Here is a 72,089-nt window from a genome sequence, read left to right as displayed (position 1 = left end):
ACTCTTTCTAGGTTCCCAAATACTTCAAACTCTTATGATCTGTATAGATGTAACACTTTTCCCCATACAAATAGTGTCTCCAGATCTTAAGAGCAAACACAATAGCTGCAAGCTCCAAATCATGTGTTGGATAATTCCTCTCATGCGGTTTTAGCTGGCGTGATGCATAGGCAATGACATTTCGATCTTGCATCAATACACAGCTTAACCCATTATGAGAAGCATCACTATATACTGTATATTCTTTACCTGGAGTAGGTAAAGTAAGGACTGGAGCTTCAGTCAAACATCTCTTCAATTCATCAAAACTCTGCTGGCATTTGTCCGTCCAATGAAATTTTACATCTTTTCTAAGCAGCTTGATCAATGGAGATGCCAACATGGAGAATCCCTTTACAAATCTATGGTAGTATCCAGCTAAACCCAGAAAACTATGAATTTCTGTGACATTTCTGGGTGGCCTCCAATTAAGGACAGCTTCAATCTTACTTGGATCTACTTTAATGCCCTCTTCTGATACTATATGCCCCAAGAAAGATATTTCTTTCAGCCAAAATTCACACTTTGACAATTTGGCATATAGCTGTTTCTCCCTCAAAGTCTGTAGTACAATCCGCAGATGTCTATCATGCTCTTCTGCATTCCTCGAATAGACCAATATATCATCTATGAATACCACAACAAACTGGTCGAGGTATGGTCTGAAGATAATATTCATCAGATCCATAAAAGCAGCCGGAGCATTAGTTAACCCGAATGGCATAACCAAAAACTCATAATGGCCATAGCGGGTTCTGAAGGCAGTTTTAGGAATACTCTGCTCTTGTACTTTCAGCTAATAATAACCTGATCTCATGTCAATTTTGGAGAACACAGCTGCAGCCCTCAACTGATCAAACAAGTCATCAATGCGGGGCAATGGATATCTGTTCTTTATTGTCACTTATTCAACTGCCGATAATCAATACACAAATGGAGAGTGTCATCTTTCTTCTTTACAAACAACACTGGCGCTCCCCAAGGTGACACACTAGGGCGGATAAAGCCCTTGTCAAGCAATTCTTGCAACTGCACTTTCAACTCTTTCAATTCTGCAGGTGCCATTCTATATGGGGTTATAGAGATTGGGTCCACACTAGGCATAACATTAATCTCAAACTGCACCTCTCTTTCTGGAGGTAATCCTGGCAATTCATCAGGAAATACATCCAGAAAGTCACATACAGTAGGGATGTCCCTCAATGCTGGACTACCCACTTGGGTGTCTATCACATGTGCCAAGTACGTCTCACACCCTTTCCTAATCATTTTTCTAGCCAGTGCAGCTGAAATGATATTTGATGGCAGTAAATGCCTCTCCCCGTGTATTACCACATCACCGTACAGAGGGAGACCAAAAGTGACTGTCTTCAGTCTACAGTCAATCATGGCGTGATGCCTGGCTAACTAATCCATGCCCAAGATGATATTATACTCTCTGAAGGGCATTTCAATCAAGTCTGATAGGAAAACATGTCCTTGGATCACCAAAGGATAGTCTCTATAGATTCTGTTGACCCGGACCTCTTGTCCTAACGGATTAGTTACTAGCACTTCAAAACCCATTTGCACACATGGAACAGCAAGTGAACTGACTATGCTAGCACTAACATATGAATGGGTTGAACCCGGATCAAACAATACAAATACTTCTTGATCAGAGATAGAGAATATACCAGCTACCACATCAGAAGTCTCAGCCTCTTCTCGCTATCTCATTGTGTAGATTCTGGTTGAAGCACTTCCTTGTCCTGACTGACCAATCGCGGCTCGATCGTCAAGTAGTGCCTCTACCTCTGCCTCTTCCTCTGCCAATAGACTGTGAGCCTCTGGGAGCAGGACTCTGAATAGATCCCTCGGCAGTAGTAGGAGTTGGACCATATCTTGGAGACGGAGCACTAGTGCAGTCTCTTGCTAAATGACCCTTGCCTCCACAGTTAAAGCAGGCTCCAGTGGCCCAATAACACTCTCCCCCATGAATCTTGTCACAAGTATCACAGCGCGGCAATGTGAACCTCGCCGATCGTCGACTGCACCTAGGGGTCTCTGCGGAGAATCAGCCCCTACCAAATCTTCCACCTCAACCCCTGCTGGGTCCACTAAACTTCTTTCTTTTTCCAGAGGTAGCACCAGAACTCTGTTCAACTGATTTTTCCCCCTTGTCTTTTTCTGATTTCTCAGCTTTTTCTGATTTTTCTTTCACTGGGGTTGCTTCTGATTCAATTCTCTCCAGTTCAAGTGCTTGAGACATAAGCTCTGAGAAGTTACTGTGTCGAAATCCCACAACTTGCATCCTTATGCTGGGCTTCAAACCCGTCTCAAATCTCTTGCACCTTGCCTTGCTGGTAGTAAGGAGACTCCCCGCATAGTGACTCAGGCGGGAGAACTCCCTCTCATACTCTGCCACTGATCGATTTCCTTGTTTCAAACTCAAAATTCTTGCGCTTCGATCAACATATGCATCCGGGATGTATTTGTCTCAATTCTCCGATGAAGTCATCCTGTGTTAGCACCGTGGTTCAACCAAGCCGTGGGGATGGTCTTCCACCAATCATATGCATCCCTTGCAGTATGGCGACACGAGTATTCAAACTTGTTCATCTTGGCGGCACTTCTTAAATACTGGCCCATTCTTTCAAGCCATTGCTCTTCCTCCAAAGGGTCCACTGTACCCTTAAATTCTGCAGCCCCATAATATAATAACTTAACATACCGTTCGCCGAGGCGGTGGTTGTGCCATGTGGTTGGGGTGGAGCTTGAGCAGCATACCCCTAGCCATTTATTGAAACATTGCCGCCATCTGTAAACCAGGCAGTGGAATCTGCGGCATTTATGGGTGCTATCGACTCCATCGACATTCGGTAAAGCTAGGGCTTCCCCTTGTGCCTCAGCTTCAACAGACTGCTCAACTGAGCGATCCCCTTTTTCCATTTCAGGCTGAAGTTAGGGTATCTCCTGAACAAGTAACACATGGAGATTTCCCTCCGTTAGTTCATATTCATGATGTAATGCACTGTATGTAACAATTATGGACATTGAGCAGTTATACTTAACAAAGAAAAGACACAAATTCACAATTTAAAACATACTTCAAATTTTGCTCTGATACCACTAAAACATGTCACACCTTACCCCTCTGTAAGGCATAACATGATCACGTAGAATACCTAATGAACTACCGAACTTCACCTACCGATAACTCATTAAGTACCCTACAAGGGATTTTAAAATAATTTTCTTATTTTTGATAAGTGGTGAGCATTTTCTAATAAGTACTTAAAACATTTAGTTAAAATTTAAAACTAGTTAATATTTTTGGCCCATTTTATTTTTACGCAAATTTTATAAAAATTTTGACAGAGTTCTCTCTGTATTTTGAGAAAACAGTTCTTCAAATACCTGTAAAAAGCACTTCTAAAAATTTTTCTCAACCACTACTTCAATTTCACAATCAAACTCAATCAATTTCACAATCATTTCAATAAATTTCTCAAGTTCAAAATTCAATAATCCTCAGCATACTAGCAATACATTTCATTTAAATTAAATAAAATGGTTCCACTCATATTTCATTAAAGACAAAATAATTTATACACATCCTTACAAATTTATATCAAAAGAAACACAAACTAAACTTTATTACAAACTTCATACAAATTTTTGTACAAGTGCTCAAGACCCATTTACATGTCCATACATTTATATGCAATACATGCATCAAAAGAAATATTTACAATTAGGGTATAAATTATACCCGATAGCTTCAAAACAGGAAGATCCTCAATCCTTAGCAGCTCAGTCTGCTGCTCTTCTAGTCTCCGTATCTGCGACAGCAATAGAAGCTATCGCTGAGTACTAGGACTCAGTGGTGCACAACATACTAAAATAATTTTTATGCAGAATATAAATCACATTTATTCAAAAATTTGACTAAATATGAGCATTAAACATAAAACATGAATTATGAAATTTTAATGCAAACCAAGTTCATTTCGAAGTATCAAAACACGTTTCATAAAACCCACAGTTAGATCATGCCATTCGAAACAAATAGAATCTCAATAGCCAGAGGCTAAAGAGAAATCACATCACAAGGCTAGCTAGCTCAAATATATGGATATCCATTCACATCCTCTTTTACTGGCACACCTCAACACTTCTCCAGAGAAGGAATCAAAATTCGAAACTAATTACCTCCACTAGTCGTGCTAGTGAGGTATTCAAATATATGGTCATGACACTGTGGTTTCAAAACTTATCTTAACAATTTGCTAAACATTGTCATTTCAATATACATAATAACTTTCAACAATTTAAATCAAAACATCATAAGAATGCCATAATTCAATATTTCACATTATTCAAAACAGTATGCAAAAGATGATTATAAAAAGTATACATTGTGCACAAACCTCAAACGAGTCACCTGTTGGCCTTGACTCGACTCCTCGGGTTCTGTCCCGGTATTCTTTTCCACTGAAACACACAATTTCACAGTGTTTTAGTACCATAACTTAGCATAAATCCAATAATAAATTTAACTTCACTTTTACCTAGCTCTAACGTGCTAAATTCGACGTTCTTGAAATTTTGTGTTTCGGGTTGCTATTCACTGCACTATTCAAGTCAAATTATTGAATTTCTAAGGCTTAATAGGTATGGGAATTCCAACTTCACCTACATACCACATTTTGGTCACTAAACTTGTTGGTTTTGGTCATTTTCTCAAAACTTAGGCCTTTTAGGCAAAATTGCCAAATTTTCAATTTTGGTGTCTCTAATTGTACTATTTCATTGGTCAGTTTACTGTTGGAATTTGGCAAAACTTTCTTCATAGAAAATGTTCCTTATTGTCTTAAGTTTATTCTCCTTTTTGAATCACCCCAATTGGAGTTTTTTAGCTCAAGTTATAAGCAAATTATGTTTACTGTTCATGCTGCAGAATTTTATTCTGGCAGATTATTGATTCCAACTTCGTTCAGCAATTTGATCAAGTTAGGTCCATAATTTGGTCTAATTTTCTTCATATGAAATGTTCTACTATGTCTTAGGTTTCCATCGGTTCAAGAATCGCCTAAATCTGAGTTTTCTAGAGAGAGTTATAGCCATTAAAACTTTACTGTTCATATGCCAATCTGCAGTTCTGCAGATTCAGGTCACCAACTTTGCTCAGTATTTTGATTGGGTTAATGGCATAATTTGGGTTGGTGTTATTCATAAAAGTTTTAGATATATATCTTATCTAATTACTGGTAAAATTTCAGATCATTTTGACCTACCTAGCTCGAGTTATGACCAAATGAACAAACACTGTTCATTTGGTCAGTTTGTGCAGAGGCAGCCTGCGATTTTCCAACTTCAGCCACTTTGTTCACTAGGTTTTAGTCACTTTTTGGGTAGGCTTCCTAAATGAAAATTGTGTCATTTAGTGCCTATTTTCATCCCCAATTGGTCCCATATCCATTGGACTTGTAAAATTCCATTTTGGTCCCTCAAAGTTGACTTTTGGTCATGGTGCATACCCAATCCGAATTTGACTTTGATTCAAACACTTCTAACACACTTAATTAGGTCACAAATGACCATTTCTTTCCTTAAACTATGTCAAAGACATCATTTATCACTTCTTCACATTTTTTGTCTCTAAACCCTAAGTATCCAAACCCTAACCACACTAAATTGTTGCATTTGATTGATTCCATGCATACATACATGTTTCTTCATCTCAAACAAGCTCACATATGTATTAAATCTGTCAAACCATGCAAATATACCCCTATACACATGCTGGCCGAATTTCACTCATGGTCCCTCAACAAATTTTTCTTTTATTTAAAATTTATTTACAAGTTCAGTAAGTTAAAAATGTAGAAATCAAACTAAAATCAAGTTTGCTTACTAACCTTTTTATTTTTGAATTTCTCCCTCTTCAAAACTCCTTCCTTTCTTTTTCTTTTTGTTGTCAAGCTCCTTATCTAGGTCTAACTACAAGATTTAATGTTGGAGAGTAAGGTTTTTATGGTGGGATTGAAGGTTTATGAAGCTTGACTTAAGAGCTCTAATGGAGTTTGAGAGAGAGAGCTAAGGGAGAGAGAAAAGGTCTTGGAAGGGAAGAAGAAGACAATGAAATTTTTTTTTTTACCTTTCTTTTATTTATTTTGTCTTATGGAAGACACCAAAAATTCATTTAATTAATTTATTAATTATATGACTTATGGCATCGTGCATGATATCATGCATGATGTCATCTTCCTACACTTTTTTAACTTTTTTATTTTCTCTTCTTTTTTTTTCTATTAGTTCTTTAATTTAATTCTCGATCCTGAAGTTTTCTTTTCTCCGATTTTATTTGACAGTTAGGTCAGGAGTCAGCTCTCGGGGTCAATTGACGAAATTGCCCTTCGCCGGTTCAACCCAGTTTGCAAATAATTCCATATTTCTTCCGGCTCCCTGACCTAATTATTTAACTGGCTTAACAGTTCTTTTTCATGATTTTCTCTTTTCCACTGTGTCTATAAGGGTCCTAAGGACCGCAGCGTCACTTTTTACGGTTCGAAATTTGAGTTTAAAATGACTTCGCAGTTGTTTCCGAGAAGGTCACCCATCGTTGTGACTCTCAGCTCGTTTAACTTCTTCTGTTCTGTTTTTCTTATTTATACTCAACTAATTGAACATTACTAATTATTTGTGTTTATGGCTTCTCTAGTTGTCTTAAGTGTGGTTCTAATCTCCTTAATTGTCCAGACCAACATCGGTCACCGGAATAGTGAAATATACTTGGCTATACAAATAGGGGTGTTACAAGGGAGTGCTTCAGTCAGGGTTTATTCAATGAGACAGCGAGAAGAGGCTGAGACTTCTAATGTTGTAGCTGGTACATTCTCTATCTCTGAGCAAGATGTATTTGTGTTATTTGATTCAGGTTCAACCCATTCATATGTTAGTGCTAGCATAGTCAGTTCACTTGTTGTTCCATGTGTGCAAATGGGTTTTGAAGTGCTAGTAACTAGTCCATTAGGACAAGAGGTCCGGGTCAATAGAATCGATAGAGACTGTCCTTTGGTGATCCAAGGACATGTTTTCCTATCAGACTTGATTGAAATGCCCTTCAGAGAGTATGATATCATCTTGGGCATGGATTGGTTAGCCAGGCATCATGCCATGATTGACTGTAGACTGAAGACAATCACTTTTGGTCTCCCTTTGTACAGTGATGTGGTAATACACGGGGAGAGGCATTTACTGCCATCAAACATCATTTCGGCTGCACTAGCCAGAAGGATGATCAGAAAGAGGTGTGAAGCATATTTGGCACATATGATAGACACCCAAGTGGGGAGCCCAGCACTAAGGGACATCCCTACTGTATGTGACTTTCCGAATGTGTTTCCTGATGAATTGCCAGGATTACCTCTAGAAAGAGGGGTGCAGTTTGAGATTGATGTTATGCCTGGTGTGGACCCAATCTCCATAACGCCATATATAATGGCACCTGCAGAATTGAAAGAGTTGAAAGTGCAGTTGCAAGAATTGCTTGACAAGGGAAATATCCGCCAGAGTGTGTCACCTTGGGAGTGCAGTCTTTGTTTGTTAAGTAGAAGGATGGCACTCTCCACTTGTGTATTGATTATCGGCAGTTGAATAAGGTGACAATAAAGAATAGATACCCATTGCCCCGTATTGATGACTTGTTTGATCAGTTGAGGGGTGCAGCTGTGTTCTCCAAAATTGACCTAAGATCAGATTATTATCAGCTAAAAGTACAATAGCAGAGTATTGCTAAAACTGCCTTTAGAACCCGCTATGGCCATTATGAGTTTTTGGTTATGCCATTCGGGTTAACTAATGCTCCGGCTGCTTTTATGGATCTGATGAACACTATCTTCAGACCATACCTCGACTAGTTTGTTGTGGTATTCATAGATGATATATTGGTCTATTCGAGGAATGGAGAAGAGCATGATAGACATCTGCGCATTGTACTGCAAACTTTGAGGGAGAAACAACTATATGCCAAATTGTCGAAATGTGAATTTTGGCTGAAAGAAATATCTTTCTTGGGGCATGTAGTATCAGAAGAGGGCATTAAGGTAGATCTAAATAAGATTGAAGCTATCCTTAATTGGAGGCCACCCAGAAATGTCACAGAAATTCGCAGTTTTCTGAGTTTAGCTGGATACTACCGTCGGTTTGTGAAGGGATTCTCCATGTTGGCATCTCCATTGACCAAGCTGCTTAGAAAAGATGTAAAATTTCAGTGAATGGATAAATGCCAACAGAGTTTTGATGAATTGAAGAAATGTTTGACTGAAGCTCCAGTCCTTACTTTACCTACTCCGGGTAAAGAATACACAGTTTACAGTGATGCTTTTCACAATGGGTTAGGCTGTGTATTGATGCAAGATCGAAATGTCATTGGCTATGCATCACGCCAGCTAAAACCGCATGAGAGGAACTATCCGACACATGATTTAGAGCTTGCAGCTATTGTGTTTGCTCTTAAGATCTAGAGGCACTATTTGTATGGGGAAAAGTGTTACATCTACATAGATCATAAGAGTTTGAAGTATTTGGGCACCCAGAAAGAGCTGAATTTAAGACAGAGGAGATGGTTAGAGTTGATAAAAGACTATGATTGTTTAATAAACTATCAGCCAGGGAAAGCTAATGTTGTGGCTGATGCCTTAAGTCACAAGACCATGGCAAGTCTATGGGTTACTCCTTTGTCTTTGGTACATGAGTTAAGATCATTGCATGCTAGTTTAGAGATTAATGATGATGGGCAGACAGCAATTGCATGGCATGTACAGCCAGTGTTGATTGATCAGATCAGAATGGCTGCTCAGAATGATGAAAGGTATCAGAAGCTGTTGGAAGAAGTCTGGCAGGGCAAGAAACCAGAATTCTCAATCAGAGATGATGGTCCATTGCTACACCAGGGAAGAATGTGTGTTCCTAATGATGTTGATTTAAGGCAGATCATTTTGAAGGAAGCACATGAGTCTCCTTTTGCCATGCACCCTGGTAGCACAAAAATGTATAGGGGGCTAAAGGAGCATTACTGGTGGATGGGTATGAAAAGAGATGTGGCAGAGTTTGTTTCCAAATGCCTAACTTGTCAGCAAGTAAAGGCAGAGCATCAAGTACCCGCTAGGTTGTTACATCCATTACCAGTACTAGAGTGGAAATGGGAGAGAATAACAATGGATTTTGTGATGGGACTTCCGAGGACACAGAAGAGTCATGATGCAGTATGGGTCATTGTTGACAAACTAACCAAGTCTGCTCATTTTCTGCCAGTTTGGATGGACTACAGTTTAGAAAGATTGGCCAAATTGTACATTGATGAGATTGTGAGATTGCATGGAGTGCCAGTATCCATCGTATCAGACAGAGATCCTAGGTTCACTTCTAGATTTTGGGGTAGTCTTTAGAGAGCCCTAGGAACTAGATTGAACTTCAGTACTGCATTCCACCCACAGACAGATAGCCAGTCTGAGAGGGTAATTCAGTTCTTGGAGGACATGCTACGAGCTTGTGTGATTGAATTTGAGGGCTGTTGGGATACACACTTGCCTTTGATTGAGTTTGCTTATAACAACAGCTACCAATCAAGCATTAGGATGCCTCCATATGAAGCTTTGTATGGTAGAAAATGTAGAACCCCGTTGTGTTGGGATGACGTGGGTGAAAAAAAGATGATTGGACCCGAAATTGTTCAGCAGACTGAGGAGAAGATCAGAGTGATCAGAGATCAACTTAAGACTGCATCAGACCGTCAGAAATCCTACATTGATCTGAAGAGAAGGGATATTGAGTATGCAGTGGGTGAGAAAGTTTTCCTCAAAGTTTCTCCTTGGAAGAGAATTATGAGATTCGGCAGAAAGGGGAAATTGAGTCCTCATTTCATTGGGCCATATGAGGTTCTGGAAAGAGTGGGTCATTTGGCATATCGTTTGACACTACCTCCAGAGTTGGAGAAGATACATAATGTCTTCCATTTGTCTATGCTGAGGAGGTATCGATTAGACCCATCTCATGTACTACCAGTGGAAGAAATTGAAGTGAATCCAGACCTCACATATGAAGAAGAACCCATACAGATTCTGGCTTAGGAGGTGAAACAGCTATGGAACAAATAGATACCGTTGGTAAAAGTGCTGTGGAACCATCATTCGGGCCAGGAGGCTACTTGGGAACGAGAGGAGGACATGAGGAGACAGCACCCACAGCTGTTCAGAGATTGATACTAGGTAAAATTTTGAGACGAAATTTATTTAGGGGGGGGGGAGAATTATAACACCCCCATTTGCATAGCCTGGTATATTTCACTGTTCCGGTGACCGGAGTCAGTCCAGACAATTAAGAAGATTAAAACCACACTTAAGAAAACTAGAGAAGCCATAAACACAAATAATTAGTAATGTCCAATTAGTTAAGTATAAACAAGAAAAACGAAACATAAGAAGTTAAACTAGCCGAGAGTCACAGTGATAGTTGACCTTCTCGGGACCGACAGCGAAGTCATTTTAAACTCAAATTTCGAATCGTAAAATGTGACGCTGCAGTCCTGAGGACCCTTATAAACACAGTGGAAAAGAGAAAATCATGAAAAAGAATTGTTAAGCCAGTTAAATAATTATGAAATTAATTGCAAACCAGGAAGAACCGGCGAGGGGCAATTTGGTCAATTGACCCCGAGAGCTGACTCCTGACCTAACTGTCAAATAAAATCGGAGAAAAGAAAATTTCAGAATCGAGAATTAAATTAAAGAACTAATAGAAAAAAATAAATAGAAAAAAAAAAAAGAAAATAGAAAAGTTAAAAGGTGATGACATCATGCATGATGCCATAAAAACAATACTTAATATATTTATTTAATCGGGATTTTTGGGTCTTCTATAAGGATAAAAACAAAACAAAACAAAAGAAAAATAAAAATCAAAGTCTTCTTCCACCAAGCTTGCTGCCCTCACACACTCTCTCTCTCCTCACCATTGCAAACTCCATTAAAGCTTATCTTCAAGCTTTGAAACCCTCACTAAACCTCAACTTCTCCCATACTTGCTTCACAAAAACTTATTCTAGTCACTTGGAAAGGAGCTTGACAACAAAAAGAAAAAGAAAGGAAGAAGTTTTGAAGAAAAAGACATTCTACATAAAAGGTTAGTAATCAAATTTGATAATTTGAGTTTGATTCTTACATTTCTAACTTATTGAGCTTGTAAATAAACTTAAAATGGAAAGAAAATTGTTGAGGGATTATATAGAATTTTGGATAGCTAGAGTTTGGTTGGACAAAGTATAAATTTTTTTGAGCTAAACATGTTAGGAAGCTTAATTGAGTTAAGGGAGCATGTTTATAAGTGTTTAATTAGCTAAATGCAATAAATGACATGAATTAGGGTTTTGAACATTAGGGTTTAAAGACCAAAAATGTGATGAAGTGCTAAATGATGTCTTTGACATAGTTTAAGGTGAGAAATGGTCATTTGTGACCTAATTAAGTGTGTTAGACGTGTTTGAATCAAAGCCAAATTCGGATTGGGTATGCACCATGACCAAAAGTCAACTTTGAGGGATCAAAAATGGAATTTTACAAGTCCAATTGGTATGGGACCAATTGGGAATGAAAATAGGCACTAAATGACACAATTTTCATTTAGGAAGCATGCCCAAAAAGTGACTAAAACCTGGTGAATAAATTGACCAAAGTTGGAAAATTGCAGGCTGCCCTGTATAAATTGACCAAATGAACAGTGTTTGTTCATTTGGTCATAACTTGAGATAGGCAGGTCAAAACGACCTGAAATTTTACCAGTGGTTAGATGAGATATATACCTAAAACTTTCATGGAGAGCACAAACCAAAATTATTCCATTAACCCAATCAAATTACTGAGCAAAGTTGAGTCACTTAACCTGCATAACTGCAGATTTGCCATATGAACAGTAAAGTTTCAATAGCTATAACTCTCTCTAAAAAAGTCCGATTTAGGTGATTCTTAAACCGATGGAAACCTAAGACATAGTAGAACATTTCATATAAAGAAAATTAGACCAAATTATGGACTTAACTTGATCAAATTGCTGAACGAAGTTGGATCAATAAATCTGCACAACCAAATTCTGCAGCATGAACAGTAACTGTATTTTAGCTATAACTTGAGCTACAAAACTCCAATTGGGGTGATTCAAAAAGGAGAATAAACTTAAGACAATAGGAAACATTTTCTATGAAGAAAGTTTTGCCAAATTCCAACAGTAAAGTGACTAATGGAATAATGCAACTTAGGGCTCCAAAACTGAAAATTGGCAATTTTGCCTAAAAGACCTAAATTTTTAGAAAACAACCAAAACCAACAAATTTAGTGACCAAAATGTGGTATGTGGGTAAAGTTGGAATTCCCATACCTATTAAGCCTTAGAAAGTCAACAATTTGACTTGAATAGTATAGTGAATAGTAACTCGAAACACAAAATTTCAAGAACGTTGAATTTAACACGTTAGAGCTAGGTAAAAGTGAAGTTGAATTTATTTTTGGATTTATGCTAAGTTATGGTACTGAAACACTGTGAAATTGTGTGTTTCAGTGGAAAAGAATATCGGGACAGAACTCGAGGAACCAAATCGAGGCCAAGAGGCGACTCGCTTGAGGTTTGTGCACAACGTGTAATTTTTGTAAATTATTTGCTGCATATTGTTTTGAATAATTTGAAAAAGTGAATTGAGGCATTATTTATGATGCTTTAATCGAAATTGTTGAAAGTTATTGTGTATATTTAAAATGACAATGTTTAGCAAATTGTTAAGATAAGTTTTGAAACCACAGTATCATGGCCATATATTTGAACACCTCACTAGCGCGACTAGTGGGGGTAATTAGTTTCGAATTTTGATTCCTTCTCTGGAGAAGTGTTGAGGTGTGCCAGTAGAAGAGGATGTGAATGGATATCCATATATTTGAGCTAGCTAGCCTTATGACATGATTTCTCTTTTGCCTCTGGCTATTGAGATTCTATTTGTTTCGAATGGCATGAACTAACTGTGGGTTTTGTGAAATGTGATTTGATCCTTCAAAATGAAATTGTTTGGGATTAAAATCTCATAATGCATGATTTGTACTTAATTCTCATGTTCAGTCAAATTTTTGAATAAATGTGATTTTAGTTTTGCATAAAGATTATTTTAGTTCTGCAGCATGAACAGTAACTGTATTTTAGCTATAACTTGAGCTACAAAACTCCAATTGGGGTGATTCAAAAAGGAGAATAAACTTAAGACAATAGGAAACATTTTCTATGAAGAAAGTTTTGCCAAATTCCAACAGTAAAGTGACCAATGGAATAATGCAACTTAGGGCTCCAAAACTGAAAATTGGCAATTTTGCCTAAAAGACCTAAATTTTTAGAAAACAACCAAAACCAACAAATTTAGTGACCAAAATGTGGTATGTGGGTAAAGTTGGAATTCCCATACCTATTAAGCCTTAGAAAGTCAACAATTTGACTTGAATAGTATAGTGAATAGTAACTCGAAACACAAAATTTCAAGAACGTTGAATTTAACACGTTAGAGCTAGGTAAAAGTGAAGTTAAATTTATTTTTGGATTTATGCTAAGTTATGGTACTGAAACACTATGAAATTGTGTGTTTCAGTGGAAAAGAATACCGGGACAGAACCCGAGGAACCGAATCGAGGCCAAGAGGCGACTCGCTTGAGGTTTGTGCACAACGTGTAATTTTTGTAAATTATTTGCTGCATATTGTTTTGAATGATTTGAAAAAGTGAATTGAGACATTATTTATGATGCTTTAATCGAAATTGTTGAAAGTTATTGTGTATATTTAAAATGACAATGTTTAGCAAATTGTTAAGATAAGTTTTGAAACCACAGTATCATGGCCATATATTTGAACACCTCACTAGCACGACTAGTGGGGGTAATTAGTTTCGAATTTTGATTTCTTCTCTGGAGAAGTGTTGAGGTGTGCCAGTAGAAGAGGATGTGAATGGATATCCATATATTTGAGCTAGCTAGCCTTATGACGTGATTTCTCTTTTGCCTCTGGCTATTGAGATTCTATTTGTTTCGAATGGCATGAACTAACTGTGGGTTTTGTGAAATGTGATTTGATCCTTCAAAATGAAATTGTTTGGGATTAAAATCTCATAATGCATGATTTGTACTTAATTCTCATGTTCAGTCAAATTTTTGAATAAATGTGATTTTAGTTTTGCATAAAGATTCTTTTAGTATGTTGTGCACCATTGAGTCCTAGTACTCAGCGATATCTTCTATTGTTGTCGCAGATACAGAGACTAGAGGAGCAGCATACTGAACTGCTGAGGTGTGAGTAGCTATCAGCTTGAAGTTATCGGGTCTAATTTATACCCTAACTGTAAATATTTATTTTGATGTATATATTGCACATAAATGTATGGACATGTAAAATGGGTCTTGAGCAGCTTGTACAAAATTTGTATGAAGTTTGTAATAAAGTTTAGTTTGCATTTCTTTTGATGTAAAATTTGTAAGGATGTATATAAATTGTTTTGTCTCTAATGAAATGATTCTGGAGTTATTGAAATGGATTGAGTTTGATTGTGAAATTGAAGTAGTTGTTGAGAAAAATTTTTAGAAGTGCTTTTTACAGATATTTGAAGAACTGGTTTCTCAAAATACAGACAGAACTCTATCAAAATTTTTATAAAATTTGCGAAAAAATAAAATGGACAAAAAATATTAATTAGATTTACTTTTAATCAAATGTTTTACATACCTATTAGAAAGTGCTCACCACTTGTCAAAAGTAAGAAAATTATTTTAAAATCCCTTGTAGAGTACTTAATGAGTTATCGGTAGGTGAAGTTTGGTAGTTCATTAGGTATTCTATGGGATCATGTTATGCCTTACAGAGGGGTAAAGTGTGACATATTTGGTTATTTCATTAGTTTTCGTAAATTCATTAATGCATACCAAAATCTATGTTTTCTATATGTTTTCAGGTATTCTGAAGGAAATTTAAGGCATAGAAGCAAGAAAAGGAGCTTGAAAGAACTTAAGGAGCAAGGCAAGCTACTGATGCACCTTGCATGGGTTGTGTAAACTCAAACTCAGACCTGTGTAACTTCCTGCCTGGTGAAACTTGAAGAAGTGTAGAAAAGCCAAAGTATATGGGCTATGTAATATGGTCTTTGTAAGCCTCAGAGACTCGTGTAACTTTCTGTTGCCAAAGCTTGAAGAAGCAAGCAGTATATTCACAAGTACATGAGCCGTATAAGTAGACCTGTGTAAACTTCCAAGGCCTGTGTAACTTACTGCCCCTATCCGAGAGAAAGCCAACATGCTCCGGTAACTTACACGCCCCCAGGCCGTGTACTACATTTCAGCAATCTCTCTTTAATACGACTCCAACTCCTATTTTGGCATACCAATCAGACTTTCTAATGCCTTTGGAACTCTAAAGATTAACCCTAGGACACCCAATATAAATAATAGCTAGCAGAAAATGAAAAGAGAGCTTTTGAGGGAGCTTTCTAGAGGAGACACACATACACAAAAGAGGAGAGTTTTGAAAGAAGCCTTCCTAAGGAACCCCAGCTGTCTTGAAGAAGGATTACATCAGCGCCAAGGATAGACTTCTGAACCAAGTTCCACAAGATCACAGCTGTAGAATCTTCCCTCGGTTCTTTTGTTCTTATTTCTCATTTTGGTTTTCATGTGCTTTTATTTTTATTTCATTATGTTTGTCAAATTCACCATGAGTGAGTAACTCCTTAAATTCTAGAATTAAGAAAGTAGGATTCTTGACTTTTATTATAGGTATATACTGAGTTTTATTTATGGAATTGAGTTTTGCTTTTTGATTCAATCTCTTATGCTCTTATTGCATACTATGTGTTAGTATCCACCTAGCCATAATCTAAGATACTAATTGATGAACTGAGAGGTGAAGATTAGTATTAGAAAATCAAGACTTTAAACCTAGGAAATTTGGCCTAGAGATAGGCAGATAACCCTTATGGAGTTTCAAAATTGATCACAGATCTCAAAGGATGTTGATTAGGACTAATCACCAACGAAAGTAGGGTTTAGCTCTACTTAAAATATACCTTAAATGTCTTGATAGAGGATGTAAGATATCTTAAGATTAATTTCCATCAAAGAGGCAAACACTCAATCCATTGATAAAACAATATCAAAACTATAACAAGGTTAGGTGTGAAATATGAAATTTCAGGATTGTTCACAAAATTAGAATTCTCCTTAAGCTTCTAGATTTACTTTCTTCAATTCTTAATAGTTGCTTTATTCTAGTTTAGAATTAACCTTTGCATAACTTACTGAAGTTTAAACAGTTAATATTGCTGTGTCGTTTAGTACTTACATTTTTAACTCATCGTGGAAACGATACTGTACTCATCACTTTATTATTTGTTAGTGATCCATGCACTTGCGATGGTTGTAAAACTAAGCAAACAATAACATGCTTGAAATTAATTATAAAATTAATGTAACTAATAGGATGATTAGAATTTATAATACTATTTCTTTAAATTTTAAAATGGTACATTACTAAAAGTTTAAAAATGTTAATATGTCTATATGTATAAAAAAAAATATAATAATTTTTATTTTTTAATCTTATCCTAACTTGACAAATAGTGAATACCTATAAAAAGAATTATGAATCATACTTTGAATATAGAATTATTATTTTAATTTAAAAATTTATATTTAAATATAAATATAAAATGATATTTTGATTTACAAAGAGTACAATTTTCATATGAATACAAGTATTATATCATTTAATAGATTTTCTATTTATTTGGATTTAACAAATTTTTTTTATTAAAATTTGATATTTACTTCTACAAAATAATTATAAAAAATTTAAAAATACGTTATATATTAGTTTGATAAAGAGTTTTACTATGAACCAAATAATTGTCTAAATGTTTTTACTATAATCATTACAATTAAAAATAATAATATACTAATGTCAATATTTTTTATTTTTTTATTTTTTATATAAAAGAAAAATTTTAGTCATTAATTTATTATTTATAAATAATTTATTAGTTAATATATTTATCAATCTTATTTTTTTTAAATTGTTCTTCATATAGTAAGAAAATATGAAATTATGCAAATTATATGTCAAATAAAAATTAATAATATTAATACTTATTAATATAGGGGTACACAGTTAATTTTATTAAACAAAATTTAAAAAATAAAATCAAAATTAACTAAAACTAAAAAAGAACAACATTATATGAAATTATACCAAATTAAATTTATTTTCCTATTGTATATATAAACTCTTAAATAATATTAGAAAGAGTTTAAATTTTCATGCTAATTATATATGTTTTATAAAAATTATAAAATGCTAAAAACTAATTTATCTTGATAAACTCAATACTTTATATTAAAGATATTTAATACAAAAATATATGAACCAACAAAATAATAAATATTTAAATTTATATATTTATAAAATCCTTACAATTATATAATTGTGTTCTAGTGATAACATTTTCATAATAAATTTCACTTGTTTAATTTCTTATTTCCATTGATATATTATATTTTTTTATTAAATTAATCTAAAAATAATACACATATAATATACATATAATGAAAAGTAAAAAATATTATATTATAATAATAATAATGATAATAATTAATATATAATAATAATATTATATATAAAAAATTAATAAAAATTATATATAAAAATATTAAATTACGAATATATATAACAAGTAAAGAAAATATGTAATATACATTTAATAAAAAAACTAGTTATATCATAAATGTGACAACAAAATAATAATAATAATAATAATAATAATAATAATAATAATAATAATAATAATAATAGAAAATGCATTTATTTTTAAATTAATTATGATGAAGAATAGAATATTATAAATTATAATTTTTTAACTTTTTATCACATACTTTTTAGTTATTTATAAATTAATTTCTTATATTATTGTCTACTACATTCAGGTCTATTAATATTTATATTTTATTAAAAATTAATGAAATTTTCAACTTCATTTAATTGTATAATTAACATATATCTATTCACAAAAATGTAATATATAATATAATAATTCTTAAATTGATAAATATTTTTATTATTGAATTAATTAAAAATATTATTCAAATGAGTATTTTAAATTAAATAACTACATTTAATATTTATTTATTGGCCTCCCTAATTTAAATAAAATATAATTTAATCAGAATAAATTTATAATTTTTAATAACTTTTATTGTAAAATTTTAATCAATTTAATTAATTGGATAAATCTCACTCACTTTTTGAATTTTAATCTAAACTATCACAATTAAAAAATTTAAATTAAAACATAAATTTGCACAATAGTTTAGATTTTAATGCACTTGTATTTTATTTATATAAGCAACAGGTGCTTAAAAACTCTCTCTCTCTCTCTCTCTATATATATATATATATTAAATAATTTATAAAATAATAATTAATTAAATTAATTATTTATTAATACTCAAAATAAAATTATATTAACAAAATTTTATAAAACAATTATAAATTATAAAATATAAAAAATATATATTAAATTATATTATTATAATAAAATAATAAATAAATCATCTAACACGGATAAAACAATTAATTTAAAGGAAAAAAGCATTTTATTTTTTAAAAAAATGAAAGTTGTTGTTGTTGTTCTTTTTTCGCGACCAAACGCGTATAGCCCTTTTTTTTTTTTTTTTTTCTTCGGTGAGCGTTCCATGATAAGCAGAAGTGTGGGAATGGATATGGATTCCACACAAGCAATCAATCAAGCAAAGACGATAGAGAATTTGGGAGATTAATAGCTTTTGTCCCTGTCAAACCATCTATTATTTTTATTGTGAGAAGAAAAACAAGAAGATAGAAAAAAAACAGAAATTAATAAAAGAACTTGCATATCAAACATGTTGAGGAAATTGGCGAGGAAAGCAATTTCAGCCTCCATACAATTGAATTCATATCCATGGAAAGCAAACCCAATTCATTTTCTCCAGCAGAGAAGACACTTCTGCATGGCAGTCCTTCCCAATGGCATCGACAGAAACTCCGAGGCCTTTACTGGTAACTCCAATGCCATGGATGGCCTGATATCTGATCTCCAATCCCACATAAATAAGGTATGTAATATTTGTATTAAACAATTATATGTGTGTGCATATGTGTTTATCTGGGCGAAACTTGAAATGGGTTGTTTTTTATTTAAGGTTTTGGCTGGAGGAGGAGATTTAGCTGTGAAAAGGAACAGAAGTAGGAACAAGCTTTTGCCCAGAGAAAGAATTGATAGGCTAATTGACCCTGGATCTTCGTTCCTCGAGCTCTCACAGGTTTTAGGATTTCTTTTCTTTTCTTTTAGCCTCTTTTTGGACGCTGAGAATGGAAACATGGAAAGAAAGGCTTAAGAATTTTGGTTTATATATATGCAGCTTTTGAGATTTGGAAGAAGGTATACAGTTTTTTAACTTGGGCTTGATGCATCGATATTTTCAGTTTGAGGAAGCTATAAGACTGTAAATAACACTTATGTTGTTATTTAGACTGTGATTGTGCACTAAGTGCTTCTTGGAATCATTTAGCTTATGGGCTCTTGAGGGCCACTGATATCTCAACCTGAAAAAGCTAGAAAAATGCCTTGCTGGCACCAATCTTTGCTAGGACTAAGGTTCTCTTTTTGGTGTACTGATATATGGTTATTTACTTGGCTTTCTGTAACAAATTACGGACAAAAAAACATATTAGTTTTTCTTCTTGGCATTTGTTTATTTTTGAGTTAATATATATATATATATATATATATATATATATATATATATATATATATATATATATATATATTAGAATTTTGTGATAATGGTCAATTTACCAAATGTTGTGAATCAAGAAGGTGGATGCAGAATTTCAGCTGTACCTTCTGTAACTACAGACTACGTAATTGCATCTTTTCAAAGGTATTATGCAATGAATAAGGATGAACTAGTGACTATAGTCTTGTTTTTCTAGCAGCAGAGGCTATTATTATTTATGGTTTTCATTTTGAGTGCTCTCTGATCAGTGGATCTTGTCTCTTGTTTTTGCAAGACCTCAGCACTGTGCTTGTTAAATATTGTAATTCTTCAGTATTCTAGGTATTAGATCAAACAAACATAACCATATTGTTCAACCACTAGCAACACAAGTGCACATGCATACTTGATTTTGCACCTGTAGCCTTCTGGTGAAGTTTATGTGGCTGTAACTAGTATGAATAATGATGCAGACGTTTCCTTTTTTAGTGAGAAGATCTACTTGTACATCCTTCAACATATTTTGATGATGCCTCTGCTTCTTATTGTATATTTAATGTATTAAGCTTGCAGGCCATGAATTATATGAAGATGCCTTACCATCAGCAGGAATAATAACTGGAATTGGTCCAGTTCATGGTCGCCTTTGTATGTTTGTTGCAAATGACCCTACAGTTAAGGGGGGAACTTATTATCCAATCACAGTGAAGAAACATCTCAGGGCACAAGAAATTGCTCTCCATTGCAAATTACCATGTATATATCTTGTCGACAGTGGAGGCGCTTTTCTTCCAAAGCAGGCTGAGGTCTTTCCTGACAGGGACAATTTCGGTAGAATTTTCTACAATCAAGCCATAATGTCTGCTGAAGGCATTCCTCAAATTGCACTGGTATTGGGTTCCTGCACTGCTGGTGGTGCGTATATTCCTGCAATGGCTGATGAAAGTGTAATGGTCAAAGGAAATGCAACCATATTTCTAGCTGGGCCACCACTTGTGAAGGTCAGTTCCAAACTGCTAGTGTTTCAAATTACTTGATGCTGTAGTTACTAATATGTTCTATTTATATTTTGTATTGGCTATGAAGGATAACATGGCATATGTGGATATATTTTTTTTGCATGCCTGTAAATAACTACAAAATGAGAAAAAAAAATGGAACAAAGAGTACGAATACTCCCTCCCAAATATAAGCGATTGAAGAGGGAGTAGAGAAGCTTCTTGATCTATGTTTTATGTGTATGGGAATTAACAAACAGATTCAAATTCTTAAAAATTTGAAATTACATCTAAAGGAGAAGTTGTGGTAGGCTGCTACAGGAGAGGAAGTCTCTGCTGAGGATTTGGGGGGTGCTGCTCTTCATTGCAAGACGTCTGGAGTTTCAGACTATTTTGCTCAAGGTATGCATGGTCCTGTGGTTACTATACTTACTCTTATGTGCTACTTGTGATTTTTTTTCTAGTGTTCCATGCTAAGATAAACTTTAGTTTATGCTAGTATGATATATTAGTTATAGAATGTTATCTGATGAGTTAAGTTAAAGATGAGGAAATGTAATATTATGGTTCTTTCAGTTTCTCTCTCCAAGGAAAATGATGAAAATCTATTCTTTTTGCTTAATTTACCACATACTTGAATATCTTCTTGTAGATGAATTGCATGGACTTGCTATTGGAAGGAGCATCATCAAGAACTTGCACATGGCTGGAAAACTACGGATGATGAATGGATTGCATAATCTTAATCTTGATTATAAAGAACCATTATATGATGTAAAGGAGCTTCGTTCTATTGCGCCAGCTGACCTTAAGCAGGCCTTTGATATCCGCTCTGTTATTGCTCGAATTGTTGATGGTAGTGAATTTGATGAGTTCAAGAAACTGTATGGAACTGTGAGGACAATTTAATCACTTGAATTACTAATCTTATGAATTGTCCTTGTGAAATCTGTTAAATGATGTGATTCTGTTGCATGTTGAACAGACTCTTGTAACAGGGTTTGCTAGAATTTATGGGCAACCTGTTGGCATTCTTGCAAACAATGGGATATTGTTTAATGAATCTGCTCTAAAGGGGGCCCATTTTATTGAACTATGTACTCAACGTAACATTCCTTTGGTTTTCCTTCAGAACATTACTGGATTCATGGTACGTTGTTCGGTCTTGCTTTCAAGATATTTCTGATTTTGTTGTATATAATCTTATGAGAATGAAGATACTGAACTAATTAATAAAGTAGAACTATTATGTTTGTTGCTTTTAAAAATTCGAACACATACTTTAGCATGGGTGATTTTAAAAAAAGAATTGACTGAGCCACATAATTTCAAAAATTATACAATGAAACGGATGTATGTACAATGGTTTCATTATAACCATTGATTGTTATGGGTCTCATGTAGGTCCCACCATGATAATGGTTATGATGAAACTGTTGTATATATATTGATTTCACCAAATAAAAATTCCATAATATGAGGTTACTGAAGGCATGACATGGAATTCAATATGAAAGGAAAGTATTGAAGGAAGGAAATGAGAGTGAATGGATTCAAAAAAAAAAAAAAAAGATTGAAACTTAAGATCTTAAACTGTACATGTTTCTCACATCGCTTCATTTTTTTTTCTAATTAAAATGAACAAAATGGGAAACCCAAGCATTTAACTCAAATCCAGTAAAAAAATATCTGCTTTGCTTGTTCTACGCTGATATCCTATTGCATGGATATGCCTAAAGTAGTCAAATGAGGTTTTCACAGTTTTGACATTTTTCCCTTTTACGAAAACACGAGTGACCTTTAATATAATCCAGGCCAGAAAGTTTATATGAATTCTCTTCTAGAATGAAAAATGGTATGTAGGATGAAAGACAAATTATTGCTAGCTTTGTTTTATGAATTTATGCAAATATATACAAAACTGTATGTCGTTTCATTGTCTTGTATATTATAATGTTTAAGATATTACATGATGCTTTTATTTTAATTTAATCTTTGTGTTATGTGTTTAGAGCTTTATCCAATGATTTTTTTTTCACATATCCACAATTCAAGGATAATTATAGATAATTGACGAGTTTATCCATCACTATCCTAACATGGGATGATACCATTGGTATAATCTATGAATGACATGGTAGAGTCTACCTAAGAATTTCTCTTAAAAGTAGTAGTTGTGTGATATTTTATTTGTTTTTACTCCTTTATATTGGTTAAATTGTGGGGCAGTTTCTTCTCTTGTGTTGTTTTGATTGTGGAGTAGTTTCCTTTGTGGGTGATAGTTACCAAATTAGTTTTTGTGTTCAAACAATGTATTATTAATTTATGGTTATGAATGGAAAGAAGCAAGTATTTTCACAAGGTTGAGTCCTTGAAACTCAGAGATCTTAGAGTTCTTCAATGCTCTCTAATTCCCTAAAATCCAAAATAGGTAACAAAGGAGAACTAAGAAAAATAATTCCCAGCAAGCTGATCCTCTCTTTGATTTTCTGTTAGATTGCCCTGTAACCAGATTAGTTTCTTGGGACCGTAACAATGTTGCTTTTGGTTCAACCATGATTTTGCTTCTGTTTCACTGGGAAAAACACAACCTTTTAAGATATTAAACTGGTTTAAATTGACTAGCATGGAAAAATGACTCCATTTTCATTTGGCAGGTTGGTTCAAGGTCTGAGGCAAATGGTATAGCAAAATCTGGTGCAAAAATGGTGATGGCTGTTTCTTGTGCAAAGGTTGGTTTATTCCTCTTATTTCGTTTCATACCATTTTATCTTCACTCCTGTGTAAATTCCATGATGTTTCAGTAAGAAAATCACTAAACTAGTGAGGACACAGATCTTTTTTATGATTATTACATGCTGTGATTCACTGAGAAAAATGATTTTATCGTTTCTGATTATTGGTTGTACAGGTCCCCAAGGTAACTATCATTGTTGGTGGAAGCTTTGGTGCTGGAAATTATGCAATGTGTGGTCGTGCATATAGTCCTGATTTCTTGTTTCTTTGGCCAAATGCTAGAATATCTGTGATGGGTGGTGCTCAGGTAGTTTCTGAACTTCTTTTTACATAAACACGTTAACAGTTTTTTATGTCAGCTTTAAATGAACAATTACATCTAGAAATGAAACATTTGAGTTATTATGAGGATCTCACGTGCATTATTTGTCTGACTAATTTTGGCTGTGCCTTTTTTTTTTACCTTCTAGTTTTTTTATGTGCTGGCCTGGATGGAAACATCCCAAGTTCGAGTTTTGGGGGATGTCAAGTGTGACCCAGAGGCTGATATTCCACTATCGGCCTCTTGGGGTTTCCAGGCTACTTCAAGGGGCAAAGGGTTGATTAGTTCGGCCAGCTGAGATACACCTCCCAACTTTGGCCGTGCTTTCTAGGCCCTTTAATTTGGCTGTCCTCTCTTGAATTTCTACACTTTGGATCAGATGCCTATGTCAACATGGATACAGATTCAGTGTATCAGACATCAGTACATTTTAGGGGATGCACCTAACTGACAAGTCCAACAATTGATAATAACATTTGTTTATCATGAACACAGCAACTGGTTCATTAGTAAAGCAAAAGTTTGAAAATTATTCCAACTTTATTTGGCTTGCTGTATTTTTCCTTAATTCCTTCACATGTTTTTTATTCTTCTCTCAGCAATTGTTAAACTTTTCCTTTGCTTTTCTGAATTTGCATGATAATTTCTAAATAGATTCTAATTTCTTGGGTCTGGAATCTATCACTTTCTCTTTGAGTTCTGATTTGCTTATTTTGCTTGGCAATTTTCAGGCTGCTGGTGTACTGTCTCAAATAGAAAAGGCAAACAAGAAAAAGCAAGGAATTCAGGTGACTTCACTTTCTTAAACATTTTCAAGTCCTTGTACAAATATTGGTGATACTTAATTGTTTAAGGGTACGTCTTTGTGCATTACAGTGGACAAAGGAAGAAGAGGATAGATTCAAGACAAAGGTTGTGGATGCGTACGAGAGAGAAGGAAATTCTTATTACTCCACAGCAAGGCTCTGGGATGATGGAATCATTGATCCTGCTGACACAAGGAAAATCATAGGTCTTTGCATCTCTGCTTCCATGAACCGTCCTTTAGAAGACACCAAATTTGGTGTCTTTAGAATGTAAAATAAAATGCAACTTCAGGACTAAATTGCATAACAAAAACGTAATTTATTTTAGTTGAATAAGAGCATCAGTAGCCAAATACTTTCTTCTCATTACTGCAAATGTGTTGTTGAATTGTTGGGTTGCTATTATAAACATCCTGCGAAGAATCCAGCGAGTTGTCTGGCAAGGTTTACAGTGCCAAAGTAATGCTTTCTTTAGTCTCAATCTCAGGCTTAAAAAAAAATAAAAAATAAAAAAAAATAAAAAAAAAAAATAAATAAAAAATTTCTAAGACCTTATTAAGAAAGGGGTGGAGTTTGTTCAAAATAAGATTATTTTATTTTATTTTATTTTAAAAATCAATATTTTATATTTTATATTTATGCGAAGTGATTTATTTTTTAAATAATTATTTCACAAAATATATATGATTATAAATTTTTTTTATAAAATTAAATATTATTTTAAATGAATAACAATAATAGAATTATTGATATTTAATAATAAAATATAAATAACATAAGCAATGAGTTTTAAGTCTTAATTAATAAAATCAACAGGTCTGTGAAGTTTAGAGTTTTAAATTTAAATAAAAGCTAATTATACTAAAAAAATATTAATAATGCTATTCATTATCAATTTAAAATATTACTTATTATATTAATTTTATAAAAAATTTCAAAAGTTAATTTTTAATATTAATATAAAATATAAAATATTTTTATGTAATAACTATTTTATTAAAAAAATATTTTTTATAATATTTTATGAAATTTGCAATTTTTTATAAAATAAAATAATTATAAAAATCTAGTAGAAGTTTTTAAAAGGTATAAAATTTTAAAATATTATATTTATTTAGAAGAAATATTTTTTTAAAGAAGAAAAGATTTTTTTTAATTTCAAAAACTTTACAATTTCTTTTTTTTTTTTTTTAGTTTAAATTGATGAATTGAAAATGTTTTAATATTTCGCACTTCATTAAATAGAATGAAAATTGCATCCACACTTTAAAATTCTGAATTTAGATACCTCTGGTGCAATATTTTGAATTCATTTTTTTTAATTAATATATATATATATATATATATATATATATATATATATATATATATATATATATATTTTAATGAATAAAAAATTTAATATTTTTGAATTTAAAAAGTTGAAATTTTAAAAATTGAAATGGAAAATATTTTTTAATTTGAGTGAATTTTTAGTTATTTAGAATGTGAAATTAATTATTCATCATTTAAACTAATGAATTTTTTTTATTTTTTAAATAAAAAATAGAACTAAATTGACCTAAAATGGATAGTTATGTATTAATTCAGCTGCGACTTTCAATTTCAACCTAATTGAATTTTGGTACAAGTTCAGTGTTCTCTATATTTGCTTAATTGAAGATGAGATTAGCAACAAGCGCTCGTGGCCTAATGGATAAGGCATCTGACTTCTAATCAGAGGATTGTGGGTTCGAGTCCCACCGAGCGTGACATTCGATAATTTAGCCTTTCTAATATGACAGAAAATAACGTTAAAGTAATAATTTAATCAATTATATTTTATTTTAATAATTTATATTAAAATTTGAATTGATTGCTTTAATTATGATTGATTAATAGTGAATTTTAAAAAATGATTATTTTCTTAATAAAATTTTATTTTAAAGATTCAGAAGATGATTAAATTGTGATTCTTTTAACATATTTTATATATTAAGATTTCATTAATTTTGTAAAAAATAATTTATATATAAAAAATATTTTTCAATGAAAAATATTTTTTTATAAAAATATTTTCTGTTATTTAGTTTCAATGTTAAATCAATTATATGTGTTTATGACATAAATGTGTAATAATTTGAATTTTTTAAATATTAATTTTATGAATTTTGATGTTATTTTATTATTATTGTAATTTAAAGATTTTATTTAAAAATTATCATTATTATGCTAAATTAAATGTTGGTGTTGTTGAAATTGAATTATTTATATTAACTAAAGATTATTTATCTATCTATACTATATATAAATGTGAGAGGGGGGAGGGGGGAGGTGTTTTGGGAGAGGGAAACATTAGCTTTGCCAAAAAAGATTCATTTTTTAAATTAATTATAACTATATTTTTATTTTTACATTAAATTTAATGTTTGTATAAATTTAAAATTCTTAATCCTACTTATATTTAACTTCAATTAAATATAATAACATAGTGTAGAGATCTAATGCCCTTATATATATATACACACACATATAGTGATGCTTCCATTCTTCTTGATTCCACTCCAAGTCACAAAGTAGAGAAAGAAAGCGTGAGAAACAAAGGGATAGGATGCTTTGAGGTGATAGATGCAGCAAACCAAGATAAAGGTTTTTTGCCCCAACACAATTTTATGTGCAGATATCTTTGCATTTGCAGCTTGTGACAGTGTTCACCTCACTGGTGGCATTTACTATGATTATCTTGTGTAGGCTATTTTGGTTGATCATGGTACTAGAATTGCATGTGTCTCTTATGTTCTGGACCATTTTCCATACAAGATTTCAAAAGCTATTTTTATTTGTGTTACATTGGTGTCTGACGGTTAGAGGCCTTTTGATGTATTTGCTGAAGAGGTACATTATACTGGCTTAGTTCATAGAGAAATATATTATCTGGTAATTAAACTTGTGATATAATTACCATCTAAATTTAGTCAATTACTTTACAAATAGTTTAGTAAGATTATATCCAGTTTTTAAAATGTATTTGCATTGATATTTTCAAGAGATTTTTGTGGTAACTTTTCCTTTATGAATTTAGTGCAGTTGGGGCTTGTGGCTACGGTGCACCAAGTTTCAATAGTGGACAAGTTGCAGTTGGTATTTATACTATTTAAAAAGTGGAGTTGGTTGTGCTGCCTGTTTTCAAGTTTGATGAATTTTATTAATTCTTTTTTTGATTAATTTCTACATTTATTAATTCTACATTTTGATTAATAACGAGTGACAAGTACAAATAACATATAATGCACAATCTAAAAAGTTTAGTTTTATTAAATATGTATATGATGATTTAGTTGTTGAATAAATAATAATTAGAATTATGCAATTTGAATGGCTTATTATATTAGTTGAGATATTTTGGTACTTAACTATATAAAAAAGATGAATTCAAAGGCAAGATTAGAAAGCGTAGAGTAAAACCACAACAGTGAGAACAATTGTTAATGTATAGAACCCAGAAGTGCAGAAATCAGAGCAGGTCGTAGTTGGGGCAGTGCCAAGGGCCAAAACACAGGGCTTAGAGTTACAGGATCAAGATCAAACTCTGTTTGTTCCTTATTCCAAGGTGGAGTAGGTGGCAAAGGGACACGATCCCTTTTGCCTATGGCTAGTATCAAGGTATTAGGTAGGGAATGCAACCAGATCAAGCAAAAGCTAGAGGATGTGTAATGCTGACCTAAACTGTTCTATCAGGTCATGCAGTGGAACTAATAGGTAGTAAGTTGATTAAAGGTCAACATGATGGTTTAAATAAGCATTATGATAAAAAAGAATGATGGGTAATGGTATAGAGGCTTTAGGTTAGACTGTAAAGATGGTGAAACAATAGTCAGGGGCTATTATAAGAAATCAGGTTAATGTCCTCAGTGTGACTGATAGAGTCACTTGTGCAAAAGCATCAATGACAAAATGATAGTAAGGGACAAAACAGTAAGATACAGGTATTGATGGTGCTCATAAGTTACTGGAAAGGACAAGGATTAGAGTAACGACCATAGGTATGATTGGAATAGTTATGGAAGAATCTATTACTGAGAAGTATGTACCTTCTAAAATACAGTATAATACAAGAGCACCAAACAAATGATGATAAGTATGGAAGATAAATGGAGTATATGCAGAGACTAGAATTTTGTAAGATGATATGTTAGGTATGATAATGATATAATAGAGGATTGGTGCAATTGATATCTTATTGAAAGAGCACAATAGTAATAAATAGATGATGAAATTTGAAGAAGAAGTATAAGTGATATGGGTAGATTGAGGTTGAAGTTTAGAAAGCTGTGGGCAAATATCAAGAAGAATGAAGCATTAAATATCTTGTTTGAGATTGTGGCAACTACCGTGTTAATTCATGTGAAATTTATAGGTTCAAAAGGCCCTAACAAACCATAATGAGTAATTTCTTACAAAGGGTATTAAGGGATGATAATGTTATGATGGTTGGGATGGGGAAGGAGGCACATGAAGAACCTTCCATGGTGAATTGCAAGTGTTGCATAATATGAATAGCAGGTTAGTATTATAGTATTATATAATATAAAGTATGTGCTAGTAGAAGCTAATCGCTGAATTAGAATTCCAAAAATGATGGAACTAGTAATCAAGTTAGGGATTAAAAAGTGAAGGGTTAAGTTGATGATAATGGGATGAATATCTTCAAAAGAATAGACCCAAGGGCGAAAAGGGGCAAAGTTAAATAAAGGCAAGATGGACAACTAAGCATAGCTGGTAATATAAGCACAAAAATTGAGACAAAGATTAAAAAGGAAGTATAGTAGGTTCAAAAAGGTATTACCAATAGCATAAACAATAAAGGGGAGTAAATAAGACCCAAGGGACAAGAGAAAGGCTTGAGAAGAGTTAGTTACAAGGATGAAACAAGAAGGAATGAGTAAGAAAAGCGTACACTAAGGAATATTTAGGACAAGTTATGGTGAGATGACAGGTTAAATGAGCAATGAAACCTTGATCTAGGTGCTAATGTGTCAAGAAGTATGTTAAATAGTAAGAAGTTTCAGGTTGAAGTCAAGAAACTCTCATTCTAAATAAGGGTAGGAAAGGATAAAGTCGTGCTAACTTGGTTGCTTTGTAATACATAGACTTTTGTCATGTTAGAGAAGAGACCCAGTCTACTTTCCAATGTTAATAGATAGTGTAGGGATGTTTAGCACTTAGATGGAGCTCTAAATAGTTGGTTACCTAAGATAGATAGGAGTTGGCATGAAGTAGGCTAGAAGTTTGAGATATTATGGAATTAAAAGGGTATAGGTACATTAAGCCTAAAGAAAGTCCTGCTAGGAATTCCATGGTCCATAGGGCAAGTAATAGTCTCAAATGAGGCGCCCATGACAAGATAATCCAGGAGAGCATCTCATGGGACACTACATGTCTAAGAAGGTAAATCATGTCTTTGGGGAGCAGAGTTTGATGAGACAAAGGAATGAAGATAGGAGTCACAAGGAATCACATCACTACACAGTAAAAGAGGAATATGTACTAAGTTGACATCAAAATAAGGTTTGAGGAATAAGTACTCGCATTTGTTCCACTTATATATTTTTCGATATCCCCTGTTTGGTTAAAATTCAATGACAAATTTTTTAAGGAGAAAAGATTGTAATAACCTCAATATTTTTCAAAAATACAAATTTTATGAATTTTGATATTATTTTTGTAACATTCTCACTTTAGCTAATCCGTACGTTTTACTATTCCGATTACCAATGTCAGTCCGGGCAGCTAGAATATTTAGAATCATAATTAGACTAGAGTGAGCAGTTATAAATAAACCAAATAATGATAAGAAAAATTAAGGAAAATTTTTAGAAATGAAATGCACTAAGGTTAAATGAGCCATAGTCCCAGTGATGAGTGACCCTAATGGAAAGTGATGGTGAAGGCTGTTAGCAACCCTAGACCTGGGAAAAACTCCATGAAATAATTTTTGGGATTTCAAGGAAGGATTATTGGGGTTTCAATGATAATAAAATGCTAAGAAAATACAAGGAAAGTTTAATCAATCGGTAGACACAATTTTAGCTCGTTAAGCCAAACAGAGGGCATTTTGGTCATTTCGTCTTCAGAGATGATTTTTGACCAACTTGTCCAATTAAGTACATAAATTATATGACATAAAATATGAATTAATGTTGATGAAAAATTAATTTGAAGTGAGTAGAAATGAAAGAAAAAAGAAAAAAGAATAAAATGCTTAATTATGACATCATAATGATGTCATTTAAAACCCTCCCACCAATCACCATTTAGCAAGTCTTCTTAAAACAAATAAAAGAGATAAGAATTAAGAAAAAAAAATCAGAATTGTCTTTCTTCTTCAGCTGGCCGAACCAGCTCCATGGTGTTCCACTATTGCCATCTCAACAAAGCTTCAATTCCCACCTTAAATCACCATAAAACCCTACCTTGTCTTCACTAAGTTTGATCTTTATACCTTTTGTAAACTTGAGGCAGCAAAAAGGAAAGGAAACAAAGAGGTTGTGCATGTATGAGAAACTCTTCAACTAAGGTTAGTGCCCAATTTATTCTCTCTCTCATTCAATTCATGTTTAAGGACATGATATAAGCTGAAATTATAAGTTTAATGCATGAATTGAACTTTGAGAATTTGGGGACTTGAGCAAAATTAGGGTTTTGCTCATGTTTTCATGAATGAAAGTCCTAATGGTCAATTAGTGACCATTTGGCTGTGTTTTATGAGGAATTGAAGTGAATTGTGGCTTTGGATTTGAGGTTGGGTATTATGCCTCATAGGACCTGCAGGGCTGGATGTGAGTCCAGCAGATTTTGGCAGCTATAACTTGAGTTGTGTAGGTTTAATTGGTGCAAGACCAATTGGACATGAAACTATACACATAATGGCACAACTTTGGTGAAGAAACCCTGCTCGGAAAACTAACCCAAATTGACCTAAAAACTACCCTAATCTGGGTGACCAATCTGCTATCCCTGGAAAATGATCAAATAAACAGTATTTGTTCAAATAGTTATAACTCAGTGCAGAAATTCCAATTGACCTGAAATTTATATCAATGAAAAGCTTAGACAATTTAGAACAACTTTCATGAATAACACCAAATCAAATTCTGACCATAACCCATCTGAATTGCTAACCAAAATCAGGGTATCAAAACTGCTAGAACCATTTCTGCCCAGAAATTTTGGATAGATACCAATCCGGCCAGCCTTAAAGAAATTAGCATAACTTGAGCTAGAAAACTCCAAATGGAGTGATTCAAAAAGGAAATATTAAAAAGACACATAAAGACACAACTTTGATTAAGAACATTTGGCAAAATTCTCATTGTAGAATTGCCTAAAGGAACAGTGAACTCTAGCACCCAAAACTAAAATTTTTAATTTATTTCCTATTAGTTTTAAGTATTGATTGGCAACCAATGCCAATTCTTTTGTGAACCAAAATGTGGTAATTTCATGTGATTAGAACTCATTTAACTATTATGTATAAGAAAGTCAATATTTTGACTCGAATAGTAAAATGAAAAGTAACCTTACATGTTAAACACAAATATTCAATTAAGAGCTTTGTAATATGTCCTAGTAGACCTAGTAAGATTGGTTTGGATAGGTTGGCATGCCAATAGGGTTCTGATAGCAGTATTGCATATGGCATCATGCCATTCTGTGATTTATGGCTTATGAGGCCATTTCGTGATTTTATGGCTTTTAGCCATTGTGACACTATTATGATACTTGGCCTCATGCCTAGTATTTATTACAGCTTATTAGCTATTCTGTTGCACACTTGGAGACACAATGTGACCGATGGTGTGACGGCCCGAGGTACTTGGTACCCAGTGCCAGTTTACCCATTTATCCAGTCCAGTCGACTAGTATAGGTTACTTGGGCAATCAAAATAAATCTTACCAAATTTTTATTAAATAATTAACATAAAAAGTAACAGATTATTGCAAATAATTGCCAGAAACTCAGTCTGCATAAATAGTCAGCATACACTTTGCATGTTTATTTCTTTTTAGTTATTTTTGTTTTATTATAGGTGCCACTAAGCAGTATTGCTTAGCGCACTGCTTTTGCCACACGTAGGTACAGGAGATACGGAGCGTGAGCCTAGTAGACCCCAGACTGGGTGAGAGTCAGATCTGCCAGTGTACTGTATCACCTCTCATCTGCAATGTATTTTAGTAGGACACTAGGATTCTCTTTTGTATTTTTGTAAATTGTATTTTGTATTTAGATTTTCATGTCATCATGTAAATTATAAACACTTGTATTATTTTATACGGTAAATTAATGAAATTAAGTATTATCTTCATAAATTTGAGTTCGAATTGAATTATATATGATATGAATTGAATGAATGAAAATTATTGAGAAATGTTGAGATGATATTGATTATTTAGAGTTGAGAATGATTGGAAAAATATTTGGAAGTGTTTTCCACAGGTTTCGAAAAACTGTTTTCTTCATTTTTAGCCAACACTCTACCGAATTTTCTGAAAAATCTTCAGAATCTCAAATAAATTTAAGATTTCAATAAATGATGTAACTGATATCAATTTCATAAGTTTCATTTAGAAACCCATAAATAAATAAGTTTTGAAATAATAAATATCAATGAGTTAAGATCTGGTGTTCCGGCACACTGCGTGGCATATCTTGCTCGGCTATACTGTAGACGGGTAAGGGGTGTCACAATTTTAATATTATTGTAATTTAAAGATTTTATTTAAAAATTATCATCATTATATTAAATTAAATGTTGGTGTTGTTGAAATTGAATTATTTATATTAATTAAATATTGTTTTATTAAATATGTATATAATGTTTTAGTTGTTGACAATTTTAATATTATTGTAATTTAAAGATTTTATTTAAAAATTATCATCATTATATTAAATTAAATGTTGGTGTTGTTGAAATTGAATTATTTATATTAATTAAATATTGTTTTATTAAATATGTATATAATGTTTTAGTTGTTGAATAAATAATAATTAGTATTATATAAGTTGAATGGATTCTTGTATTAGTTGAGATATTTTGGTATTTAACTATTTTGAGATTGTGAAATAAAAATTAATTTATTATTATTGTTGTTGTTGTTGTTGTTTTATTTAAATTTGAATTTAAATGTGTTAAAATTGTCACGACCCGAACTCATGGGCTAGACCGGCACTAAGATCTGAGCTGGCATAAAGCCTCCGAGGCCTGTAGTAAACCTTACTATTTCCCAAATCTATAATTAGGGCTAAAATCTGATGCCCAACATGCAAATAAAATAAAAATAAAATATTATACTTTTATTCCAGCCAAACTAACCCGATAACAATCAGATACTAAAGTTAGGGGAGCTCAGCTCAACTCTGATACCACAATTTGCAAATAATTTAAATATCATAAAAATTTTGAATTTATTAGAAGCACCAAAACTTAAATTTACATAGCACCTGACAAGATTATTATTATTACTAACGCATGCAGAGTTCTAGATTACACTTTTGAAAAATAATAATATAAATAAATAACTGTTAATAAACCTGCGAGGAAGGAAGCAGGTTATTATGAAAAAGAACTCTTCCTGTAGACTGGAAAAATAGGGTGAACAGGAGTGAGCGTTCCACTCATAGAGTAAGATATTGATTTTAGTTACAATTTTTATAACTATCTAGCACTAATGCATCCCTAAGGAATGAAATGCAACACAGATCAACATATTCAACAAAATTCAGACCATATTCGCACAAAGAATAATTTGGAGCACTCACACACCCGTGTGTCACATTAATATATATAATATGGAAGTTGATTCCCTATACAACTCTCTTAATCCAATGCCTGCTAGCGAGATCAACTCGAGCCGGATTTTCTCTTAATAATCCAAATGCGGGGATCAGCGAGATCAACTCAAAGCCATACTCACCCTGACTTATCACAAAAAGGACTCGGCCCCAAGAGAGACTAGCTCAAGCCGATTTGTCCCTCCTACCTATATCCATTACCAGTACATCACACGCACGCTGACACATATACATAGCTTCAAATTACCCTAAGGCGACACCCATATTCGTATAATCAAGTAATAATGCAACACAAGGTGTGCATATGATAGCTAAACACATATATTTATAAGTGATACATGGGCATGCTTTGAATATAAAATAATACTCAACTCAACTCAACTCAACTAAGCCTTTATCCCAAAAATTTATTGGGATCGACTATATGGATTCTCTTTCTCTACTCTAAATGATTTTGAGTTAAATCCTCAGAAATGTATAATGCTTCTAGGTCATGTTGTACTACTATTCTCCAATTCAGTTTAGGTCTACTCCTTCTTTTCTTTCTATCCTCTAACACAATGTGCTCTACTTGTCTAACTAGAGCCTCCGTATGTCTATGCTTCACATGACCAAACTACCTCAATCTCTCTTCTTTTAACTTATCCTCAATTGGCACCACTCCTACCTTTTTTCTAATACTCTCATTATGGACTTTATCTAGTCTAGTATGGCCACTAATCCACCTTAACATTCTCATCTCTGCAACTCTTATCTTAGACACATATGACTCCTTCATTGCCTAACACTCACTACTATATAATATGGCCGATCGTATGGCTGTATAGTCAAATTTTCCTTTTAACTTATTAAGAATCTTGCGATCACATAAAACTCTCATAGCATGTATCCACTTCAACCATCCGATTTTAATCTTATGACTAACATCCTCCTCACATCCCCCATCTACTTGAAGGATTGAGTCGAGATATTTAAAGTGATTACTTTAGGGTAATACTACTTCATCCAAACTAACTTCTTCCCTATCACCAGTTCGGCCTTCACTGAACTTATAATGCATGTATTCTGTCTTCATTCTACTTAACTTAAAGCCCTTTGACTCTAGAGTACTTCTCCAAAGCTTTAGCTTTCTATTGACTCCTTCTTGCGTCTCATCTATCAGAACTATATCATCCATAAACATCATGCACTAAGGGATACTTTATTGTATATGTTTTGTCAATTGATCTAGAACTAATGTAAAACGGTAAGGGCTTATAGCTGAACCTTGGTGTAATCCAACTGAGATAGGAAAATCTCGTGTCCCCTCCCACTGTGCGCACAATAGTAGTTGATTCTTCATATATATCTTTCAACACTTGTATGTACCTAATAGATACAATCTTTTGTTCTAACACTCTCCATAAGATATCTCTTGGAACACTATCATAAGTGTAACATCCTCACTTTAGCTAGTCCGTACAGTCTACTGTTCCGGCGACCAATGTTGGTCTGGGCAGCTAGAATGTTTGAAATTATAATTAGACTAGGTGGAGAGTTATAAAGAAATCAAATAATGCTCATAAAAATCAAAGAAAATTTTTAGGAATGAAATACACTAAGGTTAAATGAGCCAAAACCCCAGTGATGAGCAACCCGAAGGGGAAGTGACGGTGAAGGCCGTTAACAACCCTAGACCCAGGGAAAACTTCACAAAATAATTTTTGAGACCTCATGGAAGGATTATTGGGGTTCCCATGATAATAAAATGTTAAGAAAACACAAAGAAAATTTAATCTATCGGTACACACAATTTTAGCTTGTTAAACCAAACGGAGGGCATTTTGGTCATTTCGTCTTCAGAGATGATTTTTGACCAACTTGTCCATTTATTTAAGTGAATTATATGACATAAAATATGAACAAATATTGATGAAAAATTTATTAAAAATGAATAGCAAGAGAAAGGAAAGAAAATGAAAATAAATGGGATTTATTATCTAATGCTTATATAAGCATGAGGTAATTCAGTAGTATGGCCAATCAAAATAAAGAACCACAATTAAAATACATTAAAAATAAAGAAAAGAAAGCAGAAATCTGGAACAAACCAGCAGCTCTCTCTCCCTTCTTCAAGCCGTCCCCTTTGTTCCTCTATTGTCAAGCTTACTAAAGCTTAATTTCTTTGGTTTTTAACCAATTAAAGCCTAAGTTCCCAACATAAAATCTTGTTCTTTCATCTTGGTGAAGCTTTTGAGAGCAAAAAGAAGTGTAAAGGAAGAATTCTCACAAGTTTGGAAGTGACTCCATTAGAGGTATGTGACCAAACTTAATCTTTCTCTTTCAATTCATGTTGAAGGAGTGAAATTGAATGCAAATTTACAAGAAAATTGAATAAACATTATGTGTATGCCTTGCTTAAAATTTCAGTAGCCTTGGGCTTGGTAGAGTTTTGAAGATTTTCTTGAATTAAAATGGTACCCTAGCTACCCTTAACACTAACCTATTATTTAGGATAGTGAAAGGTAAGTGAATGCATGATTTGAGATGTAATGGGTTAGGGTTTAGGTATTAAATTAAGACCTTGATCATGTAATGGTGAAAGTAAGTTTTAGTGGTCAATTAGTGACCATTTGGTTATGTATGAATAAGAAATGAAGTGGTTTGTTTAGTGGGAATAGAAGTTAGTGTTGCTGCCCTTGGTGACCTGCAGGACTGGGTGTGAGTCCAGCAAGTTTGGGCAGCTATAACTGGAGTTGTGTAGGTCCAATTGGTGCAAGGCCAATTGGAAATGAAACTAGACACATAATGGGACAACTTTGGTGAAGAAACCCTGCCCAGAAAACCAAATCAAGTTGACTTAAAGATTGCCTTAATTCGGATGACCTGCATTCTGCCAGGGCAAAATGACTAAATGAATAGTGTTTATTCATTTAGTCATAACTCAGTGTAGAAAAGTCTAATTGACCTAAAATTTTACCAGTAGAAAGCTGAGATATAGACCTACAACTTTCATGAAGAAACATAACCCAAATTTGGACCATAACATGTTCAAAAAGTGACCTGAAGTTACTGCACAAAACACTATAGATTTGGTCAGTCCAGAAAATCTGGAAAGTTTGCAATCTAGCTAGTTATGGTGTTTATGCCATAACTTGAGTTACAAAACTTCAAATGGAGTGATTCAAAAAAGGAAATGTAACTAGACACAATAAGAAACAACTTTCATGTTGACAACTTTGCCAAATTCCTACTGTAAAAATGACCAAATAGAACAGTAAACACAAGGCTTGAAATCTGAAAATTTTGAACAATTAACACTAAACTTAAAAATGGTATTGGCAACCAATACCAACAATTTTAGAATGCAAAATGTGGTAAGTTGGGAATATTAGAACCAATGTACCTACTATCTATGCAAAAGTTAACATTTAGTCGACTAATGAAATGAATAGTAACACCTAAACTTAAATTTCAAGAATTGTAAAATTTAAAGGTGTAACATGCCCTAGTATACCTAACAAGATTGGTTTGGATAGGTTGGCATGCCAATAGGGTTCTGTTAGCAGTACTGCATATGGCTTCATGCCATTCTATGTTTTATGGCCTTTCGTGCCATTCTGTGATATAATAGCCTTTGCCTATGTTGATTGAGTTGTTATACTTGGGTTGTATCCCTAATAATTGTTACAGCTTATTAGTTGTTCTGTTGCACACCGGGAAACACAATGTAACTGATGGTGTGATGGTCCGAGGTACTTGGTACCCAGTGCCAGTTTATCCGTTTATCCAGTCCAGTGGACTAGTATAGGTTACTCAGGCAATTAAAATAAATCTTACTAGATTTTAATCGAATAATACTGCAATAAATGCCAGAAATTAAGTCTACATAAAATGTAAACATACATTCTGCATATTTATTTTATTTTAGTTATTTTATTTTATATTGTCACTAATAAGCAGAATTGATTAGCGCGTCGCTTTTGCCACGCGCAGGTACTAGAGACATAGCTGGGGAGTCCAGCAGACCTCAGACTGGGTGAATTGTCATATCTGCACACAGAGTCCAGAGTCACCTCACATTTGCAGTGCATTGGTAGGACATTAGGCTACTTTTGGTATTTTGTATTTTGTAAACTTTTGTAATTAGACCTTTATTTTTCCATGTATATTATAAACTTATGTAATTATGTTTTGATGTAATTATCTATAAATCATGTTTAGTAATAAATTTGAGTATTTCTTATTGAGTTGAGTATGATATGAAATGAAATGAATTTTGAGATATTGAAGTTATTTGAGAAATTGTTGAAAATATATTGGTGGTTGACTGAGATTGAAATTATGATTATATTGAAAGTGTTTTTAACAGATTCAGAAGAATTGTTTTTCCAATTTACAGCCGGCACTCTGCCGGATTTTCTATAAAATTTGCGAAAAATTCAGATTAATAAAAAATTATAAATAAATGAATTAAAAAGGGTAAATTGTAATGGAAATATGAATTGGCACTCCGGCACACTGTGTGACATATCTTGCTCGGCTACACTGTAGATGGGTAAGGGGTGTCACAATAAGCCTTTTCCAAATCGATAAAAATCATGTGTAGATCTTTCTTCACATCTCTATATTTCTCTATCAAGCTTCTAATGAGAAAGATTACTTCCATAGTTGAACCACCGGGCATAAAGCCAAATTGAGTGGGAGAGATAGAAGTGTTATGACATAGTCAATGTTTTACAACTTTCTCTGACAACTTCATAGTATGGCTCATGAGTTTAGTTTTCTTATAGTTTAAGCAACTCTATATGTCCCCCTTATTTTTAAAAATAGGTACTAAAATACTCCTCCTCCATTCATCAGGCATTTTCTTTGAGTTTAGAATCTTATTAAATAATTTAGTTAATCATGCCACTCCCATATCTTCCAAATACTTCTACACTTCAATTGGTATTTCATCAGGTCCACAGGCTTTACTCGCTTTCATTCTCTTAAGTGCTTCCTTTACTTCTGAAGATCTAATCCTTCTAGTATAATTCATATTCTTTTCTATTGCTCTGTAGTCTATATTCACGCTATTACCACTTTGACTATTATTAAAGAGATCATCAAAATAATTTCTCTATCTTTCTTTAATGTCCTCATTTTTTACCAACACTTTTCCTTCTTTATCCTTAATGCACCTAACTTGATTGAGATCTTGATATTTCTTTTCTCTCCTCCTTGCTAATCTATAAATATCTTTCTCCCATTCTTTAGTTCTAAGTTTCTCATATAACTTTTCAAAGGCCTGTGCTCTTGCTTGACTAACTATATTTTTTATCTCTTTTTTTGGTATCTTGTACTGTTCATACTCCTCATTATTATCACACTTAGATAATTTCTTATACCATTCCCTTTTTCTCTTTACTGCCTTTTGTACTTCCTCATTCCACCATCATCTCTCTTTTGAGGGTGGTCCATGCCCTCTAGACTCTTTAAGTACTTTTCTAGCTACTTCTCTAATCTTAGATGCCATCTGTATCCACATACCATTGGCCTCCACATCCAGCTTCCACGCTTCGAACTTGATAAGCTCATATTTGAACTTCACTTGCTTTACTCCTTTGAACTCCCACCACTTTGTTCAAGCTACAATATTTCTTCTAGCCTTACTGGAATTGTTTCTAAACTTGACATCTAAGACCACTAACCGATGTTGACTTGTTAAAGCCTCTCTCGGAATGACCTTGCAAGCCTTGCATAGAGCTCTATTTGTCTTCTTGGTTAAGAGGAAGTCAATTTGTCTTCTATGTTGCCCTCTTTTGAAAGTTACTAAATATGACTCTCTTTTTATAAGGTAGGTATTTGCTAGTATTAGGTCGTACACCATAGCAAAATCCAGGATGTTTTTCCCCTTCTCATTTCGGCTACTAAAATTAAAACCTCCATGAACATTCTCATAACCATGTCTATTACTTCCTACATGTCCATTTAAATCTCCACCGATGAAAACATTCTCTTCATTCGTTATGCTTTGCATTAGATCATCCATATCTTCCCAAAACATTTATTTACTCTCACTATCTAGTCCTATTTATGTGGCATAAGTACTAACTACATTTATTATTTCTCCTTCTAGTACTAGATTTACTAGTATAATTCTATCTCCTACTCTTTTCATAGCTATTACGGAATCTTTCAATATCCTGTCTATGATTATGCCCACTCCGTTCTTGTTCCTCTCTTTTTTGGTAAATCACAGTTTGTATCATGAATTAGCTACTTTCTTGCTTTTCTCTCCTACCCATTTAGTCTTCTAAATACAAGCAATATTCACCCTTCTCCTTTCCAAGGTATCCATAAGCTCCATTAATTTTTTTGTAAGTGATCCAACATTCTAAGTACTAACCCTGATTTTTCTCCTATCCTGTTCCTTCCTAATTGATCTCCTTCTATGATATATTCTATTATTCTCTATGACTATCTTGTGTTTTATTCCACTATTTGTCCTACTATCTGTCCTATGGACTAACTTCTTTACCCACACACGTCTATGATGTGGAAACCCTATCTCATTTAACACCACACCTGGGCGCCGGCATGGTGCGTCATTTTCGGGGAATGCTCTACACCCTTGCATATTTCTCACTATACTTGGGCTCCGATGTAGCATGTCATAAGTAGAGGATGCTCCAATGTTTATATCATAAGAATCCATATCATAAGGTGGGACAAAATTTTTACGTTGGTTGTCACCTACCGCAACCCTTCTCCTTTATCCAAGCTTGGGATCGGCTAAGCACAAACTACTTAGGCAAAGTTAATATAAAATAATAATATTGAAATTATAATTAAAATCAATATCTACCCATTGATTGGTCGACTGAACTGCAACTGGTTCGGCTGAAAGGAGAAAACGGCTAGCACCAACCACCTAAACATACATACTGACCTCTATTAAAAAATCGACAAAATTAAATAATTAATTTAAACTATAAAATCAAAATAATTTCTAAGATCTTAAAGAAGTTTTTGCAGAGTTTCTCCTGTACCTAAGAATTATCCAACCTGCAAAGTAGTTTAAAAAATACTTCTAATATCACAAGCCTTAAGCCCACATATTAGCAACATCACAAGGCCCCTCCTGGGCCCTCCAAACTAGGAAAATCTCTGAAGGAGTAGTAGCATGAAAATTATTAGTTTAGAACATTGAATTCAAAAATTTTCTTCTAGGGTCTCATGTATCATGCAAAATTCATTATTTACCTAATTGATTTCAATGTTCAACAGCATATTAAAAATCTTTTAATATGTATTTGGATCTATGTTTGCCATTTAAGATTTTAGAATTAACAGATTAATTCATTAGAACCCTAGATTAAATCAAGAACATGTGCACTAACCTTTTGATGCACTGTAGTTGTGTTTGGTACCTTTGTGAAGCATAAGTGCCGATCATGTTTGTTATATGGCATGAGACTCACCATTCCATCTTATTTACATCTCATGTAAATAACTTGAGAACAAACATGATTACAATCTTTCTGGATAAGTCATGTCCTTATTGTGAAGTATCTTTGATTGTAAACCAATTTATGATACTTTGTGCTCGAAATACTGTCACTCATATTCTTAACAACTTAAGAATAGAATTTTTAACAAAATATCAATGGACCTTTTCTATTACACATAAATATATTATGTAAATCGAAAAGTGAAAATGCCTTTTATTAATAAAACATGTATAATATACATACTAAATGATACGTTCTAGGGCATACTACTAACAATCTCATAGAATCAAAAGATTCAGTTATAGCCCCTAGAACTAGCATTCTACAAATATCATTCAAACTAGCGATAAAAATTCTAAAATTTTACCCTATGGTCCTTAACAAGGTTATAAGACTATTGTAAAAAGAATTGTAAATTTCTAATCATCCATGAATATTTTATGAATTTTTATTCTAAACTCGATACTAGGTAATTAAGGAAACTTATGATTATGGTTTACCTACGTCGATTTTGACACTTGGAACGCGTTTGGAACATCTGAAAATGCTAGGATCGACTATAATATTGACCACATTCTAGGACAGGCCACTGGGCAGTCGAATCTAGTAAAAAATGTGGTCTCGGATGCTGGTGAGCTATCATCAATCTGATAGCGCCTAAATTAAGCCTAAAAATTGTTAAAAATTTTCATATAATTATTTTAAATTTTCGAGCATCAAAAATTCGAAAATCTCACCAAGCGATCTGGACCATCCGATGATCACCTTTTTCAAATAGTGTTCGATCGGAGCGAGCTTGATCCCATATCGAAAGTTTCATCATCCTGAGTCCAATTGTGGTCTCAGATTTTCGATCCAACATTCGGATCATCCCAAATCTGATTGAAAAACTTGAAAAACCGAAACTTCTCTCCTCCATATCTCACTCATTCGACATCCATTTGCTACAAAATCGGTATCAAAAGTAAATTCTTCGAATAAGCTTTTCGACATCACCTGAATCGCCTTGTTCGGACGTAAGATGAAGTCGAAATTGCGTTGGAAAGCCATTGCCCCTGCGTGCATGTTTCTCTCTCTTATCCCTCACTTGCCACTGCTTCTGGTGGTTTTGGCAGCTACTGGAGCTAGCCTGGAGAGTTGCTGGAGTTGTGCCATGCTGGAAGGTGTCACCGGTGGTAGTGGCTCACCAAAAAAAGGGAGAAAGAGAGAGGGAGAAGTGAGAGAAAGAGAGATGAAGAAGACGAAAGGGGGGGGAGGGGTGCTGCATTTTGCAATCTGCTTTTTTTTTAATTGCTGGGAATGAATCTAGACATGCATGTTGCCTAGATTCATTCCTGGGAAAAATTTCAAGTAAGTCCTTGATCTTTTATATATTTTTTAAGTAAGTCCCAAAATACTATATATGAAAAATTAAATCATAAAGAAAATACAATAATAATAATAATAATAATAATAATAATAATAATAATAATAATAATAATAATAATAATAATAATAATAATAATAACATGCTTAAATAAATTCTTGGAAATGTTTATAATTAAATCCATGACATAAATTTAAATTTCTAAATAATAGTAATTTTATTAAAATAACATCCAATTGAAATATCTAATTCAAAATAATATTTTTAATTTAAGAAAATATAGTTTAAGAAAAAAAAAATTGGGTTGTTACATTCTTCTCCCCCTTAAAAAAAATTTGTCCTTAAATTTTAAATAAAAAGCACCAAGGAAAAGAAAGTGGTTATTCGTTGCTTCTCTGACTCTGTTGTAGTGTCCTAACTATCATCATCATTCCATAGCGGAACTCGTACCTCTAACTTTTCTTTGACTCTTTTTCTGATATCTCAAGTACTCAGCAAACCTCCATTATGCTTGACTTGATATCTCATAACTTCAATCAACTTTGGTGCTTACCTCTCTTTCGTTGTGCCCCAACGTGTCTCTTAGTGACTTCAGTATTCATTTCTCTATTTCAACAACCTCTGCTCCCCAAAGACATGACTTATGTTTTTTATCCTATGGTATCCTATGAGATGCTTTCCTGTAGCACCTATCATAGGCATCTCGTTCGAAATCTTTACTTATCTTATGACCTTAATGGTCAACACCTATACATATTCTCACTCCCATGATACTTCAAATTTCTAATCTCCTTTGTGTCATTACTAAGGTCCTTAGACCAACTCCTATCCATCTTATATAACTAATCATGTAGAGCTCTATCCAAGTGTTGAACATCCATATTCTATCTATCACTATTAGAAAGTGGACTAGGTCTCTTCTTTGACCTGACTAAAGTCTATGTATTCCCAAACCACCCAGTCAATACAACTTATCATATCTTACTCCTTTTTTAAAAAAGAGAGTTCTTTGACTTTTGCTTGAAACTTCTTACTATCTGACATGCTTCCTGACACATTGGTACTTAAATCAAGGCTCTATTATTCTTGTAATCTATCATCTCACCATAACTTATTTTAAACATCTCTTAGTGTGTCCTTAGCATACTTATTCCTTCTTATTCTCATCATTGTAACCAACTCTCTTTGGATCTCATCCACTTCCTTTTCCTATTTCTGCTATTATTGATATCTTTCTATCATTTTGTACTTATTCTTTAACCTTTGTCCTCTCTCACTCTTATACATTTTCGTTCAAGGATGTTCATCCCATCATTAACTTTAACCTTTTTTTTTTTTTTTTTTTTTTTATTATCTCTTAGTCCTATCTTGATTACTAGTTCCATTACTTCTGGAATTCTAATCTTACGATTGGCTCTTACTAGCACATCCTTCACATTATGTGACACTTATAATTGACCATAGAAAATTTTTCCTTGTATATCCTTTCCTAACTTGACCATCCAACATTATCATTCCCTACTCCCCTTTGTACGAAATTGCTCATCATGGTTAGATAGGAGCCCTTGAAACTATAAGTTCCACCTGAACTTACATGGTTGTGGAAAAATGTAAAATGTTATAATTCTAGACAAGATACTTCACGTTTTCATTCTCCTTAATATAACCACATATACTGCTCACGGCTCTCCAAACTTTAGCCTCAAATTTACCCATCAGCAATAATTTCATCCACTGAAATTCATCCACCAATTGTACTTCCTCTAGCTTATATTTCAGAAGGGTTATAAGCCTTGGTAACTAACTCGATTTACTCCTGTCACTACTCTGATCATCCTTTCATACTTAACATTAGGTACACACTTACAGTTATTTCCTTTTAAGGATAATGTGCATGGACTAGTGCCTACCAAATTCTTAAATACTAGGCCACCTCAACACAATTTCCCTTGCTTATGTAGTCTTCTAGAATTAAAAGCATAAGCTAAACTTGAAGAAAAAGAAAAATCTTCTCCTACAGTCATTAGCACACTGTTGTCTATAGAATAATGTTCAACCCATGTCTCTTGCTCTTTCCTTGAAATTTCATCATATTTTTCTATAAGATATCAGCTGTAACAATCCTTTTGTTGTACCACTGATTTGCCTGACATATCATCTTAAGATTTACAATTTCTACTTATGCTCCATTTTTACCTTTTATGCCTACCATTGCTCCTTTGCATCCCTATATTTTACTGTATTCTAGAAGATACCTCTCACTAATAGACTCTTTTAGAATTGATTCTAATCATGCTTACTGTCATAACTCTTATCCTTGTACTTCTTAGTGACTTGTGACTACCACTCATACATATCTCTTCCTGCTCTATCACCTACTGTCGTTCTGTCACTTATTGCCATTCATGTTTCCTTATAAAGTGACCCTATTAGTCATACTGAAAATGCTCAACTAACCCTTGATTGTAGACTCCATAACTGCTATCTCACCATTTCTACTCATGTTTTAAGCCTGCGTGCCATTTTTTACCATCCTTTTTATTCGTCATGCCTATTTAAACCATTAGGTTTACTTTTATTTAACTTACTATTTATTAATTCACTGATTTCCTGATAGAACAGTTCAATACACTATTGCATATCCTATAACTTTTGTTTACTTTGGTTGCATTCCTCATCTAACTTTCCTCATGCTGTTAAAAGTTTAAATGGATCTTATCCCATTGCTACCTATTCCATCCTGGGAACAGGAATAGATAGAGTTTGATCCATATCCTGCAACCCTGAACTCCATATTTTGGCTCCTGACACTGCTCAAACTATGACTTAATTTGAGTCTTACACATCTGAATTCTATATATTGACAACCATCCTCACTCATGTAATCTCATTCTGAGCTTTCTAATATTACTTTTCAGTTCATCCTATTTATCTTGCCCAAGATGGCAGTTAATGTACTTTGTATCTCACTTTGATCTTTCTAATCTTGTCCTATTCTTGGCTATTTAGTTTGCTCTTTAATTCATATTTTTTTTTATCTTACCCAAAATGGAACCTTAATTACTTTATTCCTTAGTTCCATTCTTCTCCTTGACCTAACAGCTATGCTAAATAACTGTACTTTTCAGTATCTCTGCTAAGTCATCATCACCTTTGTACTACTTAGAATTGGTCTTTCGACCATTCTGATTAGCACTCTACTGCCATTCAAATTTTTCTCTTGTTACATCTGAAGCCAACTATCCAAATTTTTCATTTCTATAATTCCTTTTATCTACTTATGTAACACCCCCATATTAAGTAGTCTATACATTCTACTGTTCCAGTGACGAGTGTCTGTCGAGACAGTCAGGATGTCTAGAACTATATCTGTATCATCTAGAAAATCGTAAATAAAAATTATTAGAAATTATATGAAGGTAGAACACAAATAAGAAAAATAAAGCATAATGGGTTAAATGAGCTGAGGTCCTAGCGATGGATGACCGTACCGGAAAGTGACTGCGAGTTCAGTTGCTGCCCTAAATGAAGGAGCGAAAGCATAAAAATTATTAGATTAGAACATTAAATTCAAAAATTTTATTCTAGGGTCTCATACATCATGCAAGATTCATTATTTACCTATTGATTTCAATGTTCAATAGCATATTAAAACACTTTTAATATGTATTTGGATCTACATTTTCTATTTAAGATTTTAGAATTAACATATTAATTCATTAGAATCCTAGATTAATTCAAAAACATGTGCACTAACATTTTGATGCACTGTAGATGTGTTTGGTACCTTTAGGAAGCACCTAGGACCCCAAATGTTGTCCCTCTAGATTGTCCACACTAAGAACACCAATGGCAGCCCCTTGAACAGCTTCTAAAGCCTTGCTAACTAATTAGAAAATAGGGATTTACCTTTAGAGAGGCTGTAGATGTATACAGGACACTAGAAATGATTTCTAGCAATTTTAATTCAAGAAAATATGGACAATTCTCTTTGAATTGATGATAGATGAAGAGGAAAAGAGGAAGAAGACTTCAAGGGTGGCGGCACCTCTTTGATAAAATTAGAATGTTCTTTCATTCTTTCATAACATCACATTATATAATTAGGTCATCACTTAAAACCCTTGTCACATGTCATCTTCTAATTGGCTCAAAATTTTAATTGACCTAATCACATTCAGCCAAGTGTCAAAGCTAGATTTAATCTTGACTTTGATCATCTTACATGATTGGAAGACAAATGGCAAGCTTATATGGTGCCATGTGTCATTATCTCATGATGCCACATGTCACCCTATGAAATGACCAAATTACCCTTGTGTTGTAATTTTGAGTTCTCAACCCAAAATAATTATTTCTCCTCTTCTAATAAATTTATTTCAAATATAAATTAATTAATTTGTAACACCCCTATTTGCATAGCCTAATATATTTTACTGTTCCGGTGACCGGTATCGGTTCGGACAATTAAAGGGATTAGAACACATCTAAGACACCTAGATAAGCCTTGAATGCAAATAATTACTAATTGCTAAATAGTTAAGTATAAAGAAAAAAAATAAAGCATAAAAAGCTAAATGAGCTGGGAGTCACAGCAATTGGTGACCTTCTCGGGAAATGACTGCGAGGTTAGTCTTAACTTAAATTTCGAACCGAAAAATGTGATGCAGCGGTCCTTAGGACTATTGCGAACACAGTGGAAAAGAGAAAATCACGAAAAAGAGTTATTAAGCAGGTCAAATAATTAGATCAGGGATCTGGAAGAAATATTGAATAACTTGCAAACCGGATTGAACCAGCGAGGGGCAATTTGGTCCATTCACCCCTAGAGCTGACTCCTGACCTAACTGTCCAATAAAATTGAAGAAAAGAAAATTTCAAAATAGGGAATTAAATTAAAGAACTAATGGAAAAATAAATGCAAAAGAAAAAGAAAAAGGAAAAAGTTTATTACATCACCTTTATGACATTATCATGATGTCAAAACTAATTTTAATTTTCCCCACCATAATTAACCAAGTCAATTAAGTAAAAATACACATAAAATACCTAAAAAAGAAAAGAAAAACTATTTCTTGTCTTCTCCCATCAAGTTAGTCGCCTCACCTCTCTCTCTCACCACCATGGATGAACCTCCATGAAAGCTTGAGTTCAAGCTTGCTTCCAACCACTAAACCTTACTTTGACCCCAAACTAGTCTACAAAAGCTTGTTAGTTCAACTTGAGAAAGCTTTAGAGGAAGGAAAGAAAAGAAGAAAAGGAAGAAATTGAAGAGTTGAACTTCAAAGTTTAAGGTTAGTGGTTTAAATTGAAAATTTATGTTTAATACTTGTGTTATTGGTGTAAGTAACTTAGAAATTAACTTAAAATCAAAAGAAAAACACTTATTGGGGGAGTAATAAGAATTTCAGCCAGCCTTAGTTAGGGTTTGAAATGAATGATTTTGAGGTGTTTGAATGGTTGTTTAGGTTGAGTTGTGTATGTGAAGTATGGGTATATGTTTTGAATGCATTAGATTTGAACTCTATGTAATTAGGGTTTTGAGCATTTTGAAAAATTGGAGAAAAAGTTAAGAATTGGCTAATTGATGTAGTTGACCTTATTTGAGTTGAGAAATGGTCAATTGTGACTATTTGTGGTGTGTGAGAATTGTTACAAATAAGTTTCAATTCAGATTGGTTAGGGTCATTATGCAGATAGCTTGACCTAGGTCCCTTTTAGAGACCAAAATTGAAAATTTACCAACCCAATTGGTGTGAGGCCAATTGGAAATGAAACTAGACACAAAATGGACCATTTTTTATTCAGGAATCATGCCTAGAAAATGACTATAACTTAGTGAACAATTAGGCTAAATCCGGATTAGGGCACACTGCCCTGTATAAAAATGACCAAATAAACAGTAGTTACTTAAATGACCATAACTTGGTCTAGGAAGGTCCAAATGACCTTAATTTTATACCGATGGAAAGCTGAGACATAGGCCTACAACTTTCATGAAGAAAATAAACCAAAATTTGACCATAATCTATCTGAAAAATCACTTGCAATCAACACACCAAAAACTGTCAATATCCAGAAAATGCCCAGAATTCTGGGTAATGCCAAATCCGGCCAACCCTATTCAAATAGTTATATCTTGGGCTACAAAACTCTAAATGGATTGATTCAAAAAGGAAAATAAAGTTAAGACAATAAGGAACAACTTTGATGAAGGACACTTAGCTAAATTCTCACAGTAACTAGACCAATGGAAAACATGGGACCAAAACTGAAAAATTGTAATTTCTCTTAGGAGACTTAGAAATCGAATTGGCAATCAATGCCAACAAAATTTACACCCAAAATCTAGTATATAAGTGCAATTAGAACTAATAAACCTATTAAGTATAGAAAAGTCAACATTTTGACTTGAATAGTGCCACCATACACAAAAATGTGAAAGACCCAAAATTTATAAACTGTAATAGGTAGGATAAGTTCGCAAAAAAATTGTTGAAATTTAAGTATTAGAAATGGATACTGAAGCACTTTAAATTTATGTGTTTCAGTGGAAAGGGATCTTCGAAGGAGAAATGAAAGTTTGAGTAAATTGATTCGATAAAAGAGGTATGTGCACAACTAGTTTTTGATTGAATTTGTTTTGAATATTTTACGTAATTAAATGATTTTATTCTTCCTTATGCACTATATTTATCAATTATGGGATTTATTTCAATGATTATTGAAATTGGTATAGTAAGCATGACTCTAGTTTTGTGAAATATTATTTCAATAATTATTAAATATTATTTTGGACTGGATAAATTATGTTTGGAAAATTGCGTTGGAATTATGTTTTGAATTGTGACGGGTAATTTGCATGAATAAAATACAAAATTTTGTTTTGAATTGTGATGAGCATAAAAAAATTATGTAATATTGGAATTGATCTTGAATTAATATTGTATTGTGATTTATGCTCACAAAAAGGACAAAGAAATGCATGATATTGTTTTATATCTCACTATAGATGCTTGATTAGGTTATTACCCATCTCCTTCATTTGTTGAGGAGATAATAGAGTTAGCTTTATTTTGTTTCGAATACCATGGTATGTGCACAGGCTTAAATCCTCCTCTTATTAAAAATTAGATCTAAGTGTTTGTTATTGACCTGTCAGAGGTTACATTATTGTGTTGTGTACTGTGCACGATGATTCGACCTCCCCGACCATAGGGAGTTAGAATCACCTCGAAGATGGCCCTTTCGAATTAGTCTTATATAGTTAGCGAGATAAAGAATGGGTTTTGATTGATAACAAATTGTGATTTTAAATGAGATTGTGCACAAATGATTTTGTTAAAATAATTGTTTATTTCCATAATTGCAGGAATTATTTTTATTGTTCAGTTGTGATTTGACAAATTGAAATTTTGATCAAGGTTATTTTAACAAGTGACTATTATTATTGGCTATGAAAATTTTAACATTTGATAATTGGTTAAATTTCAAGATTCCAAAATTTTTGGTATAATTATTATCAATATATATTGTATTACATTTTAAATTATAGTAGTGCACCACTAAGTTCACCACTCAACGATAGCTTTGTATGCTATCGCAGGTGAAAGTAAAGATAGAGCAGCCGAGTGAGATTTCCAGTAGCTGCGCCTTGAAGACTCATTGCGATTAGCTTTGGATATATTATGGGTATACCTTTGTATATTAGATTTTAAATATGCATGTAAATATATGTGTGTAAATTATTTAAGTAGATATATAAAACTTTTGAAATGTTATTTTGGGTGTGTAATTGAAATGCAAATTTAATTGTAACAATAATTTTAGTACCTTAATGAATGTATTATTTACTTTCTTCTGGAAATTGAAATTTATGGATGGTTTCTTTTATGATGAGTTTGGCTAGATAAGTGAATTGAATTGATTGTGATTAATGAGGATATGAAAATGAGTGTATTGGAGTTGTGTTTGTTTTGAAAACATTAGAAGTGTTTTCATAGGTATTTGAAGAACTGTTTTTCCCAAATATAGACAGCACTCTGCTGAAAATTTGCCAAAATTTGTGTAAAAATAAAAATGTATAAAAACTTTAACTAGTCTTTAAATTTTAAGTAAATATTTTTAATACCTGCTATAAAAGCTAACCACTTTCAAAAAGTAAGAAAATTATTTTAAAATCCCTTATAGTATGTTTAATGGGTTATTGATAGGCAAAGTATGGTAATTCGTTAGGTGTACTACGGGATCATATTATGCCTTACAGAGGAGTAGGGTGTGACATAATTAACCTCTATTAATTAATTTCTCATCATTAAATTCATATTTAAATACTTTAAATATAAATTTAACTTATACTATACATTCAAAAACCTAGATTTGGTTTCAAGTCATGCTAGGAACTTTGCAATCTAATTGCAAACCAAACCTATTTAATTAATCAATTAAACTCTTTAACTAATTAATTAAATCACATTTAGCTTGGTGATTGCTTGTGTATGTGTCACTAGGCTCATCACTAATTGGCAATGATATATGATATTAACTCTTAATATCATTAGAACTCTTTCTTACCATAAATGATTTCTCTAAATCATTTTATGCACCTTATAGACCATGGTTAACACCTAGCATAGCATGCCATGGCTACCCAATTAGTAAGAAGGAATACCTTAAATGAACCTTTTATCATACGTTACCATGCACTAGAATCTCTCTGTTACAAAATTCCAATTCGAGCTGGAGTCATGATTTATGTCAAACTCCATTTGCTATTAGATTAGAACATTGAATTCAAAATTATTAGATTAGAACATTGAATTCAAAAATTTTCTTCTAGGGTCTCATGCATCATGCAAGATTCATTATTTACCTATTGATTTCAATGTTCAATAGCATATTAAAACACTTTTAATATGTATTTGGATCTACATTTTCCATTTAAGATTTTAGAATTAACATATTAATTCATTAGAACCCTAGATTAATTCAAGAATATATGCACTAACCTTTTGATGCACTGTAGCTGTGTTTGGTACCTTTGGGAAGCACCTAGGACCCCAAATGTTGTCCCTGTAGATTGTCCACACCAAGATCACCAATGGTAGCCCCTTGAATATCTTATAAAGCCTTGCCAACCAATTAGAAAATAGGGATTTGCCTTTAGAGAGGTTGTAGATGTATACAGGACACTAGAAACAATTTCTAGCAATTTTAATTCAAGAGAATATGGACAATTCTCTTTGAATTGATGAGAGATGAAGAAGAAAGGAAGAAGACGTCAAGGGTGGAGGCACCTCTTTGAAAAAATCAGAATGTTCTTTCATTCTTTCATAACATCACATTATATAATTAAGTCATCACTTAAAACACTTGTCACATGTCATCTTCTAATTGGCTCAGAATTTTAATTGACCTAATCACATTAAGCCAAGTGTCAAAGCTAGATTTAATCTTGACTTTGATCATCTTACATGATTGGAAGACAAATGGCAAGCTTATATGGTGCCATGTGTCATCATCTCATGATGCCACATGTCATCCTGTGAAATGACCAAATTACCCTTGTATTGTAATTTTGAGTTCTCAACCCAAAATAATTATTTCTCCTCTTCTAATCAATTTATATCAAATATAAATTAATTAATTAACCTCTATTAATTAATTTCTCACAATTAAATTCAAATTTAAACACTTTAAATATAAATTTAACTTATACTATACATCCAATAACCTAGATTTGGTTTCAAGTCATGCTAGGGACTTTACAATCTAATTGCAAACCAAACCTATTTAATTAATCAATTAAACTCTTTAACTAATTAATTAAATCACATTTAACTTGGTGATTACTTGTGTATGTGTGTGACTCACTAGGCTCATCACTAATTGGCAATGAGATATGATATTAACTCTTAATATCATCAGAACTCTTTCTTACCATAAATGTTTTCTCTAAATCATTTTATGCACCTCATAGACCATGGTTAATACCTAGCATAGTATGCCATGGCCACCCAATTAGTAATAAGGAATACCTTAAATGAACCTTTTATCATATGTTACCATGCACTAGAATCTCTCTATTACAAAATCCCAATTCGAGCTGGAGTCATGGTTTATGTCAAACTCCATTTGCTATGAATATTATGTTCTCTTTTAATTCTAATTCTTGATCAAAAAGATTTTCTCATCAGAAACTCTTTTCTGATTAAATGTATCAGTCCTGGCCAGGAACTTGAAACATCAAGAACAATTAAATGAACATAGGATTTTATCCCTATTTACTTAGGGTAACAGATTCTATCTTGATCAACACTTATCTCCATACATAACTAGTAAGAGCCAACACATGCCCATATACCCATACACAGTACAAGTATGAAAGTAGTATCAAACTCAAACCACCTATATACAAGATAACTGTGCTATCTTAGGTCTAAAGATTATATGCACTGATATGATTTATGACAATGCATTGACAAGAGTAAACTCCATGTGCTTATCATAAATGTCACTGGTTCGGCCTACTTATCATGCATAAGTGCCTATCATGTTTGTTATATGGCATGAGACTCACCATTCCATTTTATTTACATCTCATATAAATAACTTGGGAACAAACATGATTATAATCTTTCTAGATAAGTCATGTCTTTATTGTGAAGTATCATTGATTGTGAACCAATTTATGATACTTTGTGTTAGAAATACTGTCACTCATATTCTTAATAACTTAAGAATAGAATTTCTAACAAAATATCAATGGACCTTTTCTATTACACATAAATATATTATGTAAACGGAAAAGTGAAAATACATTTTTATTAATAAAAAATGTATAAAATACATACTAAATGATATCCTCTAGGGCATACTACTAACACAAAATTCGTGTGGGACCCTGTGACACCCCAGGCCTAAGGATAATTGCAAAGTTAATGGTATTGTGAAAACCACAGAAAAGAATAAAGAACAAGTTCAAACAATTGAAACAAACTTCAGGAAATAACTTAGTGCTACTAGAAAAACTGATCAGACTGATAAGGGGTAATATGGTCAATTCACCCTTAGAGGTGACTTTTGGACTAAATGTCCATTAAAATATAGGAAATTGAAATTATGAAAAATTGGCTAAAAGTGAAGAGATGAATGGAAGAAAGGAAAAACGAAAAGAAAAGAAAATGTAAATAAAGTGAATTATGACATCATATTACACTAGCATGACACAATAAAAGATTTTAATTTAATTAAATTAATTTTGGGATAAGCATAAAAGGAGATAATTACAAATTGAAAAGAAAATTTTTGGGTCTTCTTCTACCCCTTTACCGTCCCACTCTCTCTCAAACTCTCTCTCTAAATTCCTCCATTAATAAGCTACTTCAAGCTTTCAAAGCTTGATTTCATCCCGTAAATCTTAACAAAAACCTATAGAAAACTCTTAATTGACCCTAGAAGAGAAGAATTAAAGGGAGAAATTTGAAGAAATTAGAGAAAGAATTGAGGATTTAAGAGCACCATAGAGGTAAGTCTCTTTTTCCTAAGTTAAATTGATTATTAATTATGGAAATGATGTGAGTAAGTAGAAATTAACTTAAAAATTGAAAAATTATGCATGTTGGGGGAGAGGTAAAAATTTGGCCAACTTGTGAGAGTGAAGGATTTGATGAGTTAATTTGAATTAAACATGTTTTATGATATTTTATGTGTTGGACATGATTAGTGTAATGAATTTGACATGAATTAAGCAATTGGAAATTAGGGTTCTTAGCAATTAGGGTTTTGGTTGGAAATTGGGGATTTTTGAGAATTGATGACCAAGTGGTATTGTTGATGCTTAATTTGGTCAATTAGGGTACTTATAAGTGCAATTTGATGAATGGAATTGAAGTGAGTGTAAATGTGGTAAGGTTGAATTCTGAATAGCTTGACCCGTTGTCCATTTGAGAGGTTATAAGTTGAATTCTGTGGCTCCAATTGGTGTGAGGCCAATTGGAGATGAAAATAGGATCATAATGCAACATTTTTCATGTAGAAACCTTGCCCTAAAACTGACCCCAAGTTGACCTAAAGTCTACTTGAATCTGGGATTAGTACCCTATTGCTGGACAAAATTGACCAAATGAATAGTATATGTTTAAATGGTCATAACTTGGTGTAGAAAGGTCCAAATGACCTGATTTTTGTGGCCATGGAAAGCTTAGACATAGTAGAACAACTTTTATGAAGAACAAAAACCCAAATTCTGACCATAACACATTCAAATTGCTAATGAAATTTAAGTCATCAAAATTGCTAGAACCAAAAAGTTGGCCAGAATTCTGGAATTTAACCAATCCGGCCAGTTATGGTAAAAGTGTTGGTATTATGCCCTAGATCATATCATTTAGTATGTATCTTGTACATGTTTTATTAATAAAAGGCATTTTCACTTTTTCGTTTATATAATATATTTATGTGTAATAGAAAAGGTCCATTGATATTTTATTAGAAATTATATTCTTAAGTTGTTAAAAATATGAGTGACAGTATTTCTAGCACAAAGTATCATAAATTGGTTCACAATCGAGGATACTTCACAATAAGGATATGACTTATCCAGAAAGAATATAATAATGTTTGTTCTCAAGTTATTTATATGAGATGTAAATAAGATGGAAGGTGAGTCTTATTGCATATAACAAACATGATAGGCACTTATACATGATAAGTAGGCCGAACCAGTGACATTTATGACAAGCACATGGAGTTTACTCTTGTCAATGTATTGTCATAAATCATATCAGTGCATATAATCTTTAGACCTAAGATAGCACAGTTATCTTGTATATAGGTGGTTTGAGTATGATACTGCTTTCATACTTGTATTGTGTATGGGTATATGAGTATTTGTTGGCTCCTACTAGTTATATATGGAGGTAGGTGTTGATCAAGATGGAATCTGTTACCCTAAGTAAATAGGGATAAAATCCTATGTTTATTTAATTGTTCTTGATGTTTCAAGTTCCTGGCCAGGACAGATAGATTTAATCAGAAAAGAGTTTTTGATGAGAAAATCCTTTTAATCAAGAACTGAAATTAAAAGAGAACATAATATTCATAACAAATGGGGTTTGACATAAACCATGACTCCAGCTCGAATTGGGATTTTGTAACAGAGAGATTCCAGTGTATGGTAACATATGATTAAAGGTTCATTTAAGGTATTCCTTATTACTAATTGAGTGACCATGGCATTCTATGCTAGCTGTTAACTATGGTCTATGAGGTGCATAAAATGATTTAGAGAAATCATTTATGGCAAGAAAGAGTTCTGATGATATTAAGAGTTAATATCATATCTCATTGCCAATTAGTGATGAGCCTAGTGAGTCACAGACATACACAAGTAATCACCAAGTTAAATGTGATTTAATTAATTAATTAAAGAGTTTAATTAATTAATTAAATAGGTTTGGTTTGCAATTAGATTACAAAGTCCCTAGCATGGCTTAAAACCAAATCTAGGTTATTGGGTGCATAGTATAAGTTAAATTTATATTTAAAGTGTTTAAATATGAATTTAATTATGAGAAATTAATTAATAGATATTAATTAATTAATTTATATTTGATATAAATTGATTAGAAGAAGAGAAATAATTATTTTGGGTTGAGAACTCAAAATTAAGACACAGGGGTATTTTGGTCATTTCACAGGGTGACATGTGGCACCATGAGATGGTGACACATAGCACTACACTTAAGCTTTTCAATTGTCTTTTAATCATGTAAGATTATAAAAGTCAAGATTATCAAAGTCAAGATTAAATCTAAGTTTGACACTTGGCACAATGCGATTAGGTCAATTAAACTAAGAGCCAATCAGAAGGTGACATGTGGCAAGGATTTTAAATGGTGACCTAGCTATATAATGTGTTGTTATGAAAGAGTAAAATAACAAACTATTGTTCTCTCTTTGGTGCCGCTACCCTTGGAGTGCTCTTCCTCTCTTTTTCTTCATCTCTCATCAATTCAAAGAGAATTGCCAACATTCTCTTGAATTAAAAATACTAGAAATCGTTTCTAATGTCCTGTTTGCATCTGTAATCTTTCTAAAGGCAAAAACTGAATTTCTAATTGATTGGAAAGGCTTGAGAAGCTGTTCAAGGGGCTTCCATTGGTGATCTTAGTGTGGACAAGCTAGAGGGACAATATCTGTTATCCTAGGTGCATCCTAAAAGTGTCGAACACAACTGCAGTGCATCAAAAGGTTAGTGCACTTGTTATTAATCTAATCTAGGGTTCTAATGAATTAATCTGTTAATTGTAAAATCTTAAATGGAAAATGTAGATCCAAAAACATATTAAAAAAGTTTTAATATACTGTTTAACATTCAAATCAAACAGATAAACAATGAATCTTGTATGATGCATGACACCCTAGAAGAAAAATTTTGAATTCAATGATCTAAACTTATGTTTTTCATGCTTCCGCTCCTTCAATTGGTATCAGAGTCACTATACTTGGCATTTAGATTGTTGATTATGTGATTTAATTGTTTGATTTGATCATGAGATGATTGATTCATTGCTGGTTGCAAAGCAAAGGTAGCGGCTTGATGAAGAACACCATGGTGCGCATGGTTTGATGCATTCAACCATGTGCATGGTTGTTTGGGCTTGTTTGTGGGCTTGGTTTCAAGGCCCATAATTAGGCCCATGACTAATTAAAGTGTTTAATTAGGAATTTTAATCACACAATTAAATTTTGATTCAAATCTGAATTTTTAAATTTATTTGAATGTGATTCAAATATGAATTTTTTTAAATTTGTTTGAATGTGATTCAAATATGAATTTTTAAATTTGTTTGAATCATATTAAAATATGAATTTTTAAGTTGAATATGAGATATTCAATTTAATTTAAGTATGTATGTTTTATTTAATTGTTAAATAGTGATATGCATGATGGATGATCATGGACAATAAAAAAACCAATGTGATTGGATTTGTTTCTTTTATGTTTCTTTGGGTTGTAAATTAATTAATTTATTTTAATTTATTTTGAGCATGTATTATAAAGGTTGTAATATTTTTTGGGTTATAATTTCATTTATTTGGTTCTTGTAAATTTGCCTTGGTATGCTAAGGATTACTATGTAATTGGATTATAAGAAGATCAAAGAGGTCAAGAGCATTGGTGGGACAAGTGGGAGGAATTCAAGATCAAATGTTGATTATGTACTCCTTCAGCAACTCTTGTAATATGAATGAATGAAATGCACCTAGGAATGCCCTGATTTAATTCTTGGTGGCTCAGAATTGAATCCCTTAGAAAGTCCATGATCATAACATATTTATTATTATCCATGAATGCATGAGATGTATGAGAATATATGCAAGTATATGATATATGCATGCTAATTGGATAATGTGCAAAGTGAGACCTTAATAGTAATTAGGATGACCACAAAATCTTCCAAACAAATGATTAAGTTGGAAATGGTATAATTAAGTAATTATAACATGGGCCCTTCATTGAGGCAATTATTTTAAGAAATTTTAAATACTTGCATATGATGCAATTAATTTAAGAGATTTTCTTAAGAATAATTGTTAAACATGAGATGTTGTAAATATATAAATGGTTTGGTGGCCAGTATTGGATGTACCTGGGGACATTAAAATTATTTGCTTGTTTACTAGCTCAATGGGATCAACTTAACTAATGCAGGATAAGTCAATAATGGATGTACCTGAAACTTTGAGCATTAGGGGCTAGGTAAAGGATTGAACCTCACATGAGGTATGATGGGCAAGGAGTTGCTCACTTATAGTTTATTGTAATTCCAATAATGGATGTACCTGAGGATGATCAATAGGATTATAAGAATTCAATCACCCACTAGAAATCCATCCAACTAGGATTTCCATTTTCTACTTTGGAAGTGTAGGATTCGCTAAGTTAGTGGGAGGACCAATTTGATTAAAAGACCATAAACATTTTGGTTAATTACATGATATATTTACTAGTTAATCTAGTTATTTTTTGCAGTTAATTTTCTGATAATAATGAGCACACCACAACCACCACCATCTAATATCCTTGCAAGCATACTTGATCGCAATAGGTTGACAGGACCTAATTTATCTGATTGGCTAAGAAATTTAAAACTTGTCTTGAACCTTGAACATATAGGATATGTTCTAGACTCAAATGTTCCTGGTCCTTTACCTCCAGAGGCCACTCAAGAGGAACATGAAACTTTGGACAAGTGGAAGGAGCATGATATGAGAGCCAAGTGTTACATGCTTGCTTCTATGAGTAATGAGTTTTAAAAGCAGCATGAGAACATGTAGAGTGCGAGTGAGATCCTCCTTCACTTACAAGAGTTATATGGTGAGCACAACAGAAATGCTAGGTATGAGATATCTAGACAGCTATTCCGCTTGAGGATGTCTGAGGGACAGAATGTTGGGGATCATGTCCACAAGATGATTCGGCTGATTGAGCAGCTGGAACATCTTGACTCTAACATGGATTTCTAACTGTAAACGGATTTGATCCTTCAGTCCCTTCCTGAGTCATTTGGAAATTTTGTGACAAATTTCCATATGACCTAGCAAGAATGCACCTTGTCTGATTTACTCAACATGCTAGTTATTACCCAAAAGAATATGTCGGGCAATAAAGGAAAAGAGGTAGCTTTGATTACATCTTCTTATGCTGGAAAGTCCAACAAGAAGAAGGGCAATAAGAAAAAGAAACCTCAGATTCCTGGTCCTTCCAAGAAAATAGCTAAACAGAAAGGGAAAACTAAAGCTGATGGAGGCAAGGGAAAGTCTTTCCACTGCCAGCAGGATGGGCACTGGAAAAGGAACTGCCCAGGGTATCTTGCTTCTTTAAAGGACAAGAAGGATACACCTTCGGAAGGTATGTCCATATCCTTTTATTTAGATTTTGATGATACTCATAGTTCATCTACAGCTTGGGTTTTAGATACTGGTGCTAGTTCTCACATTTCTTATGATATGCAGAAACTAGCAAATAGTAGCAGCTTGCGTTCTTGAGATGTTAGACTCCGGATTGGTGATGGCTCAACAGTTGAAGCTTTAGCCATAGGATCTAAATCTTTTTACATGTCTGGACATGTTTTGTGTTTGAATAATATTTTATATGTACCTGATGCTTTTAAGAACATCATTTCTATATCTAGTTTGACTAGAAATGGCTATGAATTTCAGTTCAGGGATGATGTTTACAATATTTATTTTGGAAATAAATATGTTGGTTTGAGTTATATGAATGATGGTATTTATTGTTTGGATAATAATGACAAACACAAATTGAATGCAAGTGATCTAAAAGAATGCAATGCCATGGTGAAAATCAACTCAAGTTCAAAAAATATTTGACATTTAAGGTTAGGTCATGTTGCAGAAGATAGGATTGCAAAACTGGAGAAAATGGGAACTCTATCCTCATTGGGTTTTGAACTTACTCCAACCTGTGAATCCTGCCTTCAGGGCAAAATGACTATATCACCCTTTGTTGGACAAGGGCAAAGAGCTGAAAATATTTTGGAGTTAATACATAGTGATGTATGTGGTCATTTAAAGAAATGGCTAGAGGTGGTTTTCATTATTTTATTACCTTTATTGATGATAAATCAAGGTTTGGGTATTTGTATTTGATGAAATACAAACATGAATCCTTTGAAAGGTTCAAAGAATTTAAATCTGAAGTAAAAAATTAAACAGGAAAAAGTATTAAAGCTCTTTTATCAGATCGTGGGGGTGAATACTTGAGTACTGAATTTGATGAATACTTGAGAGAGCATGGCATTGTTTCCAAGTTGACTCCTCCAAGAACACCACAGCTGAATGGTGTATCTAAAAGGAGAAATCGTACCCTATTAGATATGGTACGTAGTATGATGAGCTATACTGATATGCCAATCTCCTTTTGGGGATTTGCATTAGAATCAACTTTGTATGTTCTAAATAGGATTCCATCAAAATCAGTATCTTCCACACCTTATGAGATATGGAATGGAAGAAAACCAAGTCTTAAGCATGTTAAGATTTGGGGTTGTCTAGCTTATATCAAAAGTTGAACACTAATAATTGGAAACCAGATCAAAAAAGGGTCGATTTGTTGGATATCCAAAAGATAGTTTTGGATATTATTTTTACTTGCCTACATCACAAAAGGTTGTGGTAAGTAGAGATGCCACATTTCTTGAACAACAGTTTGTTCAAAAAGGAGGCAAAGGAAGGCAAATAGAGTTAGAATTGGAGAATTCTGACCAACCAACAGATCATATGGATATGGATCCATTTAGTCAACCTACACCAATTGATGAAACATTTACAGCTGTTCCTCATAGAACAACGAGGGTATCTTACCCACCAGTAAGATATGGTTTCCTTCATGAAGAAGAACAAGAGTTGTCTGCTCATGAAGAAGTAGATCATGAAGATGATCTACTTACATATGAAGAAGCTATATCAAATATAGACTCTTCAAAATGGATTGATGCTATGAAATCTGAGATTGATTCCATGTATAAGAATCAAGTTTGGGATCTTGTTGACCCACCTGAAGGTATTGTAACTATAGGGAACAAATGGGTTTTCAAGAAGAAAATTGGTTCTGATGGAAATGTAGAGACCTATAAAGTAAGGCTAGTAGCGAAAGGATTTTGCCAAAGGCAAGGAATCAACTATGAGGAGACTTTCTCGCCTGTTGCCATACTTAAATCAATTAGGATTCTATTAGCAATAGCTACATACTGTGATTATGAGATTTGGCAGATGGATGTCAAAATAGCTTTTCTCAATGGATACATTGAAGAAAACATTTTCATAGAACAACCTAGGGGTTTTGAATCCCAAGATGGTTCCAAGGCATGAAAGCTAAAGCGATCCATTTATGGGTTGAAACAAGCTTCGAAGGGTTGGAACATCCATTTTAATAAAGCCATTAAGTCATTTGGTTTTATCAAAAATGAGGATGAGCCATGTGTATATAAGAAGGTTAGTGATAGTGCTGTCACTTTCCTTGTTCTATATGTGGATGACATTTTATTGATGGGTAATGACACAGGTATGTTGACAACTGTAATGGTATGGTTGTCAAATACATTCTCCATGTAAGACTTAGGGGAGGCAACCTATATTCTTAGGATTCACATCTATAGAGATAGAACAAAAAGAATAATTGGTTTATCCCAAAGTCTATACTTGGAAAAGGTGTTAAAGAGGTTTAACATGCTTGATTCCAAGAGAGGATTGTTACCAGTGAGCTAAGGAGATGCCTCCAAAGACACCTGAAAAAAGAGATAAAATGGCCAGGGTTCCATATGCTTCTACTATTGAAAGTTTGATGTATGCAATGTTGTGTACTAGGTCGAATATCGCATATGCTGTTAGTTTGACTAGCAAGTATCAATCCAATCCAGGTTTGGAACACTGGATAGCTGTCAAGAATATCCTTAAGTACTTGAGAAAAACTAAGGATTTATTCTTGATATATGGAGGTGGTGACTTGCAATTGGATGGTTATACTGATTCTGATTTCCAATCAGATATCAATGATAGAAAGTCTACCTCTGGATATGTGTTCATTTGTAATGGAGGTGCAGTCAGTTGGAAAAGTTCCAAACAGAGTACAATCGCAGATTCCACTACCAAGGCTGAGCATATTGCTGCATCAGATGCTGCAAAGGAAGCTGTTTGGATAAAGAAGTTCGTGACAGAACTTGTAGTAGTTCCTTCCATTGAGTCAGTAGTTCTACTTCACTATGACAATAAAAAGCGATCATATAGGCTAAGGAACCCCGATCTCACCAGAAATCCAAACACATAGAAAGGCGTAACCACATTATCAGAGAAATAGTTGGGCGAGGCGATGTAGCCATACAGAAAATAGCATCAGCTGAAAATCCAGCTGATCCATTCACTAAGCCTAAGTCACAAACTTAGCTAGACCGACATCTTGAGAAGATGGGTCTAGGATATTGTAATGAATGGCTCTAGTGCTAGTGGGAGATTGTTAGTAGTATGCCCTAAAGCATATCATTTAATATGTATCTTGTACATGTTTTTATTAATAAAAGGCATTTTCACTTTTCTGTTTATATAATATATTTATGTGTAATAGAAAAGGTCCATTGATATTTTGTTAGAAATTCTATTCTTAAGTTGTTAAGAATATGAGTGACAATATTTCTAGCACAAAGTATCATAAATTAGTTCACAATCGAGTATACTTCACAATAAAGACATGACTTATCCAGAAAGATTGTAATCATGTTTGTTCCCAAGTTATTTATATGAGATGTAAATAAGATGAAATGGTGAGTCTCATGCCATATAACAATATGATAGGCACTTATACATGATAAGTAGGCCGAACCAGTGACATTTATGACGAGCACATGGAGTTTACTCTTGTCAATGTATTGTCATAAATCATATAAGTGCATATAATCTTTAGACCTGAGATAGCACAGTTATCTTGTATATAGGTGGTTTGAGTTTGATACTGCTTTCATACTTGTACTGTGTATGGGTATATGGGCATGTGTTGGCTCGTACTAGTTATATATGGAGGTAGGTGTTGATCAAGATGGAATCTATTACCCTAAGTAAATAGGGATAAAATCCTATGTTCATTTAATTGTTCTTAATATTTCAAGTTCCTAGCCAGGACAGATAGATTTAATAAAAAAAGAGTTTCTGATGAGGAAATCTTTTTAATCAAGAACTGGAATTAAAAGAGAACATAATATTCATAGCAAATGGGGTTTGACATAAAGCATGACTCCAGCTCGAATTGGGATTTTGTAACAGAGAGATTCTAGTGCATTGTAATATATGATTAAAAGTTCATTTAAGGTATTTCTTATTACTAATTGGGTGGCCATGGCATGCTATGCTAGGTGTTAACCATGGTCTATAAGGTGCATAAAATGATTTAGAGACATCATTTATAGTAAGAAAGAGTTCTGATGATATTAAGAGTTAATATCATATCTCATTGCCAATTAGTGATGAGCCTAGTGAGTCACACACATACACAAGTAATCACCAAGTTAAATGTGATTTAATTAATTAATTAAAGAGTTTAATTGATTAATTAAAGAGGTTTGGTTTGTAATTAGATTACAAAGTCCCTAGCATGGCTTGAAACCAAATCTAGGTTATTTGATGTATAGTATAGTTAAATTTATATTTAAAGTGTTTAAATATGAATTTAATTATGAGAAATTAATAGATATTAATTAATTTATTTATATTTGATATAAATTGATTGGAAGAAGAGAAATAATTATTTTGGGTTGAGAACTCAAAATTAAGACATAGGGGTATTTTGGTCATTTCATAGGGTGACATGTGGCACCATGAGATGATAACACATGGCACTATACATAAGCTTGCCAATTGTCTTTTAATCATGTAAGATGATCAAAGTCAAGATTAAATCTAAGTTTAACACTTGGCACAATGTGATTGGGTCAATTAAACTAAGAGCCAATAAGAAGGTGACATGTGGCAAGGGTTTTAAATGGTGACCTAGCTATATAATGTGTTGTTATGAAAGAGTAAAATAACAAGCTGTTGTTCTCTCTTTGGTGCCACCACCCTTGGAGTGCTCTTCCTCTTTTCTTCTTTATCTCTCATCAATTCAAAGAGAATTGCCAACATTCTCTTGAATTAAAAATACTAAAAATTGTTTCTAGTATCCTATTTACATCTGTAAGCTTTCTAAAGGAAAAACCTGAATTTCTAATTGATTGGAAAGGCTTGAGAAGCTGTTCAAGGGGCTGCCATTGGTGATCTTGGTGTGGACAAGCTAAAGGGACAACATCTGGTGTCCTAGGCACATCCCAAAGGTGTCAAACAGAACTGCAGTGCATCAAAAGGTTAGTGCACTTGTTCTTGATCTAATCTAGGGCTCTAATGAATTAATCTGTTAATTCTAAAATCTTAAATAGCAAATGTAGATGCACAAACATATTAAAAGAGTTTTAATATGTTGTTTAACATTGAAATCAAATAGATAAACAATGAATCTTGCATGATGCATAACACCCTAGAAGAAAAATTTTGAATTCAATGATCTAAACTTATGTTTTTTATGCTTTCGATCCTTCAAAAAGTGCCATAACTTGAGCTAAAAAACTCCAAATGGAGTGATTCAAAATGTAAATTAAGGCTAAGACATTAAGGAACAACTTTGATGAAGAAAGTTTAGCCAAATTTTCACCGTAGATTGGTCTAATGGAATAGTAAACCTTAAAGACAAAAATTGAAAATTTGCAAATTCTTTTAGGAAACTTTGAATTGAATTTGGCAACCAATGGCAACAAATGTAAAACCCAAAATGTGGTATGACCATGAGTTTCAAATTGGTATACCTATTAAATATGGAAAGTCAACATTTTACATAACTAGTTAAATGAATAGTAACCACCATAACAAAAATATGGGACTATATAAGTAAATTGAAAATGCAAAGTTCAATTGTTGAAATTATTATTAGAAATAATTTAGATAGGTATTGAAACACTTTAATTTTGTGTTTCAATGGAAAAAGAGCCTTCCAAGGAAGGAAGTAGAGGAGATTGAATTAAAGCAAGTGAAAGAGGTTTGTACATAACTAAGTTTCTCAATTGATTTTAATTTTGTAAATGAGTTGAATAAATTGTGATTATAAACTATTTGGATGCAATTTTGATTTTTCTTTGAATTTCATAAATTATGTATTGCCAACCTTATAAGCGAAATTTCATTGAATGAAATGCGTTATGTGAATTGAAATGCAATTATTTGAATAGAAATTTCCTGAAATTGTTTTTAAACCACAGTTAGCATGACAGTCCCGTTTGGAACTCCCCAGTAGTAATGGCTATTTGGGGTTTAATAATTAAAAATTGCTTATGTCTCCCATTAATAACGGTTAGTGGGGTAAGACTATATGAGTACTCATTAGCTAGCTAGCCCTTCCCTCATTAATAATGGTTAGTGAGGTGATTTGCTTTATCGTGGTGTACAATACAGCATTGATCGTGAAATTTTGTGTCATGGTTTAGACTGTGTGTTCTTGGTAACACCCTTACTTTGTGATTTGTGAAATATGGTTTGAAATAGATGAATCTTGTTGACTTGAAATTTTGAAAGTTCTGCTTTGTTATGTTTTAATATATATATATATATATATATATATATATATATATATATATATATATATATATATATATATATATATATAAATGATGTGCTTTATAAATGAGTTTTTAAAGTTTAGTTCTGTACCACTGGGTGTAATACTCAGCGATAGCTTTCTTATGTTGTCGTAGGCAAAGAGGTAGATAAAGCAGCAGAGTGAGCTGCTGTTGGCTGCAGTGAAGATATATTTTTGGATCTTGTACGGTATAATATTTTATACCCTTGTAAATTTACTTTGATGTAAAATTTTTGTTCATATTTATCTATAGAACTTACTGAACAGTTGTACAGTAAAATTTATATTAATATTATTTTTGTTTTCTTTTCTGTAAATTGAGACTTCTGCATGTGAATGAGGTTGAATTAAATAATATTAGGTTTTATTGAAAATGTATTGCAATTGCATTGATTGAGTTTGGATTGTTGATTTAAATGGAGTAGTGGATATTAAAAAATATTGGGAGTGTTTTTAACAGGTTTTGAGGAACTGTTTTCTCAAATTACAGCCGGTACTCTGCCGAAATTTTTATAAAATTTTTGTGATACTAAATTAATTAAAATTTTGACTCATGACATAGACTTCAATTAAAGGTTTTTAATAATCATGTAATATTACCTTACACTTTAAAATGAATGGAAATTTGTTTAAAATCCCTTGTAGTGTACTTAATGGGTTATCTGTAGGCGAGGTTCGGTGATTCATTAGGTATACTACGGGATCATGTTATACCTTACAGAGGGATAAGGTGTAACATGTTTTAGTGGTATCTGAGCAATGTTTTGAATGAGTTTTGAACTATGCATTTAAATTATTTTCTTGATTAGTACAACTGCTCAAGTGTTCTTAATTGATACATATGATGCATTTACATCATGAATATGAACTGATGGAGGGAAATATCCTTGTGTTGTTTGTTTAAGAGATAAAATATCCTCTCATTGAATATGAAAGAAGGGGATCGCTCAGTTGAGCAGTTTATTGAGGCTGAGGCACAAGGGGAAGCCTTAGCTCTCCAGAATGTTAGTGGGTCAACTACACCAACTCCACTCATACCGCAGTTTCCTGCTCAGTTCGCTTAGCAGATGGCTACTTTATTCCAACAAATGGCTGGAAATATGCCAACACAAGCCCCAATTCAAACACCGGCAGTGCAATCACAGCCTCCAGCCAGGAAGTATGATAAGTTGATGAAATTTGGGGCTACTGAGTTTAAGGATACAGTGGACCCTTTGGAAGCAGAGCAGTGGCTGGAAAGAATGGAAAGGGTGTTTAAAAAACTGTATTGCACAGAAGAACTCAAGTTTGAATAATCGATCTCTCTGTTGCAAGGGGACGCTTATGAGTGGTGGAAAACCATCCCCCATAGTCTAATAGAGCCTCCAGTTCTAATCCGATCAGATTTTCTGAGGGAATTCAAACAGAAATGGGTCCCTGATACATACGTAGATATGAAATTATAAGAATTTTTGGGGTTAAAGCAAGGGAATAGATCCATGGCCGAGTATGAGAGAGACTTTCTAGCTTGAGTCACTATGCGGGGAACCTACTTACCACCAGTAGAGATTGATGTAACCGGTTTGAAGCTGGTTTGAAGCCCAATTTGAGGATGCAGGCAGTGGGGTTCAAACATGAAAACTTCTTTGAAGTGATATCTCAAGCCCTGGAGTTGGAAAGAATTGAATTGGAAGGGGCACCTAAAAAGGGTATAAAAGAGAAAGAGAAAAGTGGAAAGACTACTGATCAATCTTCTGATAGTGGATCAGGAAAGAGGAAACACTTTGGGGGATCCAGTTTTCGCAAGTCTAGTAGAGGTAGATCTTTAGGACAGAGGCCACCCCGGCCTAGCTAGTTGACATCCAGAGGAACAACCCCAGTCCATACTTGTGAAACATATGGAAAAGTATACGGAGGGGTGTGCTATAAAGCTATTGAAGCCTGTTATAATTGTGGTGGAACTGGCCATTTTGCCAGAGACTATGTGAGTGCTCGCAAAGCTACACCACTTACTACAGTTGAAAGCTTAGTTTAGAGTTTTGCCTCTAGAGGTTCGCAGACAGTTAGTAGAGGCCAAGGAAGAGGCAGGGGTAATTCTTTTAGCAGTCAGGTCACAGTCAACCAACTTGAATAGAGTGGTGTACCGGTTAGGGTATATACCATGCGGCAGCGAGAAGAGGCTGAAACTTCTGATAAAGTCATTGGTACTTTCTCTATCTTTAAACAAGATGTATATGTGCTGTTTGATCTGAGTTCTACACACTCTTATGTTAGTGCCAACATCACTTGTTGTATTGTTGTTCCTTATGTGAAAATAGATTTTGAGGTGCTAGTAACTAGTCCATTAGGACAAGAGATTAGGGTCAACAGAATGTATAAGGATTGTCCTTTGGTGATCTAAGGACATACTTTTCTATCCGACTTAATAGAAATGCCCTTTAGAGATTATGATATTATCTTGGGCATGGATTGGTTAGCCAGACATCATGCTATGATTGACTGTAGACTAAAGACAGTCACTTTTGGTCTCCCTCAGTATGGTGATGTGGTAATACATAGGGAGAGGCAGTTATTGCCATAAATCTTATTTCAGTTGCACTAGTTAGAAAAATGATTCGAAAAGGGTGTGAAGTATATTTGGCCCATGTGAGAGACACCCAAGTAGGGTGTCTAACAGTGAGGGATATTCCTACTGTATGTGACTTTTCGGATGTATTTCCTAAGGAATTACTAGGGTTACCTCCGAAAAGAGAAGTGCAGTTTGAAATAGAGGTTATGCCTAATGTGGACCCAATCTCCATTACTCCATATAGAATAGCACTTGCTGAATTGAAAGAGCTGAAGGTACAGTTATAGGAGTTGCTTGATAAGGGCTTCATTCGCCCTAGTGTGTCACCTTGGGGAGCACTAGTGTTGTTCGTTAAGAAGAAAGATGGTACTCTCCGTCCGTGTATTGACTACAGACAGTTGAATAAAGTGATAATAAAGAACAGATATCCATTGCCCCGCACAGATGGTTTGTTTGATTAGTTGAAGGGTGCAGTTGTGTTCTCCAAAATTGATTTAAGATCGGGGTATTATTAGTTGAAGGTGTAAGAGCAGAGCATTTCAAAAACTGCTTTTAGAACTCAATATGGCCACTATAAGTTTTTGGTTATGCCATTCGGGTTAACCAATGCTCCAGCTGCTTTTATAGACCTGATGAATACTATCTTTAGGCCATACCTAGATCAGTTTTTTATAGTGTTTATTGAAGACATCTTGGTGTATTCCAAGAATGCAGAGGAGCATGACAGGCACCTGCGGATTGTGCTACAGACTCTAAGGGAGAAACAACTGTATGCCAAGCTATCGAAGTGTGAATTTTGGCTGAAGGAAATTTCTTTCTTGGGGCACATTGTATCAGTTGAAGGTATTAAGGTAGATCCCAGCAAGGTTGAAGCTATCCTTAATTGGAAGCCACCCAGAAATGTTACAGAAGTTTGCAGTTTTCAGGGTTTAGCTGGTTACTACCGCCATTTTGTGAAGAAATTTTCTATGTTAACATCTCCACTTACCAAACTACTTCGGAAAGATGTAAAATTTCAATGGACTGATAAATGCTAGTAGAGTTTTAATGAGTTGAAAAGATGTTTGACCGAAGCTCAAATCCTGACTTTACTTACTCCGGGTAAAGAATACACTGTTTATAGTGATGCTTCTCATAATGGGTTAGGCTGTGTACTAATGCAAGACTGAAATGTTATTGCTTATGCATCACGTCAGCTAAAACCACATGAGAGAAATTACCCTACACATGATTTGGAGCTTGCTGCTATAGTATTTCCTCTCAAGATTTGGAGACACTATCTGTATGGGGAAAGGTGTTATATCTACACAGATAAAAAAAGCTTGAAATATTTGGGCACACAAAAGGAGTTGAATTTGAGACAGAGGAGATGGCTAGAATTGATCAAAGACTATGACTGCTTGATAGATTATAAGCCAGGACAAGCAAAGGTGGTAGCAGATGCCTTAAATAGCAAGACTATGGCTAGTTTAAGGGTCTCTCATTTGTTTATGGTGCATGAGTTAAGGGCACTACATGCAAATCTGGAGATTGACGGTGAGGGATAGATGGTAACTACCTGGCAAGTGCAACTGATGTTGATTGATCAGATTAAAATGACTGCACAAAATGATAAAAAGTATCAGATGTTGATGGAAGAAGCTCGGGATGGCAAGAAACCTAAATTTTCTGTGAATAATGATGGCTTATTGATACACAAGGGCAGAGTGTGAGTTCCAAATGATGTGGAATTAAGGCAAATTATTATGAAAGAAGCACATGAATCTCCTTTTACTATACATCCTGGTGGGACAAAAATATATAGAACAGTCAGAGAGCACTATTGATAGATGGGTATGAAGAGAGACATAGCTGAATATGTATCCAAATGCCTGCCTTACCAACAAGTTAAGGCTGAACACCAAGTGTCAACTGGTTTGCTATAGCCATTGTTAGTTCCCAAGTGGAAGTGGGAAAGAATTACAATGGACTTTGTGATGGGACTTCCTAGAACACAGAAGAATCATGATGCAGTATGGGTTTTTATGGACAGATTGACTAAATCTGCACACTTTCTACCAGTGAGGATGGATTATAGCCTGGACAGATTGGCTAAACTCTATATTGATGAGATTGTGAGACTTCATGGTACCAGTGTCGATTGTATCAGATAGAGATCCAAGGTTCACTTCTAAATTTTGGGGTAGTTTGCAAAAAGTCCTAGGAACTAGATTGAACTTCAGCATTGCATTCCATCCACAGACAGACGGCCAGTCTGAGAGGGTAATTCAAATCTTGGAGGATATGCTACAGGCTTGTGTGATTGAGTTTGAAGGTAGTTGGGATACACACTTGCCTTTGATTGAATTTGCTTACAATAATAGCTATCAATCAAGCATTGGGATGCCTCCATATGAAGCTCTGTATGGTAGGAAGTGTAGAACTCCCTTATGTAAGGATGAGGTAGGTGAAAGAAACCTGATCGACCTAGAAATCGTATAGCAGATAGAGGAGAAGATTGGGCTTATTAGAGATAGACTTAAGACTGCATCAGATCATTAGAAGTCTTATATTGATCTTAAGAGGAGGGATATTGAGTATGCAGTGGGTGACAAGGTATTCCTCAAAGTTTCCCCTTGGAAGAAAATTATGAGATTTGGAAGAAAGGGGAAATTGAGTCCTCGCTTTATTGGGTCGTATGAGGTTGTAGAAAGAGTAGGTCCTTTGGCATATAGATTGGCACTACCTCCAGTGTTAGAAAAGATAAATAATGTCTTCCATGTGTCTATGTTGAGGAGGTACAGATCAGACCCCTCTCACATTCTACCTATTGAAGAGATTGTAGTGAATCCAGACCTCACTTATGAGGAAGAGACCATAGAGATTCTGGCA

At 33.5% G+C, this 72,089-nt stretch overlaps 1 protein-coding gene and 1 non-coding gene across 2 annotated transcripts; both read left to right on the top strand.

The window, feature by feature from the left end:
• Nucleotides 1–18,842: 18,842 nt before the first annotated feature.
• Nucleotides 18,843–25,130, top strand: LOC131182333 (methylcrotonoyl-CoA carboxylase beta chain, mitochondrial-like). The gene is made up of 10 exons (XM_058151509.1): nucleotides 18,843–19,236; nucleotides 19,324–19,443; nucleotides 20,466–20,900; nucleotides 21,209–21,299; nucleotides 21,550–21,791; nucleotides 21,883–22,047; nucleotides 23,555–23,629; nucleotides 23,809–23,940; nucleotides 24,687–24,743; nucleotides 24,832–25,130. Exons 1-10 carry the CDS (start codon nucleotides 19,024–19,026, stop codon nucleotides 25,033–25,035), a joined length of 1,734 nt encoding a protein of 577 aa, XP_058007492.1. The 5' UTR covers nucleotides 18,843–19,023; the 3' UTR covers nucleotides 25,036–25,130.
• A 1,309-nt stretch (nucleotides 25,131–26,439) lies between these two features.
• Nucleotides 26,440–26,512, top strand: TRNAR-UCU (transfer RNA arginine (anticodon UCU)). Its single transcript has one exon. It is a non-coding gene; the product is annotated as a tRNA-Arg (tRNA).
• The last annotated feature ends 45,577 nt before the right edge of the window (nucleotides 26,513–72,089 follow it).

The sequence above is a fragment of the Hevea brasiliensis genome, chromosome 8, assembly GCF_030052815.1.
Source record: "Hevea brasiliensis isolate MT/VB/25A 57/8 chromosome 8, ASM3005281v1, whole genome shotgun sequence".
NCBI lineage: Eukaryota > Viridiplantae > Streptophyta > Magnoliopsida > Malpighiales > Euphorbiaceae > Hevea > Hevea brasiliensis.
The sequence above is the reverse complement of the archived record's forward strand: the minus strand, read 5'-3'. Positions and strand labels throughout refer to the sequence as shown.

Bases quoted from the DNA above. Each gene is read 5' to 3' on its own strand.
- LOC131182333 (XM_058151509.1), top strand. From the start codon at position 19,024: ATGTTGAGGAAATTGGCGAGGAAAGCAATTTCAGCCTCCATACAATTG. The intron at 19,444-20,465 runs GTTTTAGGATTT...TAATGTATTAAG, and splicing joins CGTTCCTCGAGCTCTCACAG to CTTGCAGGCCATGAATTATA. The intron at 23,941-24,686 runs GTAGTTTCTGAA...GGCAATTTTCAG, and splicing joins CTGTGATGGGTGGTGCTCAG to GCTGCTGGTGTACTGTCTCA.